The following is a 55,502-nucleotide window of genomic DNA, read 5'->3' as shown; positions in this document are numbered from 1 at the left end:
CTTCCAATCTGAATGCCTTTTATTTCTTTTTCTTGTCAAATTGCTTTGGCTAGAATGTCCAGTATTGTATTAAACAGAAATGGTGAAAGTGGGCATCGTTGCTGTCCCTACCCCAATTTTTTTTTTTTTTTTTGAGACAGAGTCTCACTCTGTCACCCTGGGCTAGAATGTGGTGGCATCTTTATAGCTCACTGCAACTTCAAACTCCTGGGCTCAAGGAATCTAATTGCCTCAGCCTCCCGAGTAGCTGAGACTACAGGTGCACCACCACGCCGGGCTACTTTTTCTATTTTTAGTAGAGATTGGGTCTTGCTCTTGCTCAAGCTGATCTCAAACTCCTGAGCTCAAGCGATCCTCCTGTCTTGGCCTCCCAGAGTGCCAGGATTACAGGTGTGAGCCACCGTGCCCAGCCTCCTCCCCCACTTTTGAAATAAACTTTTTATTTTAGAATAGTTTTAGATTTCAGAAAAGTTGCAAAGATAGCACAGAGAGTTCTCATATATCCCACACCCAGTTTCCCTTATTATTACCATCTTACATTAGTATGATAAAATTAATGAACCAATATTAATACATCATTATTAACTAAAGTCCACACTTCATTCAGATTCCCTTAGTTTTCCCCAAATGTCTTTTTTTCTATTCCAGGAGCCCACACTACATTTAGTCATCATATCTCCTTAGGCTCCTCTTGGCTGTGACTGGTTCTCAGACTTTCTTGGTTTTTGATGACCTTGACAGTTTGGGGGAATGCTAGTCAAGTCTTTGTAGAATGTCCCTCATTTGGAATATGCTTGCTATTTTTTTCGTGATTAGACTGGGGTTACAGGTTTTTGGAAGGAAGACCACAGAGGTGAAGTGCCCTTCTCGTTATATCAGGGTACATGCTGTCAATATGACCCATCACTGTTGTGTCCACCTCGACCCCTTGGCGGGGGTAGTGTGCATCAGATTTCTCCATTAGGGAGTTACTCTTTCCCCCTTCCAAATATGCTTTTTGGAAGGGAGTATTAATAGTATGCGCAGTTCACACTTAAGGATGGGGAGTTATGCTCTACCTTCTTGAAGGCAGCGAGAGTATCTACAATAACATTTGGCAGAAATGACCTGCTGTCCCCACCCGTGTTTAAAACAAGCCACACCTTTCTTTGCAGGAATAAGGTGCTTGCAACACATCCCACAGGACCGCCAGTGTGGCGCCTCTATCCTACAGATCCATTTGCATTCCCAGCTTCCCTCACGGACTGCGAGTGCCTGGAAGGTGCAGGCCTTCCCCTGTTCATCTTTGTAGTCACAGCGCTTGCTGCAGTGCCTGGTTTATAAAAGCTTCCTGGGAGGGCGTCTATCACACCAATGGTGAGACCAGCTAACTCCAATTTCGCTAATTGACACTTAAGTATTATATAGCACATTGCTCTTGCACTAATGCAGACCAGTCCTCTCTCTGCCATTCCAGGGCGAGACTCCATTTCGCTCTCTGGAACCACAGCACTAATGTCAGTCCTGCCAAGCCCTCCTCGGGGCTCTTGGTCCTCTTTTTTTTTTAAAGCTCTGAGCTAATATTTGAGTAACCAAAAGGCAGCTGTACTTGCCCAAGGGACATATTCCACTCAGACTGGGGCCCAGGCAGACCTGGCTTGTCTTGGGGAATCGGGGATCCCAGAATAAAAGTTGTCCACAGTCCACGTCCAAAGAAAACAACTAGGAGAGTGGGAGAGGGCAGGAGCCCCATCTGAGTGCATTTCTGGGTCAGAGGGAAAAGTAGACTTTGGAAAGGCGGAAATTCCTTCAAGGCATTTCAGAAGCCCCCAGACCCTTGTGAGCCCCAGACACTAGCACCTTCTGCTTCTCTGACAAGGCACCCATACTCTGCCTGAAATGCCACCACCAGATGCCACATCTGCTGGGAATGGTGATGGCGGGCAGGCTGGAGACACATGGGGCAGCCTCAGGGAACCACAGAGGAGGTGCCATCAGATTGCTGTCCTCCCACGCCAGCTGGGGCCTGGGAGACTGCAGAGTCAGCGTGTGGGGTTCTGGGTCACCACAGAGCATCTGGAGTTTGGGGGAGTCCTGGGAGAGGCTATGCCAGGCTGTTGACCATAAACTTCAAACATTTCTCTCTGGTCAGATCTTTCCTTCCCCCATAGGAGGGAAAACTTCTCCTTTGAGAAACGGGCCCAGGCCAAGACCTCCCCAACTTCCAGACCCAGTCAATAGTGCTCCCCTGTCCTTGCTCTGCCTGGGCGACATTGGTTGGTGTGGACGACACACACACACACCCAGACCTCCCCTCCTGACTTCCCCTACACCAGCTCGCTGCTTTTCTTCCTGTTTCCTTGTTTCTCCTCAGCTCCCCGATCCAGGCCTGTGGGTTAACACTCATCCAGACTTCGAGTTGCCTGCCTAATGTTGCCATCCAGATGTTGCAAACAGCCTCTCAAACCTAACCTATCAGGAATGAGGCCCTCACTCCCCAATTCGCTCCTCCCCAGTGTTCCATGGGTCACCAGCACCACTGTCTTTCTACCTGATCACCTAGGATTTTTTTTTTTTTTTTCGAGACAGAGTCTCGCTCTGTTGCCCAGGCTGGAGTGCCATGGCGTCAGCCTAGCTCACAGTAACCTCAGACTCCTGGGCTCAAGGGATCCCCCTACCTCAGCCTCCTGAGTAGCTGGGACTACAGGCATGCGCACACTACGCAGGGCTAATTTTTCCTATTTTTAGTAGAGACAGGGTCTTGTACTTGCTGGGGCTGGTCTCGAACTCCTGAGCTCAAGCAATCCTCCCGTCTCGGCCTCCCAGAGTGCTGGGATTACAGGCGTGAGCCACTGTGCCTGGCCCCTCCCTAGGACTTAATGGACGGCTCTTGACTGATTCCTATGAAACAGGGGCAGACACATGGACAACCACCGTTGTACATGTGACTATGGTGCTGACTTTCATTCATCTGCTTAAAAGACAATTACTGAGGGCTGCTCTCCATGCGTGTGAGCCTCAGGAAGGCTTTTGCCTTGTGCTTGCAGCAGACACTCATAAATCGCTGGCAGGCAGGGAGAGTGATTCTCCTCAGAGGGCTTTTGGTATCTGACACAGTCTCCACCCTCCTCTACACTCATAGGTCAGTGGTGGAAAGAGGGCAGATTTTTCAAGCCAAGACATATTGTTAAGTAGAAAAAGCAATTGCAGAGCAAGGTGTACAGTGTGATTGTATTTCTACAAATACTTAGGGATAAAACTGGGAGAATATGCACCAAACTGGTCATGGTGTTTTGCTCTGGGTTATTGGATTATGGGGATTTTCACTTTCTCACACATTTTTGTAGGGTTTGAAATGTTTTCATCATGCACATTCTTTTGTAATCAGAAAAACAATGATGATTAAAACAGACAAAACAGGAGACACGAGATTCAAGGAATTTTACCAAATGTCCACGTAAGACTCTGAACTTGAATCTAAGCAAATCAGGATTGATGATGTTACTTGCTTCCTTGTTAATTTGTAAACTCCATGAAGTCAAGGGCCATGGTCACCTTAGATACTTCCGCAGTCCCAGAATTTAGAAAAAGTGGTGTGCCAGGCCAGGGGTCAGCAAACTATAAACTGCTGTAAAAGAGAGTGAATATTGTAGGCTTTTTGTGCCAAGAAGCAACATCAAAGATATCACGTAGGTACTTGTATGGCAAGAGAGAAAACCAATTTCCACACATTTTTGATTGATAAAATACATGCTTGAGTACAATTTTTTTGTAACACAGGTCTATGAATGACAAGAATAAAGGTCTTTGCGGGGGGGAATGACATTTTACCTAATTGAGGTTCAAACTGAGGGTTGTCTACCATAAAAATCAGTTGCAAATGTTTTATTTCTTTTTAACCACTTAAAAATGGAAAAGCTGTTTTTACCACGGGCCGTACAAAGCAGCTGGTCAGGGCGGGCTCACTGGCTATAGTTTGCTGGCCCCTGTACTGAGCAATCAATGCATTTTAGTTAAATGAATGGAAGCGGGAAGAAAGGAAGATAAAGTCTCTTTACCTGGGAATATCTGTCAATAGACACATCAAGCCTTTTGAGTATGAGATCAGTAATTTCTCAGGTTAAGAGGCAGTAATAGCACTCCTGCTACTTCTGAATAGAGTGCACAGCTTTGGAGAGGGAAAAAGCACGTTTGAGATGAATTAGCTTTGGAGAAGGAAGCGCTCTGTTGGAGTAGGTGGGCTCAGAATGGCAGCAGGGAACACATGCGGTTCTTGGCAAAGGCCCCGCCTACAGAGGGGCCTGGTGGAGCTCACTGCTCTTTCTCTCCAAGAGCAGGCTAAGCACCTGCCCCTCTTCCTACAGCTGGCCCTGCCTGGGTCTGCAGTCAGGGTGCTGTTCAGAGGCTGTCTGCGATGGTGACGGGGAGCCGGGCAGGTGGGACAGGGGCATGGCAACCGCATCCCCATCCCATGCCTTTCCCTCGGATGAGAGATTGGCTCAGCAGAGACAGGACAGGGAGGTGATACACGTGGCGGTGACCAGACCACCCTGGGCTGGTGCAGTCCCTCGGCCTTCCTCCTGTGTCAGGCACGGCCGGCCTGCAGCTCAGGGCTCACTCCAGATCCGAGGCGGTTAAAGCCCCAAAGCCAATCTCACGTGGGTATCGCATTGCAGTTACCTTCAGAACATCAGATCAGTCAGAGAAAAGCGTCTCCGTTCCTCTGAGCCATTTCTCCGCTGTCCTCGGCATCCTGAGCCCAGGGAGAGGGGGAGGCTATTTTGCCCGGAGGGGTGGGAGAAACATTCCCATTCAAGGGAAGCCCCCCGCTCAGACGCTCAGCTGAGCCAGGCACGCTCAGCTGCACCGGGTTCTCTTTGTCGCACCGCAAGTGCTCCCAGAGGACGTATAAGCTGCTCGTTTCAGGAAGCTGCTCAGAACGCAGTCAGTTCCAGGAGTAGGAGTGAACGGGCGCGTACGGCCCTGGGAAGAGAGCTGGAGTGGGCCCAGCGTGCTGTGCCAGGCTGCCTAGGAGGCTCACTGTTCAGAGACGTTGCAGAGAAAGCATGAAGGGCGCTGTGTGGCCAGGGCCCGGAGAAGCGGCCACGGAGGTGAAGAGCTCAGGAAGAGGGTGCAGCAAGGACCCACCTCTGCCCCAGCCCCAGAGCACTGGGCAGAGGCGCCCAGTGGTGGGGGCCAGAGCTGGGGCTCTGGGTACACGCTCCGGGCTCTGCCCCTTGCTCCAACCAGGTCCTTACCCTCGTGGGCCTCTGTTGACTTAACTACAAAACAAATGACCTCTTAGGGCTACGAGGTTTGATTACAAATTAATACAAATACCCTGGCGCATTTTGAGCACTCAATAAATGCTACTTATTATGAGCCATAGTAAGAGCAACGACCTTGGGAGGAACTTGGGAGAAAGACTAGGGTGGAACTAAGGCCTGTTGCTGGTCCTGTAAGAGCAGCCAGAGGCCACGTGAGAGCCCCGTGACGTTCATTCAAGCTCCACCTTTCAATCTCGAGGAAATCACTACTGGAATCTGCGCTGAAGCCCTCCCACCACATGACCCCGCTGGAGGGGACCTTCAACACCCCCATTACGCCCTGCCGCCAAGGAAGTTAGAGACTGACTGCACATTTTAGTACAAGTGGTTTATTTCTCCTCCAGGTGAGGGTGCACATGTATCAAGCAGAGGTTTGCCCACCTGGCTCCTTCAGGACCCCCGAGGAATTTTAGTTTAGTTTCCATGCATTAAAAACAACCCTCTAGTTGCCAATAATGAAACCTTAAGAAGCAACACCTTGACGTCGCAGAGTTCCTATCTGCGCGTGACGTGGACGTACGAAGGTGTGTTTATGATACGCGGTATGTACAGGTTAATGCAGGTGAGACACGGAGAGACCCGGCTACCCTGTGGCCCCATTCTGTTGTGGAGTCTTGGCTGGAAGCTGAGAACCATTCTGCCGTTGACAAAGTGGCTCTTCCAAAACGGAAACAGAGCCCTCGTCCCGAGCCAAGCCACCCCACACCCCTGCTTTGCTGTGCAAGGCCATGGGGGCTTCAGTGTCGTGCACCTCGGGTTGGCAGGAGGTTGGAAGCACCAAAGACCCCAACCCTGGCCCCTTGACAGGCAGGATGGTGGGTCGTTATTTCCTCCTGGCCAAAAAGCTCTGGCGCCTAGCAGGGCAGGGACCTGGGACGCTGGGGTGAGGATGGGGGGTGAGGGCGGCAGGGAGGAGGCCTGTCCTCACATCAAGACACCTCATACCACTCTGCTAAAACCTTTTCTGACAAACTCGCTGGAGGACAGCAGGGAGGGCACGGTGGATGTGAGCATCAGCTAGTCCCTGGGACAGAGGACTGGGTTCAACTTTCCCTCTTAGCTTCTTTCCTCTCTGAAAGATCCTCCCTCCCTGGGTGGGATGAACCCAGATCCCCGTCCAACAGCAGCTCGGGACAGGATGTCTCACTGGTATTTATTTTATTTAAAAACCCACTCTTCCCCGTCTCCTCTAGATCTGTAAAGAACCGGCCGGTGCCAGCAAAATCTGTCCAAGTTGTGGTATAAAAACCAGGTGTCAGGAATGAGCCCCTACTCTGTTGTAAAAACTGGATGTACTGTGAGTTTCAATTCTTTGGATAATCAAAATGTTTAAAACATTGGAAAAAAAAGAGTTAACATTGCTTTCAAAGTGTCTGTTCATACCTGAGACCGTCCCTGTCTGCAGCTGACAAGCTTGCAGCGTCGATGCCGGAGTGGAGGTGGGGCTTTCACCCCTGATCCTACCTGGGTCCACCGGGCGGGCTGTGATCCCCCCGTCCCCAAGCCACCAGCCTCCCCTCTGTGGCCCAGGAAGAGGCTGCCTGGCCCAGGGAACTCTGATTCGGACTGTTCTGGTCTCGTCAGGATGCCACCTCCTTTAAAAAGCATCTCCTGATCAGCCCTTTCCACTGTCACCTGCAGGGAACTGGGGCAGAGAGGTGACTCCAAGAGTGAGAGTGGTGCTAACAAGAGGCACAGTCCTGGCAGTGGGACACACAGCTCCCCATGGTGGCACCTGACTCTGCCCCTCTTCCTTACCATACCCCTCCTGGTGAGGGTGGGGTGCCGGGGTAAGCCGAGCCAGGCAGCCAGCTTAGGGATGGCACCTCCGAGGCAGCCAAACACGGGGGGCGTTTCTGGGGTGGAGGGCAGGCAGAAAAGAGGCTGGCCCAAGTGGTGGGTCTTCTGCCCCCCTGGGGCTTTGGTTCGGAATCTCAGATGCCCTCTGCAGGAACCTGCCAGTCTCCAGATGCCTTTGGTTTCTATTAAAGAAACGCATCTTGTATTTGCATTAATTAAAAACCAAAATGGAAAACGGAGGCAGGAACCCCTGAAAGTCTGTTAGGCTGGAAACTCATTCCCGTAGTGCCTCAGGTGTTCATCCGCCACGGACAGGTAGGTGGCCCTCATGCTCGGAGAGTACTGCGGGCAGAAAGGAGAGCGGATGGTCAGAGCAGGGCCAGCCACGGTGCCCAGGTACTGAGTTATAACCATGTGGTGTCACCGGGCTGGGGGGAGCCTGGCGACGGCTCCAGCCCCATATCCATCCGGACCTCCAGCCTCAAACACAAAATGCACACACAGACCAGCCGTTCTCCCTCCACGGCGCCCACTGCAGGGCATACCCCCAGCACCCAGCCTGTCACCTCACACTGGGGACAGCAGTAGGATGTGCCAGTGCACAGAGGAGCCACCAGCAGCAAGCATGCCGAGGGCAGGGGCCCAGAGACTCAGAAGGCCAGGTCCACGTCCCAGCTGTGCAAATTACTCGCCCCGGGACCTTGGCTGAGGTACTCCAACCTCTCCTCGCCTCAGTATCCCCATCTGCAAAACGGACCTACGAGCACTCGGCTCTTACGTTGAAAGGGTGAAATGACATGAAGCAGGCAAGACCCTAACACAGAGGTTCTCAAACAAGGCTGTGCATCAGCAACACCTGGGGAGTCCAAAAACCCCGATGCCCAGGCCGTACCCGCCAGTGTGTATACATATTAAGGTAAAATGCACACAACATAAAACTAAGCATCATTAAAGTGCTACTAGTGTTGTTTAGAGCACTTTAGGCAGTTCCAGCGTGCAGCCAGTCAGAGCAGCAGCGACCCAGCACGAGTGCGTTCTCGGCAGAACTGTGGCTCCTGGGCAGCAGAGACAGGGCTTCTCACACTGTCCCCCGCGTACAAACCACCTAGGGACCTTGTCCATGGAAACAGATTCTGCATTTCTACAAGCTTCCCGATGCCGCTCGTTTCCTGGCCCCCAGGAAGTCTCACGGGTCCAGGCCATTCACAAATGCTCCCACCTGGGCTGGGCTGGGATGTGAGGCTTTTCCACCCCGTGGGTCTCAACCAGGGGTGGTTTTGCCTGCCAGGGACATTTGACAATGTCTGGAGGCATTCTGGTGGCCATCACTGGGGGTAGGGGGTGGGATGCTATTGGCTTCTCGTGGCAGAGGCCAGGGTGCTGCTAAACATCCTACCACGCAAGGACAGCCGGCGCAGAGAGAGATGCTGACAGTGAGGAAGTCTCAGAGCAGGGGGTCCCCAAGGCGGATTCCAGGCCAGCAGCATCGGCCTTCCCTGGGAGCAGGTTAGAAACACGAACTCCCGGGCCCCACCCCAGATTTTCCGAGTCAGAATCAGGGTGGGCCCAGCAGCCTGTGTTTTAACAAATCCCTCCTGATCCAGATGCACATGTGGGGACGAGATCCTCCTCCTTAAAGCAGTATTTCCCAACCTGGTTGACGATAAATTTGTTAAACTTAGAACCTCCCAGGCTCCTTCCCCAGGAGATTGTTTCTGTGAGTCAGTCCAGAGAGAATTCCCAGGGCTGGTATTTTTAACGATCGCCCTGGGTCATTTTTGCTCACTACATCTAGGAAACGGTGCCTGGAGGGATGGGAGGGAGGGATTCCTTGAAGGCAGAGCTCGGGGGAGACACATTTCCAGCGAGGGAACAGGCTGCACATCCAGGTCACCTAGTGAAATCCCCTGCCTGTCCCAGGGAGGGAGGATTTTATCCGAACCTCAAACTTGCTGAGCTTTTAGACCAGGCAGCCCGAGGGAGGGCGGGGGGCGGCGGCTGTGTTCTTTCTTGGGGCAGACACCCCACCCTCCTCTGCCAGCATCATTAGATGCCTCTTTAGGCAGTGGGGGCGGTGGAGGGTCTTCGAGGGGCAGGTTGAACTGGGTGGGGCCCAGCAGTCGAGTTTGCCAAAGCAATGAGGGTTTCTGGGCAGGTCTTAACTCCAGAGAAGGTTTATTCTGTCCTTGAGCCCTGCAAATAAGGTCAGTTCTTGATCTCTGCAAATGGCAGGAGGAGTGGCCTGGGTCTTTCAAAACAGAAGGTAATCCCCAAATCATTTTTATTTGGCATCGAAATGCACTGAGTAATTCTATTTTCACAGCAGCAGATTTCTCCTAATTATGTTCTGCTTAGATTAATATTAAAGTCAGTCTGCATTCCTGGGGCCACAGTAGCTGGTGGGTGGAAAAGGATCCCAGGAAGCTTCTGTTAGTGAGAAGCCAGGCTGGGATTTAACAGGTGCTCACTCTGGGCGCGGGCTCCCACCAGCCCACTCGCCCTTCCCGAGGACCCCAGAAAGAAAGAACAAGCTGAGGTTGCAGCTGTGTGTTTGCAGACTGCTGAGAAGAACAGCACCAAGGTGGGGTCACCGGAGGGAGAAACAGGGTAGTGGTTTGGGCAGGATTTCTGGTGGGTAGAGGCCAGGGAAGCCGCTAAACATCCTATAGTGCACAGGACCTGTGGACATTTGGGGCCAGCCTTCTCTTCGTGGCAGGCGGCTGTCCTGTGCACTGTAGGATGCTCAGTGGGTGTCCCTGGCTGAGCCTGCTGGATGCCAGAAGAACCCACTCCCCCTCCCTGGTCCCCAAGTGTGGTGATCAGAATGTCTCCAAATGTTCCCTGGGGGCAAAACTGCCCTGTCCAGGCCCACTGCTCTAAGGTGTGGTTCAAATGCCACCTACCCACAGCACCTTCTTGGATTTCCCCAGAGCAGTGGGGACAGTTCCTCCCTGCTGGCCCCAAGGCACCTGTGGCATATTTTACAGGCAGCTTTCGTGAGCACCCCCTCCTACAGATTAGACGCTTCCTGAAGACAGGGACTGGTTCTGGCCCTGGGATTCCCACTGAGCACCGGGATGGGGAAGCCGACTCCCCGGCAACCTGCAAGTGTGCGTGCACTTCCTGGGTCCTCGGGGCCCAGTGCTTCTATTTCACGGTTGGATGTCTCCTTCCCAACCACCGGATGGAACAGTGAGATGCCCCGCCGGCCGAGTGAAGGCAGACACCTGCCTCAAGAACTCTTCTGCCCACCCCAATTGCAGACTTCTGACCGTGTCCCCTGGCCCTTTCTTATAAATGCCACAGCTCTGTACTGAAGGTGAGATGGAACTGTTCCTGGCAGTGGAAGGAGGGGTAAGAAATTAACCAGCTACTGTCCTAAAGCACTTACTGTGCGCTTCACGCACGCACTCCAACCACCGATTCCTCTGATGCTCAGATCACCTATGACAGAGGATGTGCTATTATTACATCCCCACTATACAGATGGGGAAACCGAGGCACAGAGTGACAAAGTACTTGTCCAAGGTCACAGAGGCCGTAAGCAATGAGCTGGGAATGGTGTCAGGGCGTTTGGCATCGGAGTCTGTGTCCTTGCACCTGAATGGTCTACCGTCTCTATCTGCAGCTCTGTCTCAGCCAGCATTGCCGTTTGTGACCTTCAGATACTGCTCTGGGATAAGAAAGGTCTTTTCTCCTCAACTTGTCACCCCTCACCCTTGGGCCCCAGCCCTGAGGCTGCATCTCCGGTACCCTGGCTGGAGGTGGCAGGGTGGGCAAGGGGCACAGTCCTAGGGATACTGGGAGCTGAGCAGGACTGAGGAAGGCTGTGTCTTGTATCAGCCATCCTAGACACGACACCACGGCCAACCCGCCCTCCACCCCAGGGCTGTGCGGAGGCCGAGGGTTAAGGGTAAACACAAATCTAAAAAGGAAAAAAATTCCCTTAATTTTCTCAGGTGCAAAAAAGGGAAAGGGACCTCCCTCTCTTCTTGGAGTACTTCCTGTAGAAAACTTATCATTGTAAATAATCTGTCCTTTTGAGACGCACGTAAACCTCTTTAAAGGCTAAACAAGCCTCTTGCCTGTCTTACAATCCAAGGATGGTTTCTTCAGGGTCTGGGGGCCACCTCTCGGAAATGCAAACATCAAGTCAGACAGCACCATCCCCAACAGTGACAGTTCACTCAGGGGCTGGCTCCAAGTTGTGATGCCCTGATAGTCGTGGAAATACGGGAAGTTTTGTTTTCCTTCTGGATAAAGGTAATTAGCTAACAAGGATGGCCAACTAATTACGGGTGGATTTAGGGTGGACGAGTGTGACAAATGGTGCTGTCAAGCCCTGTCGCCGGAGGACAGGTATGCAGTGGGGCGTGTCTCATGCCTGCCCGGCTGCAGGAAAGGGTACGGTTTCTTTCCGTCTTTGCAATCTCCTTAGTGGACCGCCTGTGACAGCCAGGACGGTCTGGTTTTATGCTTATTCAATAATAAAACTGTTTCATTCTTTTCTACCTTTGTGGAGAGGATTCACTGGGTTGGCTGGAGGTTTTGTCTTGAATTATCTCCCCAAGAAGGGCCAAAGCAGGGACTTCGCTGTGGAAGCCCACATTACCGTAGGCGGAGGGGAGCCTCTCCCGATGAGCGGCACGTTCTCGTAGCGTGGGTTCCCACCAAAAAGCATGGCTTGGTTCCTGCAGGGCAGAGAGGAGAGCTCAGGAGGGGACGGAATAGGGGGTGCAGGCTTAATTCTGCCAGGAGGGGCCCACGAGTGCATGCGGGAGTCGGGGAACCTGGGGGTGGGGGCATGGAGACGGACCACAGACAGAGGGGAGGGCGTGTGGGTGGAAGGCATGTGAAGGGGCACTCTGGGAGGCTGGGGACAAGCAGCAGATGGGCGACAGGTGCCGGGAGTGGTGTGGCCCACAGACATGCAGCTTCTCTGGCCAAGGACCCGTTCCGTGGGCTGTGGCCAAAGGCTGCTGCAGCCTGACACCTACGGTGGGTTCTTTCCAGCACATGTGGGTGTGGAGGGGTGACTCGATACTCCCTGGGGGCCTTCCCTCCAGGCATCCCGTGGCTGCAGTGGGGACCACAGGTGGCCTTTGATGCCTTCTCCCCACACCTGGCTCTGGGGACCTAAATATGCTGTCTGCAGACCCAGCTCCCCTCCAGGGCTAGGGGGAGCTGTCTGCCCAGCCCGGATGTGTGTGGGGCCCCGGGAGCGTCTGCCGTACATGTACTCAGAGACGGGGGCGTTGGAGATCGTCTGGGCCGGGGGCTGCAGGCTGGTCTGGCTGCCCAGGCCGCTGCTGTAGCTGCAGAAGCTGCGAAGCTGCCCCCTTGGGGGGTTGTGGGCTGCGATGCGCCGTGCTTGTGGGTTAAAGGGGTCCTCATCGTCGATGTCGTCATAGTCTCTGTTTCTATGAATAGAACGACAGGTAGAATTGGCCCAGCCATGAGGGCTGAGAGGCTCCCAGGCAGGTGGTCCTGTTCTGCTTCCCAGTCTTTCCTCCCAGACTCTCTGGCCACGTGTGTCTCCTTGAGATTCCTCTAAATCACGGTCCTCGGCCCTGCCTCGCCCCATTCCCAACTTCATGGTCACCTCTTCCAGGCAGTCCACCATGCTGACTGCATGCATGCGGGTCCTCCCTACCCTGCTTCCTCTTGCCTCATCTGCTCAGGAGGTGTCGAAACACCACCTTGCCCTGTCTATCTCCTCAATGAGCCCGTGGTTCCCTAATGACAGTGACACAATTCATCCTTCTTGGTATTCCCTGGGGCACCCCTCCCAGCACCAAAATCTGTCATCATTGCATGTTGCAAAGTCCTGCTGAGGAAGAGAAGAGAAGCAAGGGACGCCAGCCTGTGGCATGAGGGCTGTCACTACCTCGGCCCCAGCTTCTGCCCTAGGGCTCCCTTTGGGGGTTTTCTTTGGGGGGGTCTGTCTGGACTCCTGGGAAAGTGTCTATAGATGTCCAGCCAGCCTGCTGGGGCTGAATGCCTGGGCCCTCTGCGGCCCTTCTCCGTTGCAGGCTATTGGTGCTCAGCGATCACAGGGCAGAGCCTCCCGTCTGCTCGCGCGGGAAGGCCCCGGCCTGCAGGAGGCCTCCTGCCTACCTGGTGGTAAAGTGCTTCCAGGCCTGTGGCCCCGCGCAGATCATGGTGGAGAAAGCGAAGGCCGCCAGGAGGGAGAAGAGGCCGAGGTAGAGCAAGCCCTCGAGGCCGTCGTAGCAGATGCCGGCGAGGGCGTCCAGGTAGTCCTGGAGGAGGAGGAGGAGGAGGAATTCGCAGTTGGAGAGCGAATGGGGGCAAAGCCTGGGTCTGAGCTCTTCTCTGGAAGTCCCCTTTCCCTAGCCGGGACCCAGGGCCTCCTAGCACCTGCCCCCACATCCCAAGCACCCCGTACTGCCACTCAGGGTCCATGCTCTGGAGCCTCACACCCTGGGGCTTCTTGGGTTCATTCTGCAAACATTTGCTGAGCACCTACTGTGTGCCAGGCACTGAATGGCTGGCTCTGAACAAGATAGATAAGGTTACGGGGTGCAGGGAGCCAGAGACAGGTGGCAGGTAAGCTGAAGCCAGATGGCAAGAAAGAGAACGAGAAGACAGGCCAGCAGGAGAAGGGGCCAGAGGGCGCAGGTCACGCTGGGCCTCGCAGGGCAGGAGAGGAGTCTGGACTTTACCATAAGGGTCAGGAAGACATCGGAGGGGTCAGGAAAGGAAGGGACATGATCTGATTCGTTTTTTAAAAGGACCGCACTGGCTGCTGGGTGTGAAAGGTCACGGGTGGCAAGGGGGCAGGAGAAAGTGGGAGGAGGAGCAGGACCGGCCAGTGGGAGCCGCCGTGGAGATAGAAACAGTTGGATTCACGATGCATCTGACCACGCAGCTGCTAGGACCCGCCGAGGGATCAGATGTGGAGGGAGCGGGAGAGGACACAGGCGGTCCCCTGTTCCCGGCTCTGAAGTCAGACTACCAGGATCCAAACCCAGTCTGGACTTGCTGCCTCTGGGCTCTTCAGTGGGCCCCTTTGTAGAGATACCCGTATACACACGCACACATATGCATGTTCATCCATCCATCCACAACACACGTATGTGTGTGTGGTTTAGTCCCCTTATATGTAAAACTTCCCATGAAATAACACGCATTTCACAGTAGAACTGTGAGGACCAAATGACACATTGGATATAAAGTGCACAGAACAGGGCCAAGCATGGCGCTGGCAGCCACGATCCTCCTTACGACTATTCGCTCTAAAGCCGCAGGGACGCGAAAGCTGTGGACACGCACTGCCCGCTGCTTGGGGGCAGGGCGCTCACGTATTCCCATGTGTTCCCTGCATCGTCGTGTCTGTCTGATGCTCCAAGTGCCTGAAAGGATGACCCTGGCAATGGGACCGGGACATCAGGTAGTGAGATGGGTACACCAGATAGCCGGGAGTCTGGACAATGGGGAATGGCCTCCCTCATGTTGGTCAGGGTCCCCCAACACTCATGTTCCTGATCACTGGTCGCCTTTACTGAGGCTCCTTGTGCCAGCCACTGGAGAGAAGCCAGAAGCCAGGCACAGCTTCAGCCCTGCTCCTGGGTCTGAGGGGAGCCCAGGCTGTCACCCTCCCGCACTCCCACGCCCCAGGGCGCCCGGCACCTTGTGCAGCCCCCGGCAGTCCAGCATGGCTGTCAGCTGGTGGAGGCTGGACTCCGACGAGTTCAACAGGAGCTGGACTCCGAGCAGATCTTTCTGGAGCAGGGAGAGAAAGAGGCAGAGCATGAGCCTCGGGGGGCAGGCGGGCAGCTAAAACCACAGCAGCAGCTGTGCAGAGGCCTTTGGCGCCCAAGGGAGCGGCCCAGCCGCTGGGGGAGGGGGTGCAGAGAGCCGGCAAGCTCTCCGCAGCCTGGCCCTGGGGCAGGGGCCGTGGCCGGAGAAAGGGCTGTTAGGGTTCGTCTGAGGCCCCCCCGTCTTCCTGCACAGATGCCGTGGGAGGCGGCCGCCTTACCTCTGCGGTGGGGAAGAGGGACACGGCGAACTGCAGCAGCCCCGAGACCTGGATCTGCATGGTGGTCAGCGAGCGCTGGAAGACGGTCAGCGTCTGGGCCGGGAGAGACACAGCCCGCCATGAGGCTCCACCTCCCAGGAGCCCAGCGGCGACTGCGAGGCCGGCGCTCCTGTCCCCCAGCTGGCTGCAACTGCACAGGCGCATCCTGACCATGGACCTTCTCGCCTGCAGGAAGCCTCCCCCTCCCTCCGGCTTCTTGAGCTCTACACAGTCCTCTCGCTTCTTGCTGCCCAGATGTGGTCCTCCGGCCAGCAGCATCGGCCTTGCCTGGGAGCTTGAGAGAAATGCAGAGTCTCGGCCCCACCCCAGACCGTGCACAGCATCTGCATGTGAGCCAGCTCCCCGGTGATGTGCACACACGTTAACACGTGAAAACCACCAATCTACGCACTGACCGAGAGCGTGTTCCCCTTCGGGGAAGTGGCTAAGGAGCAAGGGCAGGGCGAGGGTGGGTCTGAGTGGGCCGTACCTGCTGGAAGGGGCTGCTTCCACGCTGACTGCAATACAGGTAGTAGCGGGTCACCTCTGCAAGGCAGTGGCACTGGTGTCAGGCAGCTCGCAAACGGCCAGACCCCCTCCCATCCTCGAGCCCAAGCCTGGCCTTCCGCCCCATCCCGGAGCTCCCAAAGGAGGCGGTTTCTAGGAAATGGCCCAAAGGACCAGCTGGGCCTGAAATCATGGGTGGGGTGGGGCTGGGTGACTACAGGACTGAAAGAGGTAAGTAGAGGCACAGTCTGGCTGGCCACGTGAGCCCGGCCCGAGCACACAGAGCTGCTCCAACAGCAGAGGCCCAAGGGCGTTACCTGTGCTGATGTGGCCCTGCGTGACGTTCAGGACGAAGGTGTCAGGGGCTGCGCAGAAGTCACTGGTGCCCTGAGTTGGGGAGAGACAGGAGAAGGGGAGGAAAGTGTGACACCGGGGCCCTGGGAGGAGCCGGGCCCCTGGTGCTCACTCTCAGGTGGCAGAGGACAGAGTCGGAAGCAGCCTCCTGAGTCCGCATGCGGACTCTGCCCCTTCCCGGCCTGGTTACCGTGGGCCAGTTACTGATTCTTTCTGTGCCCCAGTTTCCTCGTCTGTACCGTGGAGATACTGCTATGTACCTTATGGACTAACGTACAGTGTTCAGAAAAGTGATGGGGACAGAGAGCATGTCAACTATTACTCTTATTCCTAAGTGCCTCTTGTGGGACAGACCCTCAGGGGCGGTGAGCCTGGGGCCCGGGGCAGCTGTGGGCTGTTTGCTGGGCTGTGCATGGCCTCGTTTGCTTGTTTCTGTTTTATCTTTTGTTTTGCTGTTAGCAGGGCCGCTCGCTCTGCTGTCAGGCTACGAAGGCTGCCCCAACTTTCTCTCTAAAGAATGAGGCTAGTGCCGAATCCACCCATGGCTCCAGAGGCCGCACTCCTACCCTTTGACTCAGGGGGGCTGGCCTGGCTGTCCCTTGGTGGCTGAATTCCCCTGGAGCACTTCCTCCAAGGTGCTCTGTGGCCAAAGCACCTGCTCATTGAATCCTCTTCCTCCCCTTCCTCCTCCTTGGTGTCTCCTCCCCTCCCCGCCTGGGCTGTACTGCTGGGAGGTGGCTGACTCAACCCCTCCCTGCGGCCACAGCTAGATCCTGCCCCCCCTTCCCCTGCTGCCTTCACGTCTGGGCAGGGACCCGGTTGTCAGGGCTGGGAGGGGGCCCTGGGTCCCACCACTGGAGGACATCGCCCCTCTACTGCCCCCTGGCTAACCACAGCCACTGGGTGGGCCCTGTGTGCTGTTACCATGGGTGACCCTGGCCAGCCCCCTGTACCCTAGAAGCTGACATCCAGCCAGGACTCCCATCCTGCCCGCTCCCCGTGTCTGTACGCGTCTCTGAGTCCATATGAAGCGTGCTGGAAGCTTCTGTGGCTCAGACTCATGACCACACGGGGTGGCCACGGGGCCTGACGGCCCAAAGCTCTGCCCTCCAAGCCACGCCTACCCTCCTCTCTCTGCATCCCCCAGAACAGATCTCAGGGGCAGTGCTCGGTCCTCTTGGAGGCCCTTACAGGAAGGGCAAGAAGGGGTGGCCTTGTCAGTCCTCTGGCCTCAGAGCAGGGTGGCATTGGGAGGCCACACAAAAGCTCTCCACAATCACCCTGCCAGCCTGCCGATGCGCTCCCCTCGGCTGCTCCCGCCTCCTATTGAAATGCAGCAGCCTCTCCAGCCCTGTCAAAGGCCCATTCAGCTCTCCCCACAGCCCCTCTCTCACCAGGGCCTGACTGAAGGAATTAGGGAAATGGCCTTTCTGTGCAGTTCCCTGCATTCCAGGGCACCCAGCTGGGAGACTAAATCGCCTCTGCTTTCTGTGCACAATGAAGCTGGGACGGAGCCCCTCCCCCAGGGCGGCTCAGGCACAAGGTGGTGCAAGCTGGAGGCCACCACGGCCTCCAGAAGGCAGAGGCTGCCCAGGGAGCAAGGCTGAGCTTCCCGGTGCTTGCACTTGGCTGCAGAGGAGATGCTGCCAGCCAGGCACCTCCGGCCGGCAGTGGCGCAACTTACAGCCCTCCCAGCTCCCGATGCCATCGGGATGCTTTGGGGCATGACGGGCCCTCCTGCCCTGCTCTTCTCTCTCCCAGGCTTTGGTCCGTGGCCACTGCCCGGGGGTGGGGCAGAGACAGGAGAAGCCACCTCCTCTCCCTCTGCACGAGCCTCTGCCAGAAGCTGCAGTGCCAAGCAGCACCAGGGGCCATTCATTCATTCTGAGGGCATCATGGAGGCAAACTGCCCAGTCCAGAGCCACTGGCCAGCCCCAAGTCACTGGGCAAGGCATGAGTTTGGTTAGGGGCTTCTGTTCCGAGCCCCCATCTCTTAATCCCTCAGGCTGCTGAGTCAGAACAGATGCAGATCACGATTAGTCTGTGCCCCTGAATCGGCGAGGGGTTCCTTGAAACCCCCTGGTCGGTCGTGCGCTCCTGCCGCACGTGCACGTGGACACACACACACACACACACACACACTGCATGCACCTCCACCGTCCTGACTCCCGTGGGGCTGCAGTGACCCGCCTACAAGTCTTGCTCCTAAAGGCTGGGACGAGCTCAACAGCAAACACCACGTCCTCCGGCTTCTGCAGCCACAGCCTCGGCTTCTGCAGCCACAGCCTCTGGCGCCAGGGAGCGGCGCACAGCAGACCGTCAGCTGAGTGAACAAAGAGCTTCTACACACAGCTTAACGCAGTGTTAGGTCTATTGAAGACCAGATACACCTACAAAAAAGCCCTCCACTTTTTTTTCACGTTTTGGGGCCCCACATCCAGAAACATACACCACGTGCGCTTCAGACTGTCCCAAGGTCCTGGGACGGGAGGAAGGAAGCCCAAGGCCACATCCTACACACCCAGGGCCTGGGAGCTGGCCAGGGGTGTGCTTCTGAAGCTGGGGGCTCCTCTAGCCTGATCCCTGCCAGGCCTGTCAGCTCTTCACACCCAGAGAGAAGCCACCTGGTCACCACACATGCCTGGGTAAGCGGTGGCGTCTTATCTATCTTGGTGCCGACCTTGGGCAAGCCCCTGCCCTTCTCTGGGCCTGTTTCCCTGCCTGTGAGGCTGCGGGGCTGGTCCACACGACCCAAACCCCTTTGGTTCTGAGATGCTGGGATTCTAGGTCAGGGGCTGTGACTGGAAGCTGGCTCTGCCTGGGGGCTCTGGACAGGACACATCACCAGACTGTCCTGGACAAACCACCACCACCCACGGCCCCCGCCAACTCACCACCGCTGCAGCAGCGTCCGCGGCCAGGGACGCCCAGCTGAGGAACAGGCTCAGCACCCCACAGCACAGCATCCTAGGGAGAGGCAGACGCTGCTGGAGTCCCGGGCAAAGGCTGGCAGGCGTCCCCCCGTGATGGCTGCCACCCCACCAACCCCCAGCGCTCTCTTCCCGGCCCCCATCCTGCCCTTCCCGGCCCCAGCCCTTGCAGCGGTTCTGAAGGCAGCCTCGGTCCCTGCCCTGACGTCGCCTGCCGGCTGCCGGGAGAGGCTGTGGAGCCTGCCGCCGGGAGCTGGCGACACCGGGCACGACTGGGGGCTCTGACGCTTGGGCCCAGGTTTCTCCAGCTGCTCAACAGGGAAGCACAAGGGCCCGGTGCCTGCTTGGTGACCAGATGGTGAGTCGGTGGCTGCTGTCTCCCCTCGGCTGGCTGCTGCCCCCCACTCTGGCCTGGCCAGGCCCGCTCTCTCTCCGACGCTGGCACCTTGCCCAGCTGTCCCGCGCCCACAGGCAGGGCTACTCACGAGACCAGGAGGCACTTGGAGCGCTTGGCCAGTCCCAGGCAGGCGATGAGGCAGATGACCAGGTCCAGGATGAAGAGCAGGAGGTAGGAGAGCCACCTGGGTGGGGGACGGGGATGGTCAGGGCAGCAGGGAGAACTCCCTGCCTGCCGCCCACCTGGGAGGCCCACGTAGCAGCCCCCAGGCTGACCTGACCCTTCATGTCAACAAGCTGCCCAGAGCCAGCAAGCACCCCGCGTGCATGGCTGAAGGACTCTGCCGGGGCTCTGGGACTACACCCCAAGTCTGCCTGGATAAAGCCGTCGCCTCCCACCCCCTGCATCAACCTCATGGCCGAGTGTCTGAACGAGCACTGTGTGCTAGAACTTTCTGCAGTGGTGAACTATTCTAAATCTGTCCTGTCCACTCTATCTGCCACCACCCACAAGTGGCTACCGAGAACTTGAAATGTGGCTTGTGCCACTCAGGAAATGAGTTTTTGACTTTATTGTTAACTAGATTTAAACAGCCACACGTGGCTAGTAGCTTTCTCCTGACGCAAGAGCCACGTGAATGTGCTGAGCATCCTTCCCAGCAGTGGTTTTCTCCTGCACTGACACCACAGAGGGCCAGCAGGAGTCGGGGGTGTGGGTAGGGAGGGGGTGCGGCCGGCAGAGAGTGACATAGAGGCTCCAAGTGGGGGGGCAGGGGTGGCAGAGGGAGTGAGCTGGAGGCCCCTTTGCCAAGTGAGGTTCCTTCTGACTTTGTGAATCCAGGGGACTAATCAAAGTCCTTGACCCCCGCACAGAGCAGGGGCAGCACGCAGTAGGTCTCTGGGTTCCCAGGAATGGGGTCGGGGACTTTGGGGAACGGGCAGAGCCCACCCTCCACTTGCTGGAGGCCACCAAGGAGCCAGTTTTCCTAGACTCAGAGCTAGAAGGAAGGTCGGGAATCATCTAGTTTAGTATCCCATTCTACAGATTAGAAAACAGAGGACCATCGTGGGGAGAGCCTGGTGCAGGAATTCCAGACTGTCCACCTCGACCCTTCCCACAGGGGACACAGCCAGCCACGGGGAACCTCTTCGAACACTGGCTGCATGTTTCAAATCTAAAGATTCCTGGTTACTGCCCAGCCCTGCTCCGTCCGTCAGCAGGAAATCCAATTAGGGCTGCTTCCAACCCGCTGTCCGCAGTGTGATCCGAGCACTTTCTCTGCGTCCAGGTCTCATGTCGTAGGGCTTCCTGGAAACTGCTTCTCTAGGCGGATGCGTCTTCCCGGAGGAGCTGGGCGGGGGCTGGTGGGGGCTGGCGGGTGTTTCTAACCCAGAACTCGGCTCTCCCACTCCCCCACCTCCTCCCCATCCCGCCTGCTCCCGCGTGAAGGCCTCTCGGAGAGCAGCCTCTCGCTCTCACTTCCCCCAGTACTTGGCCAGCCCTCGTGCAAAAGTGCTCAGAAATATTTGCTCAGCTGATGGCTCTGCTCAAGAACCACCCCAAAAGCAAAGACGGGGAGCCCTCCAGAGGAGCTGGGCAGAGGCTGGGTAGCAGCCCGGGTGAGGGGGCCGGTCACAGGGAAGGCAGAGCCGTGAGTTCTCAGGAGACAGGTGCAACCTGGACTAGACCTTTCCTGCCTCTACCTAAATAAGGGGTGGGAGCTGGGGGTCACGGGGACCCCCCCAATAACCCACACTGAAACAGCAGCTGTGCAGGCACCACCATCCTTCCCCTACTTTTAATGAAATCATTAACAATGAGCCCCTTTTGATATGTCAACGCTGACTTATTTCATCAATGTCATTGTCGCAATGCCCACGTGAGGCCCTTAAATGTGCAGGGCCCTACGCTAGGTGTACAGGGAGGGAAGAGCAAGGTGGAAATGGACTCCTTTGTGCCCCACCCCAGTGCCACCCAGACATAAAGATTCTGAGGGCTCAGGCAAGGAATGGCCCACGTGTCACAGGACTCATCAGAGACCACTGTTTGGGCCACAAGAGGTCACAGGCAGTTCTCAGAGTTGGCAGTTTCTTTCTGTCCCTTGGGAGGAGGCACTTTTGCTCCTAAGTATCTACCTGCTGGAGAGTTAGACCAAGGTCCTCTCCAATCCAGAGTGTCCGTGACACTACGGAAATGCAGGGGCTGGACAGGCCGGGGAGGCAGGGGACGGGGAGTGCCGTCCAGAGCCAGGGACGTCACAAGCGCCCCTCGCTGGGGCCCTGCCGTCTCCTACTCTGGGGAAGGGGAGAGGGCCCTGGACTCTGTCCAGCAGTGACCTCCTGGGGTGGGGCTTTACGACACAGGGGGACAAATCCAGAAAACCAGAGTAAGTCGTGCACTGTTGGGCTAAAGGCTCTGAGCTTTGTCGATGCCTTGGAGAGGAGCCAGCAAATCGGGGTGGGGGGCCTGTCCAGAGAGCTGACACTTGTTCTGCATGACTCAAGGACCCACGCCGCCCTCAAGCCTGCTCCATGCTAGGCGACGGCCCCTGGGAGGACGATGACCTGCACTTCACAAATGGCTTCTCTCAACTGGGAGTCACCCAAAGGCTGAACTCTGGTCCTCGGCTCTCCCCAGAGTGACCTTCGCTAGACCCTGCACCTGGAGGGAGGGCAGCTGTCTCTGTGCCCAGTGCCTCCACCTGGGATGGGCACAGGGGAGATGTGAAAGGATCCCAAAGGCTACGATGTAGGGATGAGGATGAGCCTGTGCACCTGAGTGAGGGTGGGGAGGGTGAGGGCGATGCCTCTGCATACGGAGGCTGGGGCACGCTGGGGAGCTGCGAAGCTGCCATCAGGGGAGGCTCCACGCAAAGAGGCCACCACCTCCCCAGCCCCCTGCACCCCTGTGGCTTAGTGTGTAGGTCCAGGGGAGCCTGCTTCATAGGTCCTGGTGGGTGAGGAACCTATAAACCATGTGGCTTCACCCAGTACCAGCCACGGAGCATGCCGGTCTGGGAGGAGCACCCCACACATGCTGGAGGCCAGGTCCAGCCTCCAGCGCCGCGACTGTGGGCACACTGGCTCCTGTCTGTCAGGATGGCTATTCTGCATGCCCACCACTCGGCCCCTGCAAGCTCCATTGTCTTCCTGATGCTGGCTGATGGCTTCTTAAGACACATCTCTGCCCAGGCCCCAAATGCAGGTTTGGAGGAGGGAGCCAGGCAGCCCCGCCGCCCTCACCTGTAGTACTCCACGTAGGCAGTCTGGTCGGACAGCTCGGTCAGCTCTGTGGTGGCCTCCCTCCACACGGGCAGTCCTGAGAGCTGGACAACGATGTTGTCTGCCATCTGCTGCACGAACTTCAGAGTCTGCATGTAATCCCCCCGGGCAGCAAAGATCTCACTGAGCCGGGCCAGGTGCTGCTCTAGGTCCACCTTCATCTTCTGGGTGGTTCCAGAAACCTAGGGAGGGGCGGGAGCGGGGGGGGGGGGGCTTGTGAGTCTGGCCCTTGGGTGGGAGAAAGCCAGGGAGGTAAAGTTCCTGATTCTTATTGTGGGGGAGGAGATCTTTGCAGCAGCGAGAGGCGGCTTGCCCAGGCTTGAACGGACACACCACGCCGCCCCCGCCCTGAGGATCTCATGAGCCCACGGCCCCAGAGGAAGGACCAAAGGCAAAGGCCCCAGTACCCACCGAGCCCTCGTGTCCCTCAAGCCAGGGGACAGGCTCTGACCTGGCCTCAACCAGGACCCAGGCTTCAAGACCCAGTGCCTTCCAATAAAGAGAGGCCCATATGGGAAAACCAACAAAATAATCGATTTTCCTTGAAGATTCTCTTCAAACTTTGACAGTTTGTATTGCGAACTCTCTTTTAGAGAAATAAAATGTTAAATGGAAGAGTTCCTATGTTGCTGTCTTGGCCTCTTATGCCCTTAACAGGGTTTCTAGCTCTCCTACAAGAGCAAGGTTTTGTTGTTGGACCTGCGTGCAGGTAGAACCATCGGACTTGGCGAAAACAAAACAGTCCCAATCCTGTCTCCAAAGAGCCTGGACACAAGGCAGGAGGAAACCAGTGGCTTCTCTGTGTGTTCATGTGTCCTCCCTGGATGTTTGTCCTACTGGGTGGGCAGCCAGGCTCCTGTCCCTTGGCTGGGCCACAAGGGCCTGAGGTTGAGCAGACCCCGAAGGAAGCACCTGTCTGTGTGAAGGTGGAAATGGAAGGACGACGCTGTGATCATCCCTGTTGGCTTCCAGAGGGCACAGGGAGACCTGGTACTGGCAGGGGCTTTCTGACAGCCGGGCGTGCCCGCAGGGCCTGGGGGTGCAGCCTGGCAGCTCCGAGCGCGCGGAGCCTGCGTGCTGGCAGCCAGGGGAAGAAGGGCTTTGTTGTTCTGAAACCGTCAGCTGAACCAAGAAGCACAGCTGGCTGGGAGAGGGCAGAGTGTGCTAATCCTCATCCGGCAGCCTGCAGCTCCCGCAGGTCTGGGAGGCAAAAACAACACGCGAGAAGGGGCAGAAGCGTCGGCAAGCAGGGCGATCAGATACCACTCCCGGTGGCAAACTGGCCGCATTGTGGGGACTTAACGTCAACCGTGTGGCCTTTTACATCCGCATGACACTGGGAGTTCCTGGTTCTAGGAAAGAGAATAGCTCTTTGTTTCATTTTGTTTTGTTTTCACAATGTCAGTGGCTTGTTCCGTTTTCGGGCTTATGTTTGGTTCCTTCGAGCTGGTGAAGGGCTAAGATAGTGGCGTATGGAGATTCCACGTTGTACAGAGTCAGCAGCTTGCAGCACAGGGAAAAACCCCACGCCGTGAGAAAGCGCGTTCAATAACCAAATGTCGCCCTAATAAACTCTTCTGTTCAATTTACCAAAAAAATGTACAAGAGCTTTGTAACCACCGACACAAACGGCACTTTTATCAAGTGATAACATGAGCAAGTCCAGCAATAAATGTGAGACTGTTATATTTCCATATTGTATCAAAGAAACTTCAGAGCAAAGGGCTGTTAAAATTATTTGTATTGTGCAGAAAAATGGGCTAAGTAAAAAAAAAAATTAAAAAAAATAATCTGTAAACTTTTTCTATAAGACCACTTTATTCTCCTTCTGTAGCCTCACATTTTTACTTTTCTATTTCTTCAATCTCTCCTTGAAAAAAAAGAAAAGAAACATTTGTCAGGCCCTCTCTTTCTTCCTGATGGTTTTCCATAGGAAGCAAAACAAAATAAAAAAAAACAAGAATTACAACATTGATCAGCTCACGGCTCCCCATGTCTGCACACCACCCCGATTCCACAGAGGCTCAGTACACAGCGCTCTGCCCAGGGCAGGGTGGGGCGGCCTCTCCAGAGATGGGACCAGGCTCTCTGTCACGGAGAGAAGCTCTGAGAACAGGAGGGACGGACGGATCAGCTCCCCAGGCTGGGCGGGGTGAGGGACTCGCTGGAGGTGGTGGGAACTCGCCCGCAGCATGGAGCAGCGGTTCTCAAAGTGTGGTCCCCGGGACAGCAGCTTCAGCATCACGTGGGAATCATCACAGATGCTCGCTGTGGGCCCCAGATCTACCGGTCCCAGATCTACCGAACCACAGACTTCAGGGGCGGGGCCCTCCAGGAGGCTCTGAGGCAAGCCCCAGTTTTAAAGCCTCTGGGAGGGAGGAAGCTCCCGGCTTAAGGAGGTTGTTGGAAGGACAGACAGGCCGGATCAATGGGGGTGAGGGGCTGAGACCCCAGATGGGCTGGGCTCCGGTTCTGCTTGTTTTCATCCTTGGGGCAGCAGGGTAACTTCCTGTGCCTCAGTTTCTTCACCTAAGTGTTGCTCACGGCCTGCTGCAGGCTCAGATGAGAGAGCCTGGGGGAGTCACCTGCCCGCCAGAACACAGGGCGCAAACTCCAGGCAGCAGAGCCCCCGGGGCCCCAGGTGTACAGGGTCCCTTTGCCAGGTGGCTGGATGAAGGTGCTTGATCCACAGAAGGGCCTTTGCCCACCTATCACCCCCAAATGACTCCTTTCTGACCCCCCAAATCGGGGGGTGCAGCTGATCCAGAACCCTGCCAGGCCTCCAGAACCCTGAGCCACCCCCTACCCACCTGGCACAGGCGTCCCTCTGGGCGGAAGGGCGCAGGGGAGGGGCTTCCAGTCCAGTAAAGGGGGGCTCGGAGTAGGCCCACCCAGCTCTGTGCTGGGTGTGGCCCCAGAAGACCTCTTGGTGGCCACCCAGCTGCCTGACCTGGGCTCCAAAAGGCCCAGGTACACTCCAACTGACCTGTCCTCCAGTCTCCCCACTCTGTCTTTGCAGCCCATGGCCTCCCGTCCCAGCCTCTGTACTGCATGATTACCGTAATTGCTATAATAGCACTCAGGATCAGAGTCGCCCCAGCTGGGGCGCACTCTGTGGTTTGCCAGGCACTGTCACCAACATTATCTCGTCTAACGTCCACTTATCTGATATTTGGACTTCACCCCCCAGATCTGGGAAGCCCTCTAGGGTCTGCTGCCTGCCCTGGAGCCCTTGGGGCTGGAGTGCGGCCTGGCTCACCTCAGAGGAGGAGGTGGATGCCGAAGTCAGAAGCGGCTCCCGTCACAAAGCCCTGGGACACCTGTCCTCTTGTTTCAGTAATGGGGGAGAGGCCAAGGGCTGATCTCGAGGGACCCTTCCCTTTGGGGAGATGGGGGATTCTGGACAGAGGAATTTGCTGCGAAACGTCCAGACCTGACCCTGGAGCACTCTTAGACCTTGCGGAGGATGGACCTGGCCTGGGGGGCTGTTCCCAGCTCACCTCCCTGCACAGCTCTCACCCAGTGGGACGAGGACTCAAGTTTTCCCATCGGGGTGCTTCTGGGACTTTCCCTCAGCCAGTGACGTCAGGGCCCTGGGGATTCCCGGGCGGGGCAGGGCCGGGGCTTCCTCTCAGGGCCAGGTTCCCTCTCCAGCAGTCCGGTGCTGGTGGCTGAAGAGGGGCAGACAGAGCCTAGAGGGCACCGACCTTGGAGCCCTGCCTCACCAGGGCCTGAGGTGAGGGTGGGGTACCCAGAGGGTGCGTTTCCCCCAGCTGGGCCAGGCCACACCCATGAGGCTGTTCCTCAGCTCCTCCATCCCAGCCACCCTCCGCCCCCTGCAGGGCTGTCCTAGCCCGGCATCCAGACACCTGAGACATCAGCTCTCAGGTGCCCAGGGATGGGTCCCAGCGGATACCAGTGGCTGGATGGGCTCAGCAGGGGAGCTGGGCCTGGGTCTGCATGGATCCTCAGCCCTTCTCTGGAGGCCAGGGCCCCTTCCCCCAGCTGTCTTGGGCACAGGGGCGGCACAGCTGTCTCTTTAAGGTAACTCCCCCCCCCCAAGGGATCCACTGAGGGATTAAAGTCTTAGAGGAGCTTAAGGGAGCAGGAGTGGGCAAATGAGGTCGACTCCTCTTCGAGAGGGTGCCAGGGTGATGTCCAAGTTCTCTGGTTGGGGCTGGATTTTGTGGCGGAGGCTGCTTGACACAAATGGGCCTTTTGCTGTGGCTGTCACCCTCTGTAGGGGACCCAGCCCAGAGAGGATCACGACTGGGGTGTGTGCCCCAGGACTGGTTTCCCTGAACGCTGCCCTCTGCCCTTTCTGCGGGAGCCTCTCCCAGGGAGCACCCAGGGCCACTGCAGGGCTGCCTGGGAAACCAGCCCAAGAGACTGGGGCTTCGAGAGAAGGCGACAGGGGCAGGGGGACCAAGGTCAGAGTTTGAGAAAACCCTGGTCCCTTGCCCTCTGGCTCCGTCGCTTGGCCAGACGCTCAGCAGAATAGCTTTCTCCTTCCCCTAAAGTCCGCCACCTCCTCCGGCCAGCCCAGCACAATCCTTCACTGTGAGCCCCAGCTGGAGTCCCGGCCCAGAAGCCAGAGCCCTAGGGACACACCACCGGGTTTCCGGCAAAATCTCACCACCTCGCGGGCTCTTCGCTTGTTTCAGAAGAGAGTGCTTTCCTCTTGACATCTCCTGGACCCCACAATACTCTGTATGCAGCACTTAAAACGGATATAAAAAAATGCAGTGGGGCTGCCTTTCCACGTTCAAGGTCTCCTTTGACACATGGGAAAGTGTTCCGCTCTCTGGAAAATGAACGGTGTTTGATCTCGCAGCCACCCCCACGCCCCTCCTGTGGTCCTCACCCCCATTCTTGCTGCCCCTGCTGGCTTGGGAGGTACGAGTGGCCCCTTCGCCCCAGGCAGGGGCAACTGCAGCCCAGAAGTGGGGTCCAGCCCTCTGGCACTACACAGCCCCTTGGTGTGCTGAGCTGGCTGGGATCCACCTGGGAGATGACCACACGGACCGGCGGCCGCGTCTGTGTCCGGCCAGCTGCCTAGGGGCCTTACCAGAGCATCGATCCCAGAGAAGGTGTGGTTTGCGTCGTCCAAGGAGTAGACCAGCTGGTACACCCCATCGTTGGTCTCGCTGTTTCCATAGAAACCAACACCCACTGCAGCACTGCAAGCAAGACCCCAAACAAAGGTTAGAGGTGACACCCACAGGAGAATGCTTGTATTTATTTTAAAAAATAAACTTTATTTTTTATAGCAGTTTTAGGTCCACAGCAAAATGGAGTGGAAAGTACGGAGTTCTCATACGCCCCTGTCCCCACACGCATAGACTCTCCCACTAACACGGTCCAGCACCAGAGAGGGACATCTGTCACAGGTGATGAACCTGGACGGACACGTCACTGTCCCCCGAAGTCCGCAGCTCCCATTAGGCTCACTCTCGGAGCTGCACATCGTGGGGGTTGGACAGATGGGCAGCGACATGTGTCCACCGCATGGTGTCATTACAGAGCGGTTCCGCTCGCTAGAGAGCCCCTGTGCTCCAACCATTCACCTTTCCCCAACCTCTGATCTCGCCACAATGTCGTTCAGCCGAGATGATACAGATGCGGCCCTTCGCGACGGCTTCTTTCACTTCCTAACGTGCAGCTAGGGCTCCTCCGTTACTCCCACGGCCTGATAGCTCATTTCTCTTTACAGTGAGTAACAGCCCGTTGTCTGGATGCACCAGAGTTTGTTTATCCGTTCACCTGCTCAAGGACGTCTTGGATGCTTCCAAGTTTTGGCAATTATGAGTAGCGCCGCTATAAACACCCATGGAGAGCAGGTTTTTGACTTTAGCTGGGAAACTCTTTCCTGGGGATGGGGTTGGGGGGTGGGGGCAAGGAGATCTCAAGTTCTGGCAGGTTCAGGATCACACAAAGTCACAGAGCAGGAGCCAGCTTGCCCCTGAAGCTTGTCCACACTTCACTAGGCAATAGGAAAATGCCGTCCTCTGAGAGGGAGGCTGTGGGCCCGCCGTAGGGACTCTGCTTCGGCGGGTCTGGGTGGGGCCCAGGCACCTGCGCTTTCACCAGCGCCCAGGTGATCCCCACACGGTGGGCTCGGGGACCGCTGAGGTCTGGCGAGCCCACACGCCCAGTGCCGACCCTGGGTCTCACCCGACACCTCCGGGAACTGGGGACCCCCTCACCATTCTCCACCTTGTCCCCGCCCAACATCCCCAGGGCGCCCATGTGGCAGCTTGTAGGATGTTCCTTCTTATACCGAGCCGAAACCTCCTCCTTAAACCTGGCACCTGCTGGGTCCTGGGTTGCCTCCTGGGCAGCCCGGAATAAGCCTCCAGTTCTGCGTGACACCCGGTCAGACAGCAGGACGTGGCTTGCACATCACCCCTTCACCTCCTGCTGTCTGCATTGGACGCGTGTCCTTCTCTGGGCTAAGGTCTTCAGACCCTTGTCCATGTCATCACTGTCCTCTGGAGTCAACTCTAACTGGTCAGCGACACTCTTAACCGTGGCCTCGGAGTGAGCCGCTCCAGTCCAGGCTGTCCACAGCTCTGAGTGCAGGGGGGCTTCCTCCAGCTCCACGCTCCCTCCCGCCACAGGCCTTTGCACGTGTCCTCTTCCCTCTGCCTGGAAGTCGCTCCTCCTTCCTCATCCCCACCTTTGCCTAGGTAACGCTTCTCATCCCCTGGGTCTCGGCGTCCTCGCAACCAGGGATGCCCATCGCGAGTGGGACACCCACTTTCATGCCTGTCCCTTACCTCTGGGGCACTCTCCTTAGTTTGCAATCACTCAAATCACGCGAGTGTGCAATCCTCTGCCTCTCCCAGTACACCCAGAGCTGCAAGACCAGGGAGGCGGAGCTGGGCCTGTGTTCCCACCGCCGGCTCCCCTTGCCTGGCACAAGCTACGTGCAGATGCTGTGGAACGAACCCTGCCACACACTCTCCTGCCTCGAGTTGTCCTTAAACTGTGGGTAATTATTACTTACCAGAATTGCCCCCCAAAACCATTCTTACTGTTCCAAAGGACTCTTGAAAAACAAGTTTGTTGTGTGTTTTTCTTTTTTTAAACCTGAGTTCACGTGAGCCAGGGGCCCCTGTGTAGCAGGCACTGCTGGCTTCTCCGGTGGTCCCCAGGGCCCTGCCTCTCCCTGCGAACCCTGCGCTGCCACCTGCCCTCGGCAGGAGGGTTTTTAATGCCACAGTTACTTCTCAGGAGCTCTTCCTCCCCACACGGAATCAAACTTGCCTTTGAACTCCTGACCTGGGCTGAACTCTGACCTTTGAGCCTATTATTTTAGCCCTTCCTAGGTGCTCAGAGCTTTGTCACCCCTGCAAGGTGGCTTCTGGGCCTTGCCCGCCTTTTGGCTTAGGTGAGCCCGCTACAGGCAGGACGGGACCAAGAACATGTTCCGATGGAGAAGGAAAGCGCGGTAGTGAGGTGAGCTGCTGGGGTGAGAGTCCAGGCTCACCGGGCTCCCGTCTGGCTCCCGTCCTGCTGCCAAGTAGTGGGGGATTCCACCCAGGGCGTGCTCACACTAGGCTCTCGGAAAGGCCTCTATAGATACAAAAACAAGAACGAGGCCAGGCGAGGTGGCTCACACCTGTAATGCCAGCACCTTGGGAGGTGCCAAGGATCGCTTGAGGCCAGGAGTTCAAACCAAACTAGGCAACACAGGGAGACCCTGTCTCCACAAAAAATAAATAAAACTAACAAAAAAAGGAAAATACAACTCCTGAAAACAGCTAGCGTGCGTGCGGACACTGCCCGGGTGGAGCGGGCTGGGCAGTGCCGACGCCTGCACGGGAGCTAGGAATCTTCACTTCCGCAGCACAGACCCGCCCAGGGGCACTAAAAGCTATCGATCTCATAAGAAGATGGAATTGATCCGACTGGAGTCAGACTCTCTTCTGACCTTACGGACCCAGGGCAACAGCTGGGAGGGGACGGCACACAGGGAGTGGAGGTGCCCGCTACCTGGTTATGCCGCCCAGTAAACTCGGGGAGCAGCCTGTGTGGCAGCCAGGCACAGCAGCCACGGACAAACTCACATCGGGGCAGGGGTTGGGGGCCAGGGGCCCTTCTGGAGACCCCCCGTCACCACCCCAGGTCTCTGATTCCCGAGGCTGGACAGGATTCATTTTGGGGACATCTTTTCCATCAAGATCGCCAGAGCTCAGTTGGGAGAACACGGCCAGACCGCCGATGAGCCACTTAGGGCTTGCTGGGGGAGAGCAGGGGTGTCAGGGTCAAGGGCTAACCATCAGAAAGACACGGGTGGCTCAGGCCCGAGCAAGTGGGCTCTTCACCCTGCGTGCTGCCGAGGCCACCTCGGCCCTGCTCCCTTGCAGTCTGTGCGGCACCCGGGCCCAGTGCAGAGGGACGCTCACCAGCAGACGAGCCCGGCCACCACCGCTGTCCAGGTGACACAGCAGGAGTGGCGCTGCTTGGTCTGCACCGCATCATCCCGCCTGCAGCAGCACACGCAGACCAGGTAAGCCACGAGGAAGAGGAGGTTCAGGCCCAGGCAGACGGCGGCCACCAACCCCAGGAACAGCAGCGACTGGAAGAGAGCAGAGGCCTGTTGTCAGCTCTGTGGCCTGTCAGTGGTGGGTTCTGGAAACGTCTGCCCTTGGGCCTTGAATGTCCTTCTGCCCAGACTGTGGGTGTAGGAACAGGGGCTGAGCTGTGTGTCTGTCACCCACCCTTTCTGTCTGTCCCTTCTTCTCTCCTCCTACTCTGGCACGGAGGCACCAGGGTGACAGTGACGGAGCTTAGAGGGCACGAGGACAAGTGGTGGGCTTGGCGGCCAGCCGAGGGGGAGGAGCTGCCAAGGCGGTCCCTGGTTTCCGGCTCACACACCTGGATAAAGATCCGGACCAGGCCCTGCTGATGAAGAGCTCTGAGCCACTCAAGAGACAAGGCAGGAATTGTCAACAACTGTCACAGTGAGGGCTGTGGGCGGTGAGCCCCATGGCGGAGGGAGACAGACAAGGAGAGGGACACCCATGAGGACGACAGCACATGGTGGCCTTGGGTGGGACACCGAGTGGGACCTGAGACCCGGCCAGGTGGGGACAGCACAGCCTATCTGCTGCCTCCTCTGCGCACAGGGTACTGTCAGCGCAGTCACAAGTTTCTACGCGGAATGTAAGGAGCCTGTTCTGGGTGTCGCGGTCCATCCAGAGAAAGAAGAGGCCAGCTCTGTGCTGGGGCGGGGATGGGAAGAGTGAGGATCTGCAACCCGTGGGGTTCCTTCCCCTGTGTCCCATCAGGGACAGCTAACCCCAGCTGCCAGGGGACGCAGCCAAGCCAGAATTCTGAGGGGCGCGGGAGGAGCCTTCTCAGGCTGGCCTAGCATCTCAGGGTCCTGCACAGGGAGCTGCTGTCTGTCAGGGGGCCTGGGTGCCCCCCTCTGCCCTCCAATCTCTTGATTCCGCCAGATGGACACCAGATGGCACCGGGATTGGTGGCCGCCAGCCAGGCCTGGACCTGGCTCTAAGTCAGGCTCCTGAGCTGACAGCCGCCCCCTGCTTCCCACGAGCCCCCGAGGGGTTCCCAGTCCAGAATCCCCGGTGTCCGGTACGGGCCGTCACGGGAGCCTGTTTCAGGAAGCCTCCAGGCCAGTGGTGGCAATCGGGGTGGCTGGGGGAGTCTCCAGGACCCTATGGTCTAAGGGGGAGACAAGGCTTGTGCAGGGACGGGCACACAGGGAGACAGCCCTGACAAGCCGAGGCCGGGGGTCTGCAGCCTGGAGGCTTTGGGGTCATCTTCCGGGGGGACAGAGCACAGCAGTGGGGACACCTGCTGCAGTCCACACTTCCCAGCCCTGTGAGATGTGGCAGGTGTTTGGACCCCTGAGTTGGGCTGTTCTGCTCGTCACCCAGGACCGACAGGCTTCTCAGCCACAGTGGTGGGGACAGCCCAGGAAAGGGCAAGAGAGATGACTCACGCAGGAAGGGGGCAGATAGATTCCACGTAAAATGTGGACTTTACCTCCACCTGGGACAAACATGTCACAGTTACAGCTTCCCTGGTCCCCTCAGCCCTGCGCACTGTAAACCCTCCTCCAGGCAGCTGGGAAGGCCCTAGACCCAGAGAATCGGACCTGCACCTAGAGATGTTCCCAGGCAATGTGTATCCCATCGAAGTCTGGGAAGCACCGGATTAGCGTCAACAGAAGTTCTCCAACTTTTCTCTAGTAGCTTAGCTGCTGCTTCTAACTGACTCACTTGGCAGAGCCCTGAAATACAGAGCTGCATCTGATTGAGGAGTTCATGGAAATGCCACACTCTGTCCTGGCCACCCCTGTCCCTGGGGCCCCTCTGCTGAAACTCAGGGATCCCCGTAACAATTTGCAAACCACTGTGTAACATGCATACCATGACCTAGCAAAAAAGGAGGGCTCATGTCCTCCCCAAAAGACACACACACAAATGTTCACAGCAGCTTACAGCAGTAATAGCCAAACGCTCAAAATGACCCAAATGTCTACCAGCAAGGGAATGGATATACAGAACGGGTTATGGTCACAAATGGAATACAACGCAGCCATGAAAAGGAAACTGCAGCCACACACAACAGGGACGAATCTCACAGAGGTGATGTTCACGGAAACGAGCCGGACACAAAACGGCCGGGACTATACGGTTTGATTTATATGAAGTTCAGAGCCAGAGAAACTCATCTATAGAGATGGAGGTGTGAATGGCAGCTACCTTTGCGGGGGAGCGTGAGGGGGATCCTGGGGCGTCTGGAGTACTCTTTCATTGGATCGATGTCCCTCACACACACACATGCGTGCACACACGCACACATAAATTCACTGAGTGGCACACTTAAGATTGTGCACTTTCCCATAAGTTACTCCTACTGAAAAAAACTGTAACCGAATCCCAGACAAACCTCTGGTGTGGGCTGGAGGAGGCTAACATCCAGCCCTCCCCACAGCCACCCTTTACTTCTAGTTTGCCTCCCGGACAGTCCCACTCTCTTTCTATCCCTAATGGGACCCTCCCACCCCCTACCAAATATGCCATGTGTCCCCACCCAGCAAGGAAGGCTCCCCCAGGAAGCGGTCAGCCTGCGGGCGGTGCGGCCGGCTCCCCCGTTTCACACTCTCTCAAGCCTCCTCCGGCCTCCCGATCTGCAAGCCTGGCCTCTCGGCAGGCCCTGGGACTCTGTGGCCTGGGTGCTCTCCAAGCCGGGCAGCTGGCCTCAATTAGGTCACTGATAATGCAGTCCAGCCCCAGCGGGAGCGACGCCTGGGAAACCCAAACTCAGAGGGCTTTGGTTAGCAGGTCGCTTCCCAAACCCTCCCTGGAACCCTCTCTGGGTGCTGGGAGGACACTGGGGTGTGGGTGGGGCAGCGGCAGAGGGGGAGGGGGAGAAGGAGCGGGAAGGGAAGAGGAAGGGAGAAGGGAGGAAGATGGGGGGTAAGAGGAAGGGGAGGAGGCAAGTGGAGGCCTAACTAGAACCTTGCCCCACGGCCAGCCTGGTGTCACCTGCTGCTCTCTAATGGGCAGTTATGTTCCTGGTGCTGATTAACGCTGCAAGTTCCCATGAGCATGGGGGTGGGGTGGAAGAGGGAGCCGAGACCTGCTCACAGCCTTCCTGCTCTGATGCACAGAGCTCAGCAAGGACAACTTTCCACGTCACCCGCTGTGCCCTGCAGTCTCCTGCACTGCCCGCGCTGCTCCAATACCATGCCCACGGCTGCCACATCAGTGCTTAGACTGCCTCTGCTGTCTTCAAAGTGACTTAATTATCTCTGGTTTGTCACTGTGTAATGAGCAACCCAGAGCAGCGGGCACCAACCCAGGACCCAAGCCGGGGGCAGCAGTGACTGCTGCAGCTGGACCTGTGGGTGTCTGCACTGGGCAGAAAGGGGACAACAGCCCCAGCCCGGAGGAGAGGTATGGCGAGGTGAGCTGGCCTCAGGGGAGGTGGGGGAGGGGGGCCAGGAGCACCCAGGGGGAGGGCCCCCTCCCGAGGCTGAGTGTGACTGTCTGGTGACGGTGACTCAGTTCGGACTGCATGAATGGGGCTTCCTCATCCCGACCTCAGCTCCTGGCCTGGTCTTCCCTCCTCAGACCCACCTCGTGTCAGAAGCAGGGACTCCTGTAGTTCCAGGTCCAGCCCCCACTCTGTCCCTCCCCCGCCTAAGGACACACATTTGGGACTCTCTGGGGAGACTGACCTGAACTACCCAAAGGGAACACATGAAAATCCACGTCTAAATGTAAAGTATTACTATTAAAAACATCTCTGCTACCCCCAACACGTGTCCCAAAAGAATGTGGTCTACGGATCCAGGGCAAGGAAAGCTGGCACAGGCAGACACATGTGGCTGCTGCATGTTGACAGTAGCAACAACCACCCTGTGCACGGCGTCTGGAGCTTACTAAGACGTGTCAAGTGTATTAGCTCAGCAGGGTCTGGGCTCCCGTAAGGGGCAGGGCAGACGGGGATGGTGGCACCAACACCGGGCAAGGAGGGAACTGAAATGGCTTGTTCACTTGTTCAGAAACAGCCGGATTTAGTGCCAGGTGCTCTTTCTGTTGTCCCCAGTACTGCTCATGGACACCTGGCCAGTGGGGCTCTCCTCCTTCCCAAGCAGCGATTGTGGCAATTTACGACGTGCCAGGCACTGGCCACATGCTGTGTATCGGCTAACTCACCGGTCCTCTTACTATCTCTTCGAGGTAGGAACTGTCTCCATATCCAACCCTCCTCACCTGTCAAAGGTGAGAAGATTCAGGCTGCAGGTCCAGGCTGCTTCCCCTCCAAGACACACAGCCACGCTTGGTGGCCTGGAGCCGGGTGCCCACCAGGGCCAAGGCTCCCTCCTCCATGGCCTGCTTTGGTGTTCACCCTGAAGGCCTCTGCTGCCCCCGGGGGCAGCCTCCCCTGAGGCTGGCAGACAAAGGCTCAAGTCTGCTGGGGGAGGGGGACAGAGACCCATCCGGGGACTCGGGGACTTCCACTGCTCTTAAAGACCTGAGAAAATGAGTGGGAGCCCCCACTCCCTTGGGTTCTGGAACACTGGGTCTGCTCAGGCTCTCTCACCTCCCCAGGCGGCCTGCTCTTCAACCGTCTCTGCACTTCCCAGACCCCCGTTGCTTTCGAGATCCCATGCCCCTCTCGGCCGCTCCCCCAGACCCACGCCTGCCTGTTTTCATCTTCTCTTAGTCTTTGACGTGCATGCACGCACACACATGTACACTGTACCATGTGCACCGTCCCACGAGCCTGTAATGCTCATTTGGACATTTGGGGCAGGAGCTGAAGCCCGTTGTGCATGTGTTTTTTTCCGTCTCCCCTGGCCAGTGTCTGTGGAACAGGTCTCCCCTCCTCCACCTCTACAGGGTGTTGCACTGAGATGCGCTGTTGAACCTCAAGGCCAGTCCATCTAATGACTTATATCACCGGGTCCTATCATGTGCCACGGGACTCTGTACTGAGCACGTTACAGGGACTGTCTCAGTTAATAGTCGCAGATGAAGGAAGCAAGGCTCAGAGCGGTTGACACCTACCCATGGTCACACAGTGAAAGAACTAGGAACCCAACCCACCAGCTGGATGGCAGAGCCCCCACCCGATAGCACTAGGCCCAGGGGCTGGCCCCAGACACTTCTCAGCAGCTGCTCCCGAAGGCACCACTGCCTTGGTTATCACAGTCACCCCATGGCCGGCATGGTGCTTGGCCCCAATCAAGTTTGCTGAGGACCGAGATGACTGATCCAACGTCTGACTCTGGCAGTGACTGGCGCTCAGGAGGAAAGGCTACGTCTGGGAGAGGCTGTGGTCAGACAACAGGGGAACTCCAAAACCGGAGTAGCCTTAAATAACACCCAGTGCCAGACTTCCTGTCCGGGTCCACCACTCTCATCTCCCACCCAGTGATGGGGCAGGGTGGGGTGGGCTGGGCAGGACCAGTGGCTGACAGGAAGGGGATGCCCTCTGGAGCCATTTGATGCCCAGCACAAAGCGTGCCAGGGTCAGAACCCTGGGAGGAGATGGGCAGAGAACGTGAGCGGGTCCCTCTGGCTCAGCTGCCACCTGTCTGTGGGACTGGGGGGTGGGGTGGGGGTGAGGCAAGCTCAGGCTGTGCCAGCCACAGCTGCTAGACAGAAAGGAGCTGTCTCTGGGGCCAGAGGGGTGGGGAAGTGCCGTCCCTACCCCTAACTAGGGGTCTTCTTGATTTCCTCCAGTGGAGAGGAGAAAACTATGGTTGGACACTCCGGGTGTGGGATCTGGGGCACCGGATTTGGGGGACACACACACACACACACACACACACACACGCACACACACGCACTCACACACACTCCCAACAACGCAGCTGTCTCTGAAATCATATCCGCCTCTTTTCATGCATTCTTTGGGAGCGGAAGATTCCCTGGAGCTATCCCCAGGCAGCCACATTCTCAGGGAACTCTGACTTCCACAGGCAGGGCTCTGGGAGAGGGAGGGGCAGACAGATCAGGAGGGAGCTGGGCGCGTGCGATTGCACTGCTTTGCCCTACTCCTGTGTGCCCACCTAACAGCAGGAAGGGGTCCTGATTCTCCTCTCCTTCTGGAAGGGCAGGCACCGTCTGCCTGGGCCAGGGGTTATTATTAGACTCCCTGTCACTGTCACCAGTGCCTGAGCAGTGCACACTCTACCAGATCAGGATGCCCTGGGCCCTGCAGGAGAAAGGCCTCCAGAGAGGCCCTGCTTTGCCCCGACCTGCCCCATACCGGAGAACTTGACACTGCAGGCAGACTCAGTCTGGGGGTCAAAGTCCTGAGATGGCCGCACAACTCTGAATAAATGTGCCCTCTCCTGGGCCACCCAGCCCATGAATTTTTGACCCAATGGGGGTACTGATTCAGCCGGAACACAGGGCCAGAGCAGGTGTGACCAGACCTGAGACAGGCTGGGAGATTCTGCAGCTCTGTCTGGGCAGGGAGGTCTGGGGAGCCCTGGCCCTAGCTATGGGGTGCAGAAACCAGCAGAGCGGAGGGCAAGCAGGACAGGGGAGGTCAGCAGTGAGAGGATGAGGGGAGTGGCTGGCCAAGAAGCCCTGACCTCAGAAATTCAGGGCCTAGAACGGGTGGGGTGGGGGAACAGGAATGGGGCAGCCCAGGACCAAGCAAAGGACAAAGAGAAGAGATCGGCTGACAACACGAGGGGGTTCTCAGGACGACAGTGTGAGAGGGGGCTGATCGGAGGCCACCTTCCTTCCCTGAAACAAACACAGGCAGCTGCTGGTTCTCTGCCTGCTAGAGGGAAGTCACCCACGCCGCCTTCCCAGCCCTTCAGCCTTCCAAAGGGGCCCAGGCAGAGGTCGTGGCAGCGGCTCCCACCCTGCAGGCAGGGCCGGGAGGAGGCGTGCTGCGGAGACGGACTAGGGAGACTCAAGTCAGTTTCTGCCAAAACTTCTCCCAGGCCAGGCAGCCCCGGAAAGAGAGTGCCCGGTCTTGGGACATCGGAAGGTGGAAAACGTCGGGGCACCCCTCTAGATGCCCGCACGCCGCGCTGCTCTGCCCCCGCCTCGGGCCCTTCCTCCCCTGCCCAACGCCGGCTTAACTCCGATCTTTCCAGTTTTCTTGGCTCTCGAGGTTCCAAGGCCGGAGGGGCCTCGGGCCAAGGGCCTGGAGAGTGAAGGCGGGAAGGGACGCGAAGCGGCGGAGGGGCGGCGTGGGGGAGAGAAGGAGTCTGAGAGGCGCGTGGGAGAGTGCGGGCTGCCGAGAGAAGAAGGGGAGGTGCGGGGACTTGGGGCGCGCGTGGTCCGGGTCTGGGGCGGCGCAGACTCACCTCCTGGTAACTCTCGTCGTTGGGGCTGAAGGTGCTGTCTACCGGCTGCAGGCGCAGGCCGAGGCGTGGGACGCTGTGCAGCCACACGACCCACCAGGGCGCAATGTACTCCACGCGCGCCGCCGGCATGGCTCGGCCGGAGTGCCACCCGCTCGCTGCCGCCGCAGCTGCAGCCGCCACTCGGCCCGGGCCGCGCGCCCGCCCCGCCCCCATCCCCGTCCCAGGCCCCGCCCCGCCCCGGGCCCCTCCTCCCCCTGGGAGCGCGCCCGCCCCGCCCCCATCCCCGTCCCAGGCCCCGCCCCGCCCCGGGCCCCTCCTCCCCCTGGGAGCGCGCCCGCCCCGCCCCTCTCTCGGCCAGGACCGGGTCCCGAGCGCGCAGCCCCAGGAGCCGGGCGCCCCTCTCTGGGCTGGGATTTGTCCTGGCCTGACGGGCGAAAGAGGGGGAAGTAGAAGTGAAAAAGCTTCCAGAATTCTTCTAAACTGTTTCAGCCTCTAAGGCCCCGGGCTTCTTAATTAGTTATCGCATCAAAGCTATAAAGTGTCAATGAATGAGTGCAGCTAGCAGTCATGGCCCGAGAAGCGAGGCCGGCCGTCCCCAGGGCTTGTTACAGGGTGAGCAAACCTACGGATTGGGGAGGGAAGGAAGCAATATTCAGCCACTCGGTCACTCGTTCTAAATTAACTCTCCATCATTTATTCAGCATCTATTGTGTAAATCATGTGGACTCAAAGGGAAATAGGATGTGGTCCCTGGCCGGGCGCGGTGGCTCATGCCTGTAATCCTAGCACTTTGGAGGCCGAGGCGGGAGGATCGCTTGAGCTCAGGAGTTCGAGACCAGCCTGAACAAGAGTGAGACCCAGTCTCTAGTAAAAATATAAAAAATTAGCCGCGTGTGGTGGCATGCGCCTGTAGTCCCAGCTACTTAGGGAGGCTGAGGCAGGAGGATCACTGGAACCCAGGAGTCTGAGGTTGCTGTGAGCTAGGCTGATGCCACTGCTCTCTACTCTACTGCACAGAGTGAGGCTCTGTCTCAATAAAAAAAAAACAAAAACAGAGATGTGGTCCCTGCTCTCAGGAGCTCCCAGCCCATCAGCCCCAATAATTAACTGATGTCGCCTACAAGGCTCTCTGAGTGAGGACGAGGTGTCTTGGGGACTGAAAAAAGTCGCTTAATTTCTTCCTGGCAGGAGGGACAGGGTGGGCTTCCTGGAGGAAGGAACCTTTGATTTGTGCAGAGAGGAGGGCGGGAGAGCAGTGGGAGCGCCCGGTAGGGATGAGTGCCCAGCACTGTCACAGCAGTGAACGAAAGCAGACAAAAGCCCTTGTCCCGGAGGGCACGGCAGTTCTGTGTGCGATGACAGTCCACACTCGACGTCCAACGCGCGCTATTCGTTGGGTGAGTTGGAGAAATGCAAAGCCAGGCAGGGGCCCAGCAGCGTCTGGAGCGGCCGCCCACCCGGGGAGCCTCGCGCCCCTCGGGCCCCCAGTGCTGAGCGCAAGTGCGGAGGCCGAACCCGTCCTGCAGCCGAGAACCGCTAGGCGTGACCCGGGAGGAAGGAGCTCAGGCTGGAGGCAGGGTGGAGGGCAGCTCACCCGCCACAGGTCTGTGGGGTGAAGGGGTCGCGACAGGCTCGGGCTTGGCTGGAGGTAGCGCTGGGCAGCCAGTATGAGGGTGCGCAGCGGCCGGGGCAGAGCCATCGGTGAGAAAGGAGGCCCCCCGGGCAGAGGAGGGGCTCCTAGGGTTCGGCTTGGGGGACCCAGCGGATGCGGGGCCGCAAACGCCCGCAAACACGCGCGGCCGCTAGAAGGGGCGGGCCAAGTCGCCCCGGGCTCACAGACCCTCGGGCCAGAAGAGGGAGTCCCGTCCTGCCTGCCATCGGGCCCTCTCCTGGTGGTCGCCAACCCGTATCATTCCCGGAGCCGGACAGCTGCCATCGCATCTGCGCGTGCCCAAGGCCGAGGCGCGCACTCCGTGCAGGGGGTCGGGAACGCTCGTCCTTCCCTCACAGGGGTTTCTTTCCCTAATTCAACAAGTTTTATTGAGCATCTTCATCTCACAGTGATGAATAAAGCGCACGTGTCCCTGTTCCTGTCCGCGCCGTACCTACAGCCTAGCATCCCCGGAGGCCGACTTTTATCCTGCAAACACAGTGATGAGTTACAAACCCTGTTCAGCGGCATGCAAAGGGGCTGGGGTCTGGGGCTGGGGGTGTTTCCCGAAGGACAACAGCGAGATGAAGGATGACCAGGAGTGAACTGGGGTTGTTCTGGGGAGAATTCTGAGCAGAGCAGGGCCCGGTGAGATCTGGGACGCGGCGGGGGAGGGGAGGAAATTGCCAGTGCTGGAGCGAGCCAGGGGGTCCAGGAGCCCGGAGAGCCGCAGGGGCGGGCGCAGATCAGCCTAGCAGGCTGGGGCGGGAAAGGGAGCTTTTATGGGTCACAGAAACATTCTCTCCATTGCAGTGGTGGTTACACAACTCCAAGTGTTTGTCAAAATTCACAGAACTGTACACCAAAAAGGGTTAACTTCACTGTCAATTGTACCTCAAAAAAACAAAAAAGCCCTCACTTTAAGCCAGGGGCAGTGGCTCATGCCCGTAATCCCAGTACTTTGAGGCGCTGAGGCAGGAGGATCACTTGGACCTAGGAGACCGGCCTGAGCAACATAGCAAGACCCCTGTCTCTAAACAAACAAACACACAAACAAAAAACAAGAGAGAGGTAGGCAGAGCCAGATTCTAGTGTCCCCCAGGCCCTGGTAAGGGTTTTGGTCTTTGACCCCTGGCCACGGCCACTGTAGGTTCTTGAGGAAAATGAGCCTGAAATGGATCTCATAGGGGCCCCGAAATAGCCCATGCCCTCAGGGGGCACGTAACAGGCCTGAGGACGTGGCACAACCCACCCTCTTCCCGGAACCTTCGGGATAGGCACTCCCTGGTGCCTTGCACAAGTCACCTCCTTCTCCAGGTCAATGGCACATAAGGCTATAATATAAAGGTGCTTATCCTTGCCACAAAGCCTCCCAAACACCACCCAGTGTTCAACTGACTCAAAAGTTATAGATGTCATTCCTCTAGGAAGAGACGAGTCACAACTGTGACCTGCTCGGTGCCTTAGGAGAGAAAGGAGGCAACAGGAGACACCCTAGTGGGAGATGTTTGTCTCCTGGTCAGTGGGTGGCCACTCCAGGATTGACTTTGACCTGGTACAGGGGAACCCCAGCAGCTGGGGCTGGGCACCAGAAAAGGAGGGGTAGAGGGAGGGGGCAAGGCCTGCATGTGACACTTGAAGCCACTAACTGCAGAAACTCCCTCAGGGCTACCTGGGTGCAGCTTGCAATACCAAAACCTGCAAAGGCGGTCTTCACCGGTGGACTACTCTAGCAGCTTCCCGGGGGGCCTGCTGACCTAGAGAGGTGAGTCAGTGAGGGAGAACAGTTGCAGACCTCCCAAGGACTCCAGAACAGCATTCCAGAGTCCCCTGCCCAATTGAAGCCAGCACCTGTGGCTCACACATCACCCTAAGTGTGTAGGTTTTAGCTCACTGAAGCCTCAGCAAGGCAGTGGTGACAGTCTGCCACTTGAGGGTTAAAAAAACAAACCTATGCTCCAAACCAACGTCATCAGAATCTCTGCAGTCGGCCCTGGCCACCATACTAAATTGTTTATAAGTGCCTCAAATGACTGTAGGGCACAAGCCAGCGCTGCAGAGCACTGCATGAAAGGATGCCTTCTCTGGACGGGCGGACAAATCCCCGCAGGGCTTGTCTCCTAGGAGCTGGCCCGAGTCTCTGGACAATGTGCTGGGGACAAAGAAAGCCAAAGTGGTAAACTCTCGCTCTTCCCTGGGAATCTTAAATGTTAAAAGAATGGGGAAGACTGAAAGCCGAAATGGCCGCATCTGGGTCTATTGACAATCTCTGGGTAACCCTGTGTACACACCCTGTCCTGGAGGAAACAAAACCCAGGCCTTCCAGTAAACTCACAGCCAGATTTAAAAAACCTCTCACCCTTACAATTCTTATAGAAATATTCAGACTGGTGCTTGCCCATCACAACCTGCTTATGTTTAAATGTTTAACACAATACCAAGCACACTTTTAAAAGATGAAAAAAACCAACTATCTCAGGCAATCAGACACTTGAGAGCGAATTTTATGTGAACCATTTCTAGACATTTACTGGGGACTGTTTGTTGCAGCATGGTGCCACCTTGTGGTCTGTCTCCACATGACCCCATATCCACACCTCACTGAAACTTGCCAGTATTAAGTGGCATGAGCCGTTCTAGCTCATTTAAGCCTTATGAAAAAGGTATCAATATGGCTGTTTTCCAACTGAGGAAATAGGGGTAGAGGGGAAGGCGTTTCTCAAAATCATTCGGGTTAGTAAGTGGCAGAACCAGTATTTAATTACCCTGGAGTCAGGCCAGCTAGGCCCTTGCTGCACCCATGTCAGGAGTCGGCCTTTGTGGACCTGTTTGAATGCGGTGAACTCACCCTCCATGCTGCTGCCTATTTCTGTTATGGCCTCCCTAAGTCGATTTCCAAACTCAGGCTAAAAAAAGATGGTCTCATTTGTCCACTGAGATCTCATCCAAGCTTAGGGATTAGCAACCAGGACCCATGTCCCATTCCCACCAGAAGCCATCACCAAGCAGCATTTCCCTTCCCATGTCAGACATAAAGGACACTTAAGAATTTTTAAAAATTTTAATACAGTTCAAATCAGCATGTCTGGTTCATTTCAGCTCCTTCACTGCCAAACCTAGAGGAAAAGAGACAAAGAAGCGAGTCACGCAGGAGATACACTGAGTTGCGGCCGCTTGTCTTGATTTTGTACTTAAGCTAAAGAGAGCTCAAAAGGCTCAGAAATTATGCCCACCAGGAAGGTTCTGGTTAAAACATGAAGTTAGTCTTTGGCCTATGATACTCAGACAGCTCCCTTACCGGTAAAAATGGGCACCATCAGTACTAGCAACTGCCTCGCAGGGTTGGGGTGAGGACTAAATGAACCAAAAACTTTCCTCTGGCCAAGGAACTATTTCTGGTACTGGACAGAACCGGGGAATCACAACCACTCCCTGCACTACCAACAGCAAGAGCGGACACTTAGAAAAACCACAAAATGGGCTTTCCCAAATCTGGGGATGATTTGAAACAACACGGCAACCTTCCCTGTTTTTGGTCAGTCTGTTACCCGCCCTCCCATTTCATTTCAGGCTCACTCACCAGGGGGCAGAGACTGCTTCAGTTTCTCTGCCTTCTCTTTGTCTGTGATGACCAAGGTATAAAGGTATCTGCTGCATCGAACTTTAAACTTCACATTATCCTTATTTTTCTTGATCTTGACCGCTACCAGAGACCAGAATTAGTAATTAAGTTGAATCACAGAAAAGAGAGGTCACACAGTTTATGTGCTTTACACTCATGCAGCAGGCGGCATTTAAGCGACTGCAGTTGATCATTCAGCACCCACTGCCAGAGCTGTGCCCCACCTCCCCGTACTATCCCTCTGGTGAAATAGAAAACAAGACTACCTGTCCCTCTATGACCTCAAAATTTAAAAGAAAAAAAAAGTGTCAGAGATCTACATTTCCCTTTTATCAATACTCAAGAGCCTGGGGCTTATTCAATTTTAACTGGTTTGTTTATATTTAAAACACAGGCATTTGATACACTGAACACAACATTGTAGAACATTCTGTATCAACCTTATTTTTTTTGAAGGGATGGAAGCAGTTCCCAAAGTAAGGAGATAGCTTATCTGCTGGGATTAAGAACTTTTTAGCACCCCACTCCTGGAAATCAGCTCTCTGCATATATGACGTTCTGGGGCAGTAATATAGAGCTCCTCCTTCAGGACTCCTCCATGCCCCTCCACCCGACAACACGTACCAAAGCTTTTCCTAAAATTTATGTGTAACTGGTTTTCTGGGTTATTTCCTACTGCCGAGTTCTGTCTCAAGATCACAGCTCAGACAAGAGCGGGCTCTAGGCCAGGTGCGATGGCTGGCACCTGTAATCCTAACACTCTGGGAGGCTGAGGCAGGAGGATTGCTTGAGCCCAGGAGTTTGAGGTTGCTATGAGCTAGGCTGACACCACAGCACTCTAGCCAGGGCAACAGAGAGAGACTCTGTCTCAAATAAATAAATAAAAAATAAAAGAGTGAGCTCTAAGTGTACCTCAAATTCAACTGCGCAGGGCTTGAAATTTTGCAAACAGTCTGATTATATGTAAATGTCAATGCACTTCCATCTGGCTGCTGGAAGACACCTGCTTCCCAAGAACAGGTGAGCCACTTCATGTGAACCTGTCAAACGCCTTGTTCCAACTTCTTTAAAAACTGCTCACAGACACTCCAAAGTACTCACTGTTTTAAAAGCAGTGAAATGCCAGTTGAGAATCAGGTGGCTGAGGACTGAACATGGGCTCTAGTGCTCAAACCCAAGTACCTAACCAGACACACAAGCATAGCACTTAACCTCAAAGCAGCAGCACAAGATTAACTCGTACTCACAATCCCACAACTCCATTTCTGCCAATAATTCCTAGAGGAGAAGGGCATGTCACTAGAAGAAGCACCGTGGCTTGGAGCTGGCCCAAGGCACTGGCTGCTTTGGCTCATGTTCTTAATAAATCCAGGCACTTGGATATTCATCCAAATCAACCTATTTCAGTATCCTAACATTGCCCCTAGCAGCTGTCCCACTCCCAGAAACTAAGCTGAACACCACTTGTAAAGACGTATGGATCTCTTAAAAAATGTTATTCAACATTACCATATGTGCGGCAATTCCATTTCTAGGTATATACCCAAAAGAACTGAAAGCAATGACAGAATATTTGCATACCCATGTTCACCGAGGCATTATCCACAATAGCCAAAATTCACAAAGTGTGGAAGCAATCCAATGTCTATCAACAGACAATGGATAAACAAAATGTGGTCTGTCCATACAATGGGCCATTCAGCCTTAAGAAAATTCTGACACTTGCTACATGGATGAACCTTGTTGACATTATTTGAAGTGAAAGAAGCCAGTCACAAAAGGTCAAATGGTATACATTTCGCTTATAAGAGGTACCTAGAATAGTCAAATTCATAGAGACAGAAAGTAGCATGGTCGTTGCGAGGGGCCGGGGAGTTGTTTAACGGGGACAATTTCCGTTTGGGAAGATGAAAGATTTCAGGAGATGGGTGGGTAGCGGCTGTTGCACAATAATATGAATGTACTTAATGCCACTGAACTGCATACACTTAAAAATGGCTAAGATGGTAAATTTTATGCTATGCCTTTTTCACATGTGAAGAAAGTTTATTCAACAAACACCTACTGAACACCTTATTACATCCAGGGGACTGTGACCCCTACCCTCATAAGCCACATCATCTAAAACCAGGTTCCCAAACAAAATTAAAACAAAAACCAAACTGTCAGATTTGACTATCATTTCTTCAACACGTGAAGGACTTTAATGGATCATCTGATTCAATCCTTGCACGAATCCGTGCGACAGATACTGTTACCACCCCTTTTAAACACAAGGGAAGGGTGGTGTCATATTTAACGTGCTGAGAACAGGTATCTGCTGGTTGCATTGGGATTTGTTCTGAACTTAAAACTGACCCAATAATCCCCTCTATATAGTATGACAGTACACCAAACACAAGCACACAGACATCATTCCCACCAGATGCTACGTGTTCCCACGGGTGGTTTACCACTTCATACAACCAACGCCAGAGGATCAAAGGCAACACCCTGTTTTAGGTAATCAGGACACACAAACATGACCCTCCCTGCCTCTCTGCTCACCCCCCAACTCAAAGGCTCTCCCCATGCACCACCATTTGGTTCTATCACCGCCACAGAGCATTAGAGATGGTTGGTCTCAGCTCACCTTAATACATCTGCCCAACACTGTCCTACTTTCACAAATTATCCAATTCTCTTTAACGTAGTGGAAAAAATATGATTCCAGGCTAAAGTAACATAACATAAATCAAGATCTATCTTGTATCAAACACAGCCCCCAAATCTTCAACTATAACAAAGGGAAAACAGAACTACCTCTCATGCTTGGTATAAAAAATGACAGTATGTGGGCAGCAGAGGGTGGCACATATCTATCAAAAACCTGCTCATCACCTCCTTTCCCATTTACAAGCTGCGAAATGAGTAAAGACCACCTCCAACTTACGACGGGTTCAGCTTAAAATTTTCCAACTTTAGGGTGGTGTTACAAGTGATACACGTTCAGCAGAAAGCACACTTTTAATTTTGATCTTTTCCCCGGCTAAGGTACAGATACCTTCTCCTGATGCTGGGCAGCTGCAGGCCCCAGACAGCCACGAGGGTTAACAGCCTACAGTTCTGCTATATTCCATAAATCACATGAGACATTCAACACTTCATAAAACAGGCTTGGTTCAGACAATTTTGCCCAACTGCTGGCTAATAAAAGTGTTCTAAGCAAGTTTAAGGTAGTTCAGAGTAAACTTTGATATTCAATAGATATTAGTTAAATTACTCAGTAGTGAAATTCACTGCGAGCTAAGACCGTACTGAGTCCACGGTATTCCCAGAACTGAACGTGCAGCACTAAACTGTTCATGGGACGCGTGTTTCCAGACCTTCATGCAGTAAAGATTCCGTTCAGTGAATCTACTGTGTAACAACAGAAGAAAAATGAACTCAGAACGGTCTTTAAGATGCTCACACTTAGCTAACGAAGGCGGCCCTAAGAACTCTTTCCGCCACCTCACGTTGCCCCAACAGGTCTGTCTCCCGGGGGTTCGACAGCAGCACTGCCCCCACCCCGCCAGCCCGTCTCCCGCCCGCCGCTCTGGGAAGACGCCGCGGAGCAGCACCCGCGTGGCACCACCCCACGCCAACGCGACCGTTACCGTTTACTCGTCTTAAACCTTCAGAGCGACCACTTACACTTGGCATCCTTTCGCCTAGCTGTGAGCAGAAAGTCCTTGATTTCCTCAATTTTCCGAGGCTGCAAAAGGAAACGGGAAAAAGCTGCAGATTTCCTGGTGACGGCCAAATCCACCGGCCCCTCTCGCTTCCGAAGACTCTTGGAAGGGGGCTCCCGCTCTACCCCAGGGCCCCCCACGTGCTCCCCCGGGAAAGCGCCAGGCAGGGGCCGTACTCACCATGGTGACGAGGCGCGCAGAGAAAGGGTCGCGGACCCGTACCTGCGGGGGAACAGTCCTCAGCGTTAGCAGGGCGCGGGGGCTAGCAGAGAACCCCGCTTCCCCCGAAATACCGGCCCGATCGCACTCCCTCCTCCTCCCCCACACCCTCGATGCACGCCCGGGAACCCTAAATTTCACCAGGTCGTGGATTGCTCCGGATTACTTTTCTTCCCCTCGTACCGCCCGAGAGATACTTACAGCAGACAGCAAGAAAGCAGAAGAAAGGAAAAGAACAAGACTTCCGTTTCCGGGCAGTTAAACCCTCCCAACGGAGGAAGCTGGGAACGGTGTCCGCAAAGGATCAAGAATCATATAAGCGTTCGCCCTTCCAATTGGAGCAGCCCTGCCCCCTACCGGTCAGGGTCAGTAGTGCAGCTCCACGGCCGTGACCGACCTGCCCGCCGCCCTCTATGCCCCCACTCACCCCACCCCTCCCCCTCCCGGCTACCCCATCCCCCTTTCCTTTCCTCCCCCGCAACCCCCCAAACCCCAGCGTGGCTTCGCTAGGTTTGATTTCGGGTTCGTGCGCTGGGCGTCTGTCTACCCAGGGAATTCTTCATGCGGCGGAAGGGACCCCCGAGTGTACCTGGTGGAGCCTCTCGCGGGGGCTCCTCGCCTTTCCTTCCTGCACCCTTCGTGAGGGACACCGAGTCTGTCATAGCCAGGGCCTCCTCTTTCCATCTAAGGGGGCTTTCCCACTAGCTGCTTCGCGTTCCTTCCCGACTGGCTGGCGCTGGGAGCAAGGCCCCCCAGCAGTTGCCGTCTGTGCAGCGCGCGACGCGGCCGCCCCCGCGCTAAGCGCGCCCCGGCGGTGCGCAGGAGGTGGCGGCAGGTGGCTCCTGCTGTTGCCCCTCTTGCCCGCAGAGCACTAGGGCCTTGGGGGCACCACGCCCAACCCCCGCCGGGAGACGGGGAGTCCGGACTGGACCCCTGCAGGTCCCCAGCCCTGTGGGGGAAGGCAGCGCTTCCTGCGCCCCTGGGGTCCCCCAGCCTCCACCCCACCACGTGCACATTTATACTGGGCTCTTCTACACCGTCTTTTAAGGTAGGCGCCTGGAAACCTGTGGTTATTGATTTTATTTTTATCCTCCACTTTTATTTTATTTCAACCTCTCTACAAATGTCTACATTTTATTATATTTGTTGTCCCCAAATTTAATACCCACACAGCAGAATGTAATTGCCTTGTGCTTATTATTACAGAGCAGCCCTCCCGGAGAGCAAGAGCACTTAGCCGTGAGCTGTACTTGCAGCTCCCTCTCCCCTCTCCCTCCCTCATTCCCCCCGTCATTCCACTGACATTGAGAAGCCCGGGTTGACCCCTTCCCTGGGGTGCTGGTGATGCAGGGAAGGATGAACAAAATACTCTTAATAGTACTGGAGAGTCCTTTAAAGAAGCCAAACTATGTTTCTGCAACTATAAATGTGTCTGGGTCTTAGCAATGGAAAAAGTTAATTGGCAGAAGCTTAATTTTGCATGTCTGAGGTTCGAGATCCAGTCTGAGAATCAGGGATGCCTCAGCCTGACCCAAGAAGGACTTTCCCACATTTCTCAGCCCGCCCACCTCCATCGCAGTCCAATGCCTTTCTGGTTTTTTCTACCCCACTGCTCCTGGATGGGGAGCTGCCCTTTCGGCCAGGCAAGCCAATGGGTCTTTCTGACCTCCATGCATTTGCTGCTCTGATACTAAGTCCTACTTGTCCTTTAAAGTTCGACAGGACCTGTCACCCCTGACTCCTGTTGCTTGTCCCTCATTCAGTGGTTCCTCGAAATCACCTCTCCACAGGCAGTGTGGTCATGTTAAACTTTTCGTATGATTGTACTACTTTTCTTTGAAGGCAAGGAGAGGGCTGGGTGTTCTGTTGATAACCCTTGGGATGCAGTACTCACATATGTAGTAGGTGCTCAATGCTACTGTTGCAGGATTCTCAAGCTGGATGTGATATCTGAGGTCACTCACTATATGAAGGGGTGGATGGAGGGAGTGAGGGATGGACAGAGACATGAAGGGAGGGAGAGATGGAGGGAGGGATGGAAGGAGGAATTAATGCACCCAAAGCTGTGCCTGGCACGTAGTAGGTGATCAAAAAAATTTGCTGAATAAATGGCTGCTCCTTCTCGTCCCCACAGCAGGACTGACAGGACAATGACAGGGACAGAAGGAGAGGCTGCACCTCCCTTTTGGCAGCGATCCCAGAGAGGCAGATGTTCACCCTCTTGAATTGTATAATTTAAGGGAACATAGATTTGTAGTAACAAAACACAAAGGCAAATTTGTTCAAGTACCAACGGCCTTCTCCAGCTCCCCAAGGGGGACAAATAGGCAAATAAAGTTTTGCTACTGAAAGGTGAAACAAGGTGTCCAGAGGAAACACTCCCCGTGCTCCATGGGAAGATGAGCCCCAGATGTCCTGGCACGACAGGGGGCAATTGGAAACCAAGGGGGGCCAAAGGCCTGGCCTGGAGTGCAACGGCCTGTGTCCTTGGGGGTGTAGCCCGGGATGCTGCCTTGGACGTGAGCCTCCCTGGTGATTCCCATACACACGTGAGACAGGAAAGTCAAAGGGGCCCAGGGTGGATCGGCAGGAGAGGAAAGCCCAGAGCAGGGCCAGAGCAGGGGCCAGGCTGCCTGTTGAGGTCACTCTGGCTGTGCTGTGTGGAGGGTGGGCGGGAGTGTCCAAGACTGGAGGTTGTAAGAACGGCGAGGGCTGCTGTGTCCAGGGGGCCAGGGAAGAGGGTCTCAGGCAGGGTGGAGGGAGCGCAGTCACAGGCTGGAGGTGCACAGAGGGCCCCTCTAGAGCTGCGGGGCGCGCACCCAGCCTCTCTCCTCCTTTCCTTCCATCACTCTGCCTGCTCAGGGCTGGCCCTGGGGGGTCTGCAGAAGGGCAGAGAGGGATGTGGAAGGAATATGGCCTCCTCCCCTCCCTCCAGCAGGCCCCATACTGGCCACCCTGAAGGCCGAATTGTTTAGATTTCTCTCTCCAGTTTCAGGGGCACATTGGATGTAGGACCAGGATCCGTCAAAAACCCTAGCACCCACCTTGCAGATGGGCAGAGGGAGAAGATGGTATGTGGCTGGCAAGACCTCCCAACCTCCAGGTTTTTCTCTCATTTGATCCCTTCCATTTGCTTAGTGAGCATTTATTGGGCTCCTACTCTGTGCCAGGAACTGGGCTGGGCCCTGGGAATAACCGGACATGGTGCCTGCTCTGAACACTCGCAGACTGCGGGGATCCCAGAGGCCCAAGGGTCTAATTCCTCCTGGGTGACTCATGGAAGGCTTCATGGAGGAGGTGACACAGAATTCAGCCTCCACCGAGTCACCCCTCCACTGAGGGGTGTGTAGGAGTCTGCCAGGAGAAGGGCTTCCATGCACAAGGAAGGAGGGAGCTGATACATGCTCAGGGACAGGAGAACGCAGGGTGTTTTGGGGCACAGTGGGGAGTTCAGTGTGGCTGAGGGTTCGGCGCAGCTGGAACAGAAGTGTGTAGGGTCTGGGGGTAGGGGCTGCAGTCCGAGGCCCTCAGGAGTTCCCCTCTAACCTGACGAATGCCACTGTAGCCACCATCGTGAAACGGCCCATCTCTGGGGTCCCGTCTCATCTCCTTCACTTGCTAGTGCTGATCTCCGAAGCCCTGGTTTCCTTGTTTCTGAAGTGTGCGTGTGTGTGAGTGTGAGTGTGAGTGTGAGTGAGAGTGAGGTACTACCTCTCTCTCCTCCCTGCAGGGCTGCAGCAGAGCTTGGTGACAATTAGTGAAGCCCAAGGTAGCCTGGCCTGGGCTTCCTCCTGGCCGCGCCCACCTGGGGTGTAGTGTCCACCAGTCGCCACTCGGGGGCGCTGAGGCCGTGGCTGGAAATGGACCGTGCAGGAACCAGCCCCTTTCTGCCTGGAATCTTACCGTCTCAGGCTGCGAGGATGATGCATAAATTATAAGTAACATTTGTAAGCTGTTTCACACCTGGTGGAGTGCTTTCATATCTACCATCTCATTTAATCCCCAACAGGCCCCCGAGAGTCCCTTGTCTGTGGCTGCCAGCAGGGCTGTCCTTTAAATCATTCTGGAAGGGAGCTGTTTAGTAAACCTTAAAGGTTTCAGCAGGGGAGAGCCTGTAGTCCCTTTCACCAAACTTGGTTACCTGGGGACAGGACAGGAAAGGGGGAGGGAAGGAGGCGGGGTCAGTCCCCAAGAGTCTGTGAGACCCTGAGGTGCCCCCGAGAGGCAGACGGGTCCAACATTCTCCCAGCTGCTGAGCCAAATGCCACATTGCGTGGCTGGCCAGACTGTAACAGGGTTTCTAACACGGGGCACTATTGACCTTTCGGACCAGGTCACTCTCTGTCGGGGGGTGGGGTGGGCTCCTCTGAACTTTGGAGGGTGTTTAGTGGTGTCCGGGCTTCTACCCAGTTGATGCCAGACCGTCACCATTGCAAGAAACACAAATATCTCTAGACATTGCCAAATGTCCCCTGGGGGGCAAAATCGCTTTTGATTGAGAGCCACTTGACTAGAAGGTCAAAACCACGAGGATGTTCTTAATTATAACGGGTGTCTCTGTTCTGTGCCTGTGACCAGGTTACTTCTGGGCCCAGGCTACTGTGTTCCCACCAGCCATCCCTCACGTTTGTGCCTAGCCTAGGGTTTCCACGCCTTTCCTGGGATGCTCAAAGGAGTATTGTCCCTGGTGCTGGCCCTGCGTGGGCCTCTGGGGGCTGGCAGGGTGGAGTACCGTCAGCTGCGGTCACCAGGGAGCACTGTGGCAGGCCCATCTGCCAGGAGCCTCGTCCCCACTCCAGGTAGGTGCGGTAGCCGACGCCGGCCCACAGCGTGGTTGGAATACCTCTTCCAGTGGGAAACCTGCACCGGGGGCGGGGGCTGGGTTAGGGTGGAGTGGGAGAGTGGGGAAGAGGCACTGGGCCCACCTTTAAGGTGCCCGTGGGAGAGCAAGCCCACCCACCGCCCAGCTCACGGACTGATGAGGGGGATCCGACTCGCTTTTGGGGAGCTGCTCTGTCGGCCAGGTACCACGCCAGGTGCTTTCCCTGTCACGGCAGCATCCATTCGCACGCCTTTGTCACCCCAGCTCCGTGCCAGGCTCTGGGCAGGTGGTGAAAATACAGAAATAAGATCCTGCCCCCATCCCTGTCCCCATCTCAGGGAACTCACAGACTAGTAGAGGAGGCACTGACGAGGCAGGGTCATACGTGCAGGAATTGCTTGTCACTGTGGGACCAGATGGGGGCCTTCGGGGTCTGTCTGATCCATGCTGGGGCTGAGGTGGGCCCGGGAAACCCTCCAGGAGGAAGTAACGTGAATGCTGCTTCACGAAGAGGAGTAGAGCGTTGCTGTGTCCTGAGAAGCCACCCAGCACATTCAGAGCAACCTGCCAAGCGTGGGAACCCTCATAGCAAGTGAGTTCCACGGGGACAAGAACAAAGGAGCCATCAGATGGGGTGACATCTATCCAGGTGGTCTTCCTGGAGGAGGTAGTGTGATAAACTGTTCAAATTCAGTGTCTGGCTGGGAGATCTCTGAGTCTTGTTGAGCCAGGCCACTGCAGCCATGGTGCGCAGCCTGCACAACTGTCCGCGGCTGCCCTGCTTATGAGAAACCAGAAGGCACGGAGAACAGAAAAGTGCTTAGCCCAGCAGCTGGCTCTGTGACTGTTAATTGAATGTGAGTCCAAGGCAGGAGTTGCCAAAGGAGTTGGAGGAGAAGAACTGCAACTGGGGGCGGTGGCAGAGCGGCGGGCATCCTCCCCTGCCTAGACCTTGGCGAGGCAGGCAGGGGGCTGCTCCGAAAGCCCTGCGCCGTCTCCTCTGTGGGGGCAGAGCCGGGTTTGACAGATGCCACCTCCTCCGCTCCTCTGCTTCCCCCCACTGGCCCCTTTCACTCCGAGAGCTGCTTCCTCGGCGCCCAGTGTGCTGGCGTAACAAGGCCGTGTCCACCAACGGTGAGGGAAATAATATTGGGGCAGAGGAGTATCCATCTTGAGCGTAAGGGACAGGCACCCCTCCCATATATCAACATGTGCCAGGGTGAGGGGACATCAGAGTGAGGAAAAAGGGCACGGTCCCTTCAAAGAGGGCTAGCCTATCGGCTCGTATGTATCTTGCATTATGCAGTGGGAGAGAGAAAATCAATGGAGCTGTCAGCGGTTTAATGCATTCAGTGTTGCAGACGTCCCCGCTCAGGATGCTCCAGACGGATGCTTCAAATTAAAAACAGGGAGGGGCGGGGGCTGGGGCGCTGGGAGACGAACACCCTGACAGACCAGAGGGAGAGGAGGGCGCGACTGACGATCTGGGGAAATTAAAGTCCATAAATCAAGATGCTCGGAGAGTGTCCTGGGCATGAATGACAGGAGACCCTTGGCGTCAGCAGTGGCATCGGGCGGGTTGTGGGTCCCTCTGCCAGGTGGGAGGCACCAGGGGGAGGCTGGTGACTGGGTGACCGGGCGGCTCTCTCCCAGGCCGGGGCCCCCAGGGGAGGGCATGGGCAGGCCTCTCCCCTGGCTGGTGTCAGTGCTGTGAGGCGGGGGTTGGTGTGGGCTAGACTGGGGTCGGGGGGAGCAGGATGAAATGAACGATAACCTCCCAACCCCCTCCAAAGGTCGGGTCCTCTGAGTCAGGGCAGGCCGGTTGGTTGCGGAACCTCCATGGGGGGGTGGCTGCTGCTCCCAGGAGCCACATCCCGGACCCAGCCCCCGGGCCCCAAGAGCCGACCCCACAGAGAGCTCTACACCCTCTGCTCGGCCGCGCCACCCACCTGTCTGTCCGCTCCTCCGAGTCTGCCTCCCGCCCGCTGGGTGCCTGCCTCTGCCTCCCTGGCAGTGAGCTGTGTTCAGGGGAGGCCCCAGGGGTGCTTTGCTGCTCCTTCCAGCCATTGGCTGGTGACCCTCGTCGGAGGCCTGAGTGGTCGTGGGCCCCCTCTGTGTCCTCCCCACACTGGCCAGCCCTGGCTTAGGGTGTAGGAACGCAGTACAGAGGCTCGGGAGGGACGTGTTCCTCAGGGAATTGTGGGTCACCTTCCCTGCCCCTGCCCTAGGGCTCATCTGCCAATGGCGGGTAACAGAGAAGGAAACCAGAACCAGCCTCACATGTGGGGGTGGAGGGGTCCGCTTCCCCCAAACACTGTCTCCCACCCCCTGAAGGATCCTTTGAGGTCCTGACAGGAAACAGGGGCACAGCCAGAGGCTAGTTTTAATAAAGGGAGGTGTGGCAGGTGCAGGAAACCAGGAGGGAGGGTCCAGAGGATGCCCCTGCCTCGTGAGTGTCTGCAGGGACTCTATTACCACCACTGGCTGAGCGGGCAGGGGATGAGACCCAGTGAGAGACAGCTTGGGCTGTGACCTTCAGCCGAGGGGCTCACTCAGCCCCTCTGGGGAATGGATCGCTGGAGCTCACCTCCCTCCTCCCCATCTCCTGCCAGGGCACCCGCTGGCCGAACCCAACAGGTTCAAGGCCGTCTTCCTTGGGCACAGAGCAGGGAGGAGCTGCAGACTTGGAGGGGGCCGTGGAAGGTGTCCCGCCCTCCCACTCCTCCACACAGGGCAGGGAGCCACCAAAGGCAGCTGTCCTGATGCCTGATGAAGGATTGACGCTGCCCTTCTTGGTTCCGAGGCGGAGAAGGCCACCTGGGATTAGGCTGGCTCTCTTCTGGCCCATCCCACCAGCCCTCAGGAGCCCTTTGCTCCCTTATCCCTTTAGTTCATCTGCTGCTCAACAGGCGGAGACACACTCTGGCTGGCACGTCCAATGCCCAGGAGAGCCCACGTGCGCGTCGCCCACACCCAGGCGAGCCCACCTGCGCACCTCCCACGCTCGGGCGGGCCCACGTGCACATCGCCCACGCCCGG

General features: G+C 56.4%; 2 protein-coding genes across 3 annotated transcripts; both read right to left on the bottom strand.

The window, feature by feature from the left end:
• Positions 1 to 7,290: 7,290 nt before the first annotated feature.
• TTYH2 (tweety family member 2) lies at positions 7,291 to 38,622 on the bottom strand. Its single transcript, XM_012662305.1, has 14 exons — positions 38,437 to 38,622; positions 31,025 to 31,197; positions 27,682 to 27,793; positions 22,575 to 22,795; positions 19,421 to 19,516; positions 18,900 to 18,972; positions 15,969 to 16,038; positions 15,635 to 15,690; positions 15,106 to 15,198; positions 14,757 to 14,849; positions 13,224 to 13,366; positions 12,341 to 12,526; positions 11,719 to 11,797; positions 7,291 to 7,448 (listed from the first exon to the last, which is right to left on the bottom strand). Exons 1-14 carry the CDS (start codon positions 38,563 to 38,565, stop codon positions 7,368 to 7,370), a joined length of 1,605 nt encoding a protein of 534 aa, XP_012517759.1. The 5' UTR covers positions 38,566 to 38,622; the 3' UTR covers positions 7,291 to 7,367.
• A 4,507-nt stretch (positions 38,623 to 43,129) lies between these two features.
• RPL38 (ribosomal protein L38) lies at positions 43,130 to 47,911 on the bottom strand. Of its 2 annotated transcripts, none has more exons than XM_012662303.1 (5): positions 47,843 to 47,911; positions 47,603 to 47,644; positions 47,385 to 47,445; positions 43,668 to 43,790; positions 43,130 to 43,203 (listed from the first exon to the last, which is right to left on the bottom strand). In XM_012662303.1, exons 2-5 carry the CDS (start codon positions 47,603 to 47,605, stop codon positions 43,178 to 43,180), a joined length of 213 nt encoding a protein of 70 aa, XP_012517757.1. In that variant the 5' UTR covers positions 47,606 to 47,644; positions 47,843 to 47,911; the 3' UTR covers positions 43,130 to 43,177. The 2 variants fall into 2 exon arrangements, with proteins under 2 accessions (XP_012517757.1, XP_012517758.1); XM_012662304.1 differs by lacking the exon at positions 47,843 to 47,911 and adding an exon at positions 47,783 to 47,801.
• Between the last annotated feature and the right edge of the window lie 7,591 nt (positions 47,912 to 55,502).

Source organism: Propithecus coquereli, unplaced genomic scaffold (assembly GCF_000956105.1).
Source record: "Propithecus coquereli isolate 6110/MARCELLA unplaced genomic scaffold, Pcoq_1.0 Scaffold76, whole genome shotgun sequence".
Taxonomy (NCBI): domain Eukaryota; kingdom Metazoa; phylum Chordata; class Mammalia; order Primates; family Indriidae; genus Propithecus; species Propithecus coquereli.
The sequence above is the reverse complement of the archived record's forward strand: the minus strand, read 5'-3'. Positions and strand labels throughout refer to the sequence as shown.

Bases quoted from the DNA above. Each gene is read 5' to 3' on its own strand.
- TTYH2 (XM_012662305.1), bottom strand. From the start codon at position 38,565: ATGCCGGCGGCGCGCGTGGAGTACATTGCGCCCTGGTGGGTCGTGTGG. The intron at 15,691-15,968 runs GTAACGCCCTTG...ACTGCCTTGCAG, and splicing joins GCAGGGCCACATCAGCACAG to AGGTGACCCGCTACTACCTG. The intron at 7,449-11,718 runs GTAATGTGGGCT...TTCTGCCCGCAG, and splicing joins GAGGCTCCCCTCCGCCTACG to TACTCTCCGAGCATGAGGGC.
- RPL38 (XM_012662303.1), bottom strand. The intron at 43,791-47,384 runs GTAAGTGGTCGC...GGTCTCTGGTAG, and splicing joins TAGGCGAAAGGATGCCAAGT to CGGTCAAGATCAAGAAAAAT. The intron at 43,204-43,667 runs GTGAGTGAGCCT...CTTTTCCTCTAG, and splicing joins GAAGCAGTCTCTGCCCCCTG to GTTTGGCAGTGAAGGAGCTG.